The 72,089-nt window shown below is 42.3% G+C and overlaps 1 long non-coding RNA gene across 1 annotated transcript; it reads left to right on the top strand.

Annotated features, from left to right (window-relative positions):
* Positions 1-25,556: 25,556 nt before the first annotated feature.
* Positions 25,557-46,774, top strand: LOC117511555. The gene is made up of 3 exons (XR_004560962.1): positions 25,557-25,566; positions 32,612-32,616; positions 46,599-46,774. It is a non-coding gene; the product is annotated as an uncharacterized LOC117511555 (long non-coding RNA).
* The last annotated feature ends 25,315 nt before the right edge of the window (positions 46,775-72,089 follow it).

Consider the following 72,089-nt stretch of genomic DNA (forward strand, 5'->3'; position numbering starts at 1 on the left):
CCACCTCTGAATTGTGTTGCATCTGGGCGTAATTAATGAAAGAAGGTCATTTTTTTACACATATTAGACATTCCACAGGTTAATCATCTGTAACAGATTTGGAGAACAATTGAATTGTACGTACGCATTTACCCGATCAGCAATATGTTGCCAACAAGCCTATCTTGCTTTATTGGCAGACGATGTGTTCGATTTCCCCCTTAACATTAGTTTAAATTCCTCATAGCTCCGCATAATAATCGTGCATTCTTCTTCGGTAAAGTAAGGTGACCGCGCCATCATTGAAAAATGGTGACGTGTGCTGCAACCTGCCCCTTTTATGTGAATGTGCACAAACTCCAATTAGGTTAACACAGGTTCAACAAATCAACATCTTATTCAGCGTCATAGTACCGATTAACACCACTTGAGGAAACCAGGTTTTGTCAACCCCAGTTTAAGAGGTTGACCCTGGGTTACATCTGAGTACATTAACCCCGCTTCGTAGTACAGGCCCCAGGTCTGTTAAATTGTGATTCAGGTCGACAACACTGTGATATAACCGTTCGCCAGTAGATGGCAGTGTTCTATGCATTTTGACGCTGGTTATGTCACACGGTTGTTGACCTGAATCACAATTAACAGACTTTTCAGCTTTGCAAATGCCTTTTTTTACACAAATTTAAAAAATGACATATTTTGTAAAAGCACATTTATTTGTAAACACCAACACAAACATTGCATTGATTCACTTGTGTTGGTTTATACATAGAATGAATTAGTCAACCAATCAGTATGACCGGAGGCTAAGTTTACATATGTGTGTTAACATTGGCAGGCCCAGAGATTTTTGTTTCTGCTGCTTGCCCCCTCCTCTTTGCAAAACATGTTAATTCCTGTCCATATGCTAACATTTGGACAGGAATTAACATGTTGCTCAAGTGAACCTGTCTGGGCACATTCCAAAGAAACAATAGGCCACAGTCCTCTGTCGTGTCTGATTGAGCCTGAGTGCAAAAGTATTATTTCATCTGAAGTCTGCCACCTGTGTCTCTGCAACATTATTCATTTTGCAGTCATTTTCAATGAGGTCATATCTTATTTCATGTACTAAGAGTAAACATTTTTCATTTTATATTTTATTTAGCCAACAAACAGTTTTACCCTATTTTTATAATTTGATCCAACATACATTTTCTATTTGTCATAAAAAAAACACTTATTGTAATAGCTGCCTGTCATTTTAAGAGGGGCAGAAGTATTTCTGATGAAAATCCTTCATGAATGGTAATTTGGTTATAGGCTAAACACCAATTGCAATGACAATGTGCTGTACTAAGCTCACAATGTCATAGAACTGGGGTTAGCACCCCCAGGGGCATGCTGGGAACATTTTTCAGCCCGGGAGTTTCATATCCAATCGGCCCAAAAACCGCCAGTGCACAGCGATAATAAGAGTTCTGCTGTGGCATTTCAATCCAGCATTTATGTGCTGACTGACTGTGAAAATCAATCAATCAATCAATTTTTTTTTTATATAGCGCCAAATCACAACAAACAGTTGCCCCAAGGCGCCTTATATTGTAAGGCAAGGCCATACAATAATTATGTAAAACCCCAACGGTCAAAACGACTCCCTGTGAGCAAGCACTTGGCTACAGTGGGAAGGAAAAACTCCCTTTTAACAGGAAGAAACCTCCAGCAGAACCAGGCTCAGGGAGGGGCAGTCTTCTGCTGGGACTGGTTGGGGCTGAGGGAGAGAACCAGGAAAAAGACATGCTGTGGAGGGGAGCAGAGATCGATCACTAATGATTAAATGCAGAGTGGTGCATACAGAGCAAAAAGAGAAAGAAACAGTGCATCATGGGAACCCCCCAGCAGTCTACGTCTATAGCAGCATAACTAAGGGATGGTTCAGGGTCACCTGATCCAGCCCTAACTATAAGCTTGAGCAAAAAGGAAAGTTTTAAGCCTAATCTTAAAAGTAGAGAGGGTGTCTGTCTCCCTGATCTGAATTGGGAGCTGGTTCCACAGGAGAGGAGCCTGAAAGCTGAAGGCTCTGCCTCCCATTCTACTCTTACAAACCCTAGGAACTACAAGTAAGCCTGCAGTCTGAGAGCGAAGCGCTCTATTGGGGTGATATGGTACTACGAGGTCCCTAAGATAAGATGGGACCTGATTATTCAAAACCTTATAAGTAAGAAGAAGAATTTTAAATTCTATTCTAGAATTAACAGGAAGCCAATGAAGAGAGGCCAATGTGGGTGAGATATGCTCTCTCCTTCTAGTCCCCGTTAGTACTCTAGCTGCAGCATTTTGAATTAACTGAAGGCTTTTTAGGGAACTTTTAGGACAACCTGATAATAATGAATTACAATAGTCCAGCCTAGAGGAAATAAATGCATGAATTAGTTTTTCAGCATCACTCTGAGACAAGACCTTTCTAATTTTAGAAATATTGCGTAAATGCAAAAAAGCAGTCCTACATATTTGTTTAATATGTGCTTTGAATGACATATCCTGATCAAAAATGACTCCAAGATTTCTCACAGTATTACTAGAGGTCAGGGTAATGCCATCCAGAGTAAGGATCTGGTTAGACACCATGTTTCTAAGATTTGTGGGGCCAAGTACAATAACTTCAGTTTTATCTGAGTTTAAAAGCAGGAAATTAGAGGTCATCCATGTCTTTATGTCTGTAAGACAATCCTGCAGTTTAGCTAATTGGTGTGTGTCCTCTGGCTTCATGGATAGATAAAGCTGGGTATCATCTGTGTAACAATGAAAATTTAAGCAATACCATCTAATAATACTGCCTAAGGGAAGCATGTATAAAGTGAATAAAATTGGTCCTAGCACAGAACCTTGTGGAACTCCATAATTAACTTTAGTCTGTGAAGAAGATTCCCCATTTACATGAACAAATTGTAATCTGTTAGATAAATATGATTCAAACCATCGCAGCGCAGTGCCTTTAATACCTATGGCATGCTCTAATCTCTGTAATAAAATTTTATGGTCAACAGTATCAAAAGCAGCACTGAGGTCTAACAGAACAAGCACAGAGATGAGTCCACTGTCCGAGGCCATAAGAAGATCATTTGTAACCTTCACTAATGCTGTTTCTGTACTATGATGAATTCTAAAACCTGACTGAAACTCTTCAAATAGACCATTCCTCTGCAGATGATCAGTTAGCTGTTTTACAACTACCCTTTCAAGAATTTTTGAGAGAAAGGAAGGTTGGAGATTGGCCTATAATTAGCTAAGATAGCTGGGTCAAGTGATGGCTTTTTAAGTAATGGTTTAATTACTGCCACCTTAAAAGCCTGTGGTACATAGCCAACTAACAAAGATAGATTGATCATATTTAAGATCGAAGCATTAAATAATGGTAGGGCTTCCTTGAGCAGCCTGGTAGGAATGGGGTCTAATAAACATGTTGATGATTTGGATGAAGTAACTAATGAAAATAACTCAGACAGAACAATCGGAGAGAAAGAGTCTAACCAAATACCGGCATCACTGAAAGCAGCCAAAGATAACGATACGTCTTTGGGATGGTTATGAGTAATTTTTTTTCTAATAGTTAAAATTTTGTTAGCAAAGAAAGTCATGAAGTCATTACTAGTTAAAGTTAATGGAATACTCAGCTCAACAGAGCTCTGACTATTTGTCAGCCTGGCTACAGTGCTGAAAAGAAACCTGGGTTGTTCTTATTTTCTTTAATTAGTGATGAGTAGAAAGATGTCCTAGCTTTACGGAGGGCTTTTTTATAGAGCAACAGACTCTTTTTCCAGGCTAAGTGAAGATCTTCTAAATTAGTGAGACGCCATTTCCTCTCCAACTTACGGGTTATCTGCTTTAAGCTGTGAGTTTGTGAGTTATACCACGGAGTCAGGCACTTCTGATTTAAAGCTCTCTTTTTCAGAGGAGCTACAGCATCCAAAGTTGTCTTCAATGAGTATGTAAAACTATTGACGAGATACTCTATCTCACTTACAGATTTTAAGTAGCTACTCTGCACTGTGTTGGTGGCATTAGAGAACATAAAGAAGGAATCATATCCTTAAACCTAGTTACAGCGCTTTCTGAAAGACTTCTAGTGTAATGAAACTTATTCCCCACTGCTGGGTAGTCCATCAGAGTAAATGTAAATGTTATTAAGAAATGATCAGACACAAGGGAGTTTTCAGGGAATACTGTTAAGTCTTCTATTTCCATACCATAAGTCAGAACAAGATCTAAGATATGATTAAAGTGGTGGGTGGACTCATTTACATTTTGAGCAAAGCCAATAGAGTCTAATAATAGATTAAATGCAGTGTTGAGGCTGTCATTCTCAGCATCTGTGTGGATGTTAAAATGGCCCACTATAATTATCTTATCTGAGCCAAGCACTAAGTCAGACAAAAGGTCTGAAAACTCACAGAGAAACTCACAGTAACGACCAGGTGGACGATAGATAATAACAAATAAAACTGGTTTTTGGGACTTCCAATTTGGATAGACAAGACTAAGAGTCAAGCTTTCAAATGAATTAAAGCTCTGTCTGGGTTTTTGATTAATTAATAAGCTGGAATGGAAGATTGCTGCTAATCCTCCGCCCCGGCCCGTGCTACGAGCATTCTGACAGTTAGTGTGACTCGGGGGTGTTGACACATTTAAACTTTAAACATTTAAACATATTCATCCTGCTGTAACCAGGTTTCTGTAAGGCAGAATAAATCAATATGTTGATCAATTATTATATCATTTACCAACAGGGACTTAGAAGAGAGAGACTTAATGTTTAATAGACCACATTTAACTGTTTTAGTCTGTGGTGCAGTTGAAGGTGCTATATTATTTTTTCTTTTTGAATTTTTAAAAATTGGGTGGCTTATAATAGAAAGTAAAAGCTAGTTAGTTAAAACAAGAACGGTATTGTTAACTCACCATTTTTGGCCTTTTTTCAGCCAATTTTTCACTCCTGCGAGAATTTTTTGGATTGCGCCGAGTTTCAGCTTAATCGTCTGTCCTGCATTGAGCAGTCTACATCGAGTAACGAGCTGCGTTTAACATCTCATGACCACCTCCCGATGGGGAATCATATGGTCAGATGAATATCAACCCTGTTTGATATTTTGGTCGGCCGTCGTGACTCGTGAGGGTTCCGCGCTGCTGAAGCAGCGCTACAAGCGTCTACGTGCTGATTACGTCGCGCACTGAGCTTGTACAAACACTGGAGAGAGCAAACAGTGATCTCATGTAAAGTCTTGTGTTTTTTTATTGCGTTCCCTCGCAATAACCTAATATCATATTAAAGTTCATGCCTATCAGCGCGCACAGTGAGTGGAATCAGGTGGGGGGAGACTGAACGTATATGCACGCGCGCACACACACACACACACACACACACAGCAGACAACAACAGGACTCACGACAGATGAGGGAATAAGTTGCTACACCTTGCGCAGCTGTATGACTCCGTATGAAATCTAGTTTATTTATACAACAGTGTAAGTAGCAACACTTGTTATGAATGTTTATGTTTTCTTGTTTGTCCTCTCATGAATCACGTTGCTGTCTGCTGTGTGTGTGCGCGCTCGCATATGCGCTCAGTCTCCACCCACCTGATTTCACTCACTGTGCGCGCTGATAGGCATGAAATAAATTTTTTTTTTAAAAAGAAACGCGACCCCGACGTGTGGTTGTTGAAGGTACAATGTGAGCAGTCAGATCGCATCAGAGCATCGGGCCGTACAGTGTGAGAACATGAATCGTGCGCTCTGAACTTTTAAACCCTGCGGTTTTGTCGCACAGTTTGAGCTGGAGCTGAGTACAACGATTGAAAATATCGTTCAGTGTCTGCCAAGCCAAGTCAGTGTGTTTTTCTTTTTCTTAATCTAGCTTTTTCAGCTCCACCTGGCTTTTTTCTGTCCATCTTTTCCTTCACGGGCCACTCCTCCTGTACTTGCTAGTAGCGCAAGTCCCATCTGAGCGCACAGGGCCTGATTGGACTGAACTAACTGTAATGAATGCATAGGGGTGTTAAACATGTAATGGGATGTCCCTACCTCGGGCTTTGGAAAAGATAACGTTGCAAAAGAAGCAGTCTTAAGTTATTTTCTTGTGAATTTTCGTGATTGTAAGACATGTATAACACTTAATGTCTTCTCTTTAAGATACAGCAGCCCAAGTGTCTTGCTGTGTAGCCTAACGGTGGTGGTCATATATGTATGTATATATTAACACCCCCTCACAACAGCCCCAGGTTGGACCAGCCCACCGGGAAAACTCCCGACTCTCCCGATTACCCAGCATGCGGTAGAGCACCCCCTCCCAATAAAATCATTTAATCATGGAATAACAACAAACAGAAGGTATAATGTCAGGAAGAAAACAAAATTTTATTTCTCCCAAAGAAAAGGCTTGTTACCATAAAAACACTATACAAAGCACACAAATGTAGCATACAGTTGTCATGACTGTCAACAGGTTGTAAAACACAGCTGTGGGCCATCTCCGTGTTCCTGCACGCATGGAGTAGTTGCGTAATTTCTGGTCCATGATATGTATTTCGTGTCCAGATCTGCTGCAATCCAAAACATGATTCCAAACTTGGATGCAATGTACTGCAGAAATGGACAACAAACCTGACCTGGACTGTAGGACGACACACACTTCTGAACAAACAGCTGCCACATGTCAGAAATTGCTGCAAATTTTTCTGTTTGTAAGCGTTCCTTGTGGATGTCCTTGTTGTCGAAGCAAAGGTACCACTTTACTTCAAGAAAGCAGTTACGGGGCAGTATGGCTTTGATATCTGGGTTGCCAAATCTGTTGGCTGATATGAATTGCAGGGCACCACCTTAGCCCATGGCAGCCCTTCGGAAAAGGAATGCAAGGAACGCCACCAGCTCATAGACGCTCATCTGCCAGCTGAGCCATGTTTGTTTTACAGTTAAGTGCCGTCCCGCTTGTGTGAGCATGCGTACGGTGCGCACGAGCGTGCACACATGCGGGATGGCGCTTGTTCATGAGTGTACTTTCAAAAAAAAAAAAGACTATGCACTTCCTCAGTGCAGTGAAAAAAATAACGTTGGAAATTAGTCCAGCTTTTCATTCTAACTTCCTCCTAACAGCTCTTCAGGCCTCCAGACAGATTACATCGCAGTTCATTTGTTTTGTGTGTGTGTGTGTGTGTGTGCCTGTGTGTGCGCAAATTGCAATGGTACCAAACATATGGAACCAAATTTGCATGCTAAATGGAACCAAATTGCATTCTAAATGCAATGCAACACAAATGGGATGAATAATCCATGTCACGTGACATACAAAGCACCAATCAAGTTCTTCATAGAAATGAAGCGAACAGGTCTGATTACGAGCCCAACACCGTCAGCAGTTTTCATATTTTGGCGATACCGTATGTGCATATCTTTAAAAAAAAAAAAAAAAAAAATATATATATATATATAAAATGAATGAATTAATGAGTTTATTTGGCACACAATTCAACAACAAAAACAAAAAAACTCATAACAAAACAACTTTACAAAAGTCCTGCGTAGCCGAAAGGGTGAGGGCAGAAGCAGAGCTTATAAATACCCACCCCATATCTACACAATCACACACACACACACACACACATATATATATATATATATATATACATACATACATACATACATACGCAGATATATACACGTATACATACCTACATACATACATACGCACACATGATGACAACAGCTCTTTTTTTTTTTTTTTTTTTTTTTTTCTTTAATATTTATTTCATTCATTTAAAAGAAAAACAGAAAAGCAAAAAACAAAAGCACCACAATACCAGAATGAAAAGGAGCAGAAAGAAGAACAAGTCTTATGATTTCTGCCCCTTTTAACAATACAATCTTTCAATATACAGCATCATAGTCAACATTATTTAACAGATTGCATTTCTTTAACTTGTCACATACCACTGACCCATTTCATAATTATGACCATTAATTAATAGATTACATCACTGACAGGTTACATTTAAACTTAAGACACTCCAAACATTATTAACAGTTTACTTTTTTTTTTTTTGACTTTCTTGCAGCCCACTGACTTACTTCATAGTTTCATACTTACTTAATACATCTAATTTAATATGTTTTTTAAATAATTTAAGCGACCTTAATTCTTTAATTTCTTTATTAAGATTGTTCCATAATTTGACACCATTTACTGCAATACTCCTTTCCTTTACTTTGGTTCTAAATCTTGGTTTTTTAAAGACTTCTATTCCTTTCAATTTATAACTACTTACTCTTTTTTCAAACATATTTTGAATGTTTGTTGGTAAAGTATTTTTATTAACTTGGTACATCGTTTGTAATATTTTCAAATCAACTAAATCATGAAATTTAAGTACCCTATACTTAATAAACAATGGATTAGATGAATCTCTAAAACCACTGTTACTAATCACTTTTAAAGCTCTTTTCTGCAAAATAAATAAAGGTTGTATATAGGTTGTATATGTTGATCCCCAGATTTCTACACAGTAAGTTAAATATGGGACAATCAATGAATTGTACAATGTTAATAAACCATAACTATTTAATGAATATTTTACTTTATGCAAAACAGCAATGGCTTTCGCTATTTTTCCTTTTATGTAATTTATGTGACTTCCATGTAAGATCTTCATCAATCATGACTCCTAAAAATTTCATTTCTTTTACCCTTTGTATATCCATTCCATCTATTTGTAATGACACATTATTTTCTTTCGCTCTATCATTAAACAATATGAAATTTGTCTTATTAATATTTAGTGACAATCTGTTTATATCAAACCAATGTTTAACTTTTTCCAACTCTGTATTTATCACTTGTGCTACTTCCTGTATATCTGATCCAGAGTAAAACAGCGTTGTATCATCAGCAAATAAAATGCTGCCAAGCACATTGGATACATTCACAAAATCATTGATATACAAAATAAACAGTTTGGGTCCAAGTACCGATCCTTGTGGTACTCCATAAATAATGTTACACAATTCTGATTTGGTATTATTTATCTGAACAAACTGTTTTCTATTTTCTAAGTAGCTTTTTACCCACTGATGTGCAACACCTCTTATTCCATATTGTTGTAACTTGTGGAGCAATCTTGAGTGGTCTATAACATCAAAAGCCTTTTTCAGGTCAATAAAAATACTTACAAAATAATCCTTATTATCTATTGTTGTTGATATTTTCTCTATTAGTTCCATAATTGCCATAGCTGTCGAATGTTTTGTTCTGAATCCATACTGAGCATTATTTAAAATATGATGTTTCTCAATAAATTTATCCAATCTTGTTACAAAACTTTTTCCATAATTTTAGAAAACTGTGGAAGCAATGATACTGGCCTGTAATTAGAAAAATTATGTTTGTCTCCATTTTTATATAATGGGACTACCTTAGCAATTTTCATTTCATCTGGAAAAACCCCAGTTGACAGAGACAGATTACAAATATAAGTAAATGGTTCAATAACAATTTCTATTATACTTTTTACAGTCATCATGTCTAAATCTTCATGGTCAGTTGATCTTTTGCTTACACAGTTTTTTTACAATATTTCTTATTTCATCTTTTTCCACATTGTCCAGGAAAATACTATTGACCGTATTTACCAATGTACATAATTTATCTTCTATTATTGGTTTATTTCCCACCAGACTTGACCCTACATTTGAAAAATAATCATTAAACCCATTTGCAACTTCTTTTATATCATATATCTCTTTATTTTCCTTAACAAAGTAATTTGGAATAGTTTCTTTCGTTCCATCACTATCAATCACACTTTTTATAATTCCCCATGTTACCCTCATATTATATTTACTCTTATTTAGTTTTTCACTGTAATAATCTTTTTTTGTTTCCTAATTATTGTTAATAGTTTATTTTTATATTTTTTGTATTTATGTTCTGATTCCTTTGTTTGCAATTTTAAAAAGCACCTGTATAAATAGTTTTTCTTTGCACAAGCATTTTTTATTCCCTTTGTCAGCCATGGTTTATTTACTCTTTTCTTACTAATTTCAATTAATTTACAATTTTTATTGTATGATTTCATCAATATTTTCATAAATGAGTTATATGCTACATTAACATCACTGACATAAACTTCTTCCCAGTTTTGATTTTTAAGGTCATATTTTAATGCCTCTAAGGCTTTTACTGACTTATCTCTTTTAAAGTTTATATCAGTTTTTTTGTTGTACCTATTTTATATTTAAATATTGAAAAAATTGGTAAATGGTCGCTAATATCTGTCATGAAGATCCCATTCTTGATAATTTCATCTGTTCTGTTTGTAAATATATTATCAATTACCGTTGCACTTTGCGATGTAATTCTGGTTGGTTTTGTTATCAAGGGGAATAACCCCAAACTATACATTGTATTCACAAAATCACTTGATCTTTGGCAGCTGGAGCTTTCTATGTTAATATTAAAGTCCCCACACATAAAAAGCGTTTTGTTTTTAATTTGATGGAATAATTCAATTATTTTATCTGTAAATTTCACAACACAAGAATCTGGTGCTCTGTATACACAACTAACTAAAATATTCTTAGATGTTTCATGTACAAGTTCCACTGTTACAATTTCTATGACATCATTCATAATTGTCATTTCTTCAACAATTGTACACATCAGATCTGTTTTTGTATACAGAGCAATACCACCGCCTTTTTTATATCTTCTGTTTACAAAATACAGCTCATATCCCTCCATTTGAACTTCATCCATGAGATCATCTTTAAGCCAAGATTCAGTGATTGCAACAATACTAAATCTATTTTTAAACTGATTTAAATAATCTTTTATTTGTGACATTTTACAATACAAGCTTCGACTGTTTATATGTATGAGTGACAGGGTATCTTCTGCAATTTTTTCACTATTCAGCTGTTCTACCGTATAATACTCACAACCAATCGTTTTTAAGTCAAATATACTTTCATCAATATTAGTGTCTATGTCATATATTTTATCCTCTGTTTCCATGTTTGATCTGATTTTTTGTTGGTCCAATTACCAACAGATGTTATATTTAATTGTCTATTCAGGTCTGTATTTCGTAAGGTCCTCCATGTTTTTGATTTGTATACCGTTTGTTCCTTCTTTCACTCTAATCCACTCCCTACAATTCCAGACCCATGTAGCAACAATATGTTTCTGTTTTCTTAGTAGTCTTGCTTCCCTAGCAATATCTGCATTTTTTTTTGTTAGATGCTCATTTATATAGACACTCGTTCCTTTCAAATTCTTTGCCTGTCTTAATAACTCATATTTATATTTTCTGCTTGTAAATCGTATAACAATGTTAGATAGTTTATTTTTCTATCTTTAGTTGGAATAGTATAACAGTCTGATATTGTATCTTGATGGATGACAACACCTTTTTGATATAAAAAGTTTGTAACTTGTTGTTCCAATGATTGTCTTTCTTCAGGTGGTGCATCCTCCCCACTGGCTACACCAGAATCCACCACCCTTGCATATGTCCGATGCCTTGTTTCTAGTCCAGATATTATAACGTCATCTTTCTAGTAAATTGTTCAAGTTCATCTACACGTTGCTCAAGTTTCTTAATGATCTTGTCCTTCTCTTTAACCAGATTTTGGAGTTCTTTAATTTCCACCATCAGTTTGTCTAGATTAGACATGTCTTTTGATATATGGTTTAATGAGGTCTTTATCTCCTCTATATCTTCCTCGAGTTTATCTGTTTTCCTGGGTGGTGCCATGCCGACTGTCGTGGCTCAGTATGGCCACTATTGATTACAAAAACAATTCTCACCAGTAGCCTCCACCACCACAGGTCCGGTAGCCGCACCCCAACCCTCCCCGTTGCTAACCTCGTTCACAGCCGCCCCAGCCACGGTCGTAGCCGCCGCCAGCCCTGGATGTAGCCGCTGCTAGCCGCGGATGTAGCCGACGCCTCGGGCCTGGATGTATCGCCGCCACCGATGCCTCGGGCCTGAATGAACCGCCTCCACCGATGCCTCCGCTGCTAGCCTCGGACGTAGCCGCTGTTAACCTCGGATGTAGCCGACGCCTCGGGCCTGGATGTATCGCCGCCACCGATGCCTCGGCCTGGATGAACCGCCTCCACCGATGCCTCCGCCGCAAGCCACGGATGTAGCCGCTGCTAGCCTCGGATGTAGCCGCTGCTAGCCTCGAACGTAGCCGCTGCTAGCCTCGGACGTAGCCGCTGTTAGCCTCAGATCTAGCTGACGCCTCGGGCCTGGATGAACCGCCTCTTTAGTCAGCTCATTTGACATTTTATTTACTAGTGATGTGCACTTTACGATGTTCCTCTACTCGCCCCTTTTCATTTGCAGATGCGTCTGAAAATTCGCCACCTCCTCCTCGCTCCAGGCCTCCAGACAGATTACATCGCAGTTGATTTGTTTTGTGTGTGTGTGTGTGCCCGTGTGTGTGCAAAGTGCAATGGTACCAAATGTATGGAACCAAATTTGCATGCTAAATGGAACCAAATTGCATTCTAAATGCAATGCAACACAAATGGGATGAATAATCCATGTCACGTGACATACAAAGCACCAATCAAGTTCTCCATGGAAGTGAAGCGAACAGGTGTGACTATGAGCCCAACACCATCAGGAGTTTTCATATTTTGGCGATACCGTATGTGCATGTCTTTATATATATATATATATATATATATATATATATATATATATATATATATATATATATATATATATATATATATATATATACAATGAATGAATGAGTTTATTCGGCACACAATTCAACAACAAAAACAAAAAAACTCATAACAAAGAAACTTTACAAAGGTCCTCCGTGTTGATAACCATTTGTAAAATCCAGGTGGCTTTTGATGGCTTTCAGTGGAGTGAGTATATGAGAAATTGTTTAACAGCAGGACATGTTCCAACTTGTCCTTAAGGCTTCCAATGGAGGTGTTTTTCCTGTGCCGCCGCACCGCGTAGGCTGCGTCCCGACGCGCGGAGCCGTCCGCACGTCTTTCATTAAAAAAATCTCCTTTAACAGTGGAATATCCGGATAAAATGCTGAAACCGACTTCTTCTGAAACTTCTCTGTTATCTCACGACGTCCTGGATCAATAGAGCCTGAAATGTGGAGGTTTTCAGCTTGAACAGGCTGACGACGCAGCCTGAGAGCGCTGAGCGACGTCTCGCACCGTGGGAAGTCCTTAAAGCGACAGAATCACCTCAAAATCTCTCATCAGCCGTTAAAATTTTCACTGAAAACCAGCTTAATTTTTCGAACCGTGTCCACTTCGATGTGTCTCACAGGTTTAGAAAAAATTTTGATCAAACAAAGCGCCAGTCTCTCAGCAACTTCTCAGACAAAGGAATTCCGACGAGGGGCTGGACGACTCCTCCCACAAGGAGTGCTCACAGGCGAATGACGTCACCGACAGGCGTGGAAAAACTCACGCATGTGCACGAGGGTTCAAGCATGTCTGACGTAAAAACATATGAATGAAATCCATATAGTTTTTGAAAAAAATAAAAAGGACCGTTACTTTATTGACAGCCCTCGTATATATATATATATATATATATATATATATATATATATATATATATATATATATATATATATATATAGTCTGCACAAACAGAGTCGCTTGAGATACGCTAAAGCACATTTGGACAAGCCAGCTTCATTTTGGAATAAGATGCTGTGGACTGATGCAACTAAAATTGAGTTATTTGGACATAACAAGGTAAGTATGCATGGCTGAAAAAGAACACAGCATTCCAAGAAAAACGCTTACTACCTACAGTAAAATTTGGAGGTGGTTCCATAATGCTGTGAGGCTGTGTGGCCAGTGCAGGTACTGGGAATCTTGTTAAAGTTGAGGGTCACATGGATTCCAGTCAATATCAGCAGATTCTTGAGAACAATGTTCATGAATCAGTGACAAAGGTGAAGTTGCTCCGGGCCTGGAACTTTCAACAAGACAACTACCCTAAACACTGCTCAAAATCTACTAAGGCATTCATGCAGATGTACAAGTACAACATTCTGGAATGATCATGTCATTGAAAATCTGACATTGAAAATCTGTGGTGTGATTTTAAGTGGGCTGTCTATGCTTGGAAACCAACAAAACTGAGATGTTTTGTAAAGAAGAATGGTCCAAAATACCTTTAACCAGAATGCAGACTCTCATTGGAAGCTAAAGGAAGCATTTAGAGGCTGTTATTTCTGCAAAAGGAGGCTATACTAAATATTGATGTATTTTTTTCTGTTGGGGTGCCCTAATTTTGTTTAAATAATTATTGCACACTTTCTGTAAATACTAGAAACGTCATTTCACTTCTCAAATATCAGTGTGTTTGTCTGCTATATGATATATTTAACTGAAACTCTTGATCCAGACAACCAATGATATGCAAATCATTGAGGTAATCATTGAGGACAACCAACGTTTGCAGACAACTGTATATGACAATGAACTTCTATTCTGTCTCGATACAAAGGCACCTGTCAAGATTTGAGTGCTTTGAGAAGGGCCCACTTGGGATGCTAGATCACTAGTCACTTATTTTCCACCATAATTTACGAATAAATTCTTTAAAAATCCTACAATGCGATTTCCTGGATTTTTTTTTCTCATTTTGTCTCTCATAGTTGAAGTGTACCTGTGATGAAAATTACAGACCTCTCCCATCATTCTAAGTAGGGGAACTTGCACAATCAGGAGCTGACTAAATACTTTTTTACCCCACTGTACCACAGCACACTTTCAGAGGTCTAATGGAGTCCATGCCTCAATGGGTCAGGCTGCTTAAGTGGCAAAAGGTGGACCTACACAGTATTCGGCAGGTGGTCACACTGTTACAGCTGTAACTGGTGTACTCTCGCAACATATGCTTTTGTGTGCACTCTAGTTCTTGCAAACTCACAAAAACATTAATACCCATTTGGGAATTGATGTCATTGCTTATACCAGTGTTTTTTGTTTGTTTGTTTCTAAGGATGGTTTTTGGCTTTTTATAACCCAATATGCTCCTGATTAGTTCTCCCCACAACAAGAAATACTCTGAAACTGACTCTAATTCATGACATGCTGATTCATGACCAGATGTTTTATCAGAGGCTGTAGCTGTCGTAATGGTTCAGGGTATCACTGAAAAGCTACTTTATAGACATTTTCCTCAGATTTATTATGACACCTAAAACTAGGTTACTACTAATTAATACAGTATGTTGTTAACATGGTTGGAGTCAATAACAATCAAACAAAAAATATTGCAAATATCACATGAGGTTGTAATCAGGTGCTGATTGAATACCACAGTACAATTTACTGTAGCAAAACGATAACTTTTGCTTCCTTACTACAATGAAATATAACACAATGCTAAAATACCCTCTGCCATATGAGCATGTACCTGCAAGAGGGCGTGTGTGCGCATACATAAGCTTTAGAAAAGCCCGGAACTTACCTTTAACCGCATGTGACATCCACGCTGATGTCCACGAGATGTTTTGTAAGTCACTCCAGAAGTGTTATCAGGTTACAAAAGCAGCATTTTCAGTTTTAGTGTTTATTTCTCACTAACATTTACATAATATATGGGAAACATGTGTCTGTCTACTCTGATTGGCTATTTCCCCCAATCCCCCCTCCCCAAAAAACAGATTTGCGTGATTCATAGCAAAAACAAAATAGGAAACAAAATGTGACCTTTTGACCTCTTAAAATAGGTCAAGGTTAGCCATCTTTGAACTTGTCCAAGATCTGTGTCCCAAGAATGTTCCCTGTGAATTTGAAGATTCTGGCAGTAACAGGACTGGACTTATACTGAGCACAGAGAGACGGACAGACGCAAAGCATTCGCAATACCCGATAGCCAAATTTTGATGGTCTCAGGTAAAAATAAACAAAATAAAACACTGAGATGTTTACATTTTGTTCTCAAAGTAGAATGACTTCAACCTGAGTGGCACTTACTGTGATCAAGAATTTATATTTTAAGCTGTTAGATGTGTTAAATGTGTAAATGTTCAATTTTTTGATCTCTTTTGGGCTAATGCAGGCATGCCAGTGTGTTTCAAAGTTGTGTACTCACACACCTGTGTGTACTTTTCATTTGAAACGATGAGTGACATATTGGCCTTGAAGGCAGAGCAGTCATCATGCCTCAGCAGCTTGTCCTGATGGGAGGTCATCGGAAGTGACCTGTCAGCTGGTTTCCTGGTGACACCTCCTGCAGCAATGGTGTCACTGCTCCTAATGAGTACCATGAGGGCCTCCTGGGAAGTTTCCACACGGCCCTGTCCAAATAGAGGAAATGACTTGCCTGCGACCCTCCTCCCCTGAATGTTACAGGACAAATAGGACACTGCATACATGCGGTCAGTACTTTGTAAGGAAAAAACCAAATTTTCCTCACAAAACAGTGGTTTCTGAAACATTGACCTATTTTAAGGGGTAGTTTAAGAGCTTAAAAAGTCACATTGTGTTTAATTCTGATTTTTTTTTTTTTTTTTTTTGAGTGACGGGGCTGACAGGCAATCAGTACAGCAGCACTGTGACATCAATGGCAGGTCTCTGTAATGGCCCGGTCAGACCGTGTACAACGATAACTGAACAAAGGAAAAAGAGCCACAAAGTCACAAGTCGTCGAGAAAAGGTGGATGAATGAGCTTTCACTTTTCCCATTACCGAATAGCCTGCGAATCAAGAGCGCAAAAGGAGCAAAAGTGGAAAGAAACAAAACCAAAGCTAATGTTGACCTTGACGCTTTAAGCGAAATGCGCCTGGAGCCACTGCTGGAGCAGTGTGTGTCTGCATCCTGCTCTGCGTTCCAGGACACGGCGCTGGGATGGAGCTCTGTAGCACCCGAGTCCTGGAGAAGCCACAAAGAGAAGTGCGTGATCCAACCCAGTGTGGAGATCTGTGCGCAAGTTGGTGGATCCACCTGCTCTGATTCCTTGTCCAGAACAAAAGAGGGATCATCTCCTTCATCATCAGAATCATCACTGTCGGGTTCAGATTCTGATGACGCACTGTGCACTCAGTCTTGCTCCAATTAAAAAAAATTGAAGCGCTTGCTCAACATTCATAAGATGCCTAATTTTTACAAAACAAAACACCACCACACTAACCACACACACTAAGTACTCCACCAAAATAATACACTCTCCAAATATGCCAAATATTTCTCAAATCTCTCAAATACCAAAACTCTAATCGTTGTCTGTATGCCCGAAATGCGCATGTACTCAGCGTTTTTCACGTGCCGTTGCGTTCGTAGGTTTGCTTGCAGCTGCGTATGTTTGCTTTAAATGTATGTGTACTGTAGCGTGTAGCCCTTGCTGCACTCCTGCCTAGGTTTTTTTATTTGCATTGTAGAAATGCGCTCCTTTCTCAAAACAGTAAAGCAAATGACACTCACGTTTCCAGATGTACAGCGGGACACACTGCTTCCTTGTCAGCGCTGGGAACATCAGATCACAAAGTTCAGAGTCCTTCTGTGTCCTGCCCAAAAAAGTAGAAAATATTAAAATTTAAACTTACAAGCAAACTTAAACTTCCCGTTTGCTGTTTCAGCACTGGAAGTGAGGGGGGGAAGAGAGAGAGATAACGCTGTTTCTCTCTCTGCCTTTTTTTTTCCAAACACTGCGGCTGTGTGGATCAAGCAGTCATAAGCACGGGCGCGGGATCAATTACCAGTACTGAATTCGCACGCACAGGTGCTGCTTACATGGATCAGTCACACACATGCATTTCACCTTTTCTTCAGCTGATTCATTCTGGATGAATGCATTCCGTGTTTGGATGTGTTGTGTAGTGCACATGCACGTACAAGCGCGCACAAAAGTACTGTCTCGTACATAATTCAGTGACTGAAACGTTGTTCAGAAAAGAATGCAGCCATTTGCGATCATACTGGGATTTCTGTTTTTATATGTCATACCTCTGTGGATCAAAGCTGTTCACACAAGAATGTCTGCTACTGCTGAAATTTTTCAACCTTGATGCTCAAAATCACACTTCCGTAAATTGCTGCCTGGTTTGCACAAACCGAGGTGCAGTTCGCTCTGAGAGATCACTCTGAGAGAAATTTTCATCTCAGGTGCATGTCCACTGTGAGAGACATAATCTAAAAAAAAAATCTGGAAATCACAATGTATGATTTTTTAATAATTTATTTGTATGTTACTGCTGTAAATAAGTATTTCAACACCTGTGAAAATCAATCAATCAATCAATCAATTTTTTTTATATAGCGCCAAATCACAACAAACAGTTGCCCCAAGGCGCTTTATATTGTAAGGCAAGGCCATACAATAATTATGTAAAACCCCAACGGTCAAAACGACCCCCTGTGAGCAAGCACTTGGCTACAGTGGGAAGGAATAGGCAAAATCAATGTTAATATTTGGTACAGTAGCATCTGTTTGCAATTACAGAGGTCAAACGTTTCCTGTAGTTTTTCACCAGGTTTGCACACACTGCAGCAGGGATTTTGGCCCATTCCTCCACACAGATCTTCTCTAGATCAGTCAGGTTACTGGGCTGTCACTGAGAAACACTGAGTTTGAGCTCCCTCCAAAGATTTTCTATTGGGTTTAGGTCTGGAGACTGGCTAGGCCACTCCAGAACCTTGATATGCTTCTTACGGAGCCACTCCTTGGTTATCCTGGCTGTGTGCTTCGGGTCATTGTCATGTTGGAAGACCCATCCACGACCCATCTTCAGTGCTCTAACTGAGGGAAGGAGGTTGGTCCCCAAAATCTCACAATACTTGGCCCCGGTCATCCTCTCCTTAATACAGTGCACTCGTCCTGTCCCGTGTGCAGAAAAACACCCCCAAAGCATGATGCTTCCACCCCCATGCTTCACAGTAGGGACGGTGTTTTTGGGATGGTACTCAGCATTCTTCTTCCTCCAAAATGGCGAGTGGAATTAAGACCAAAAAGTTCTATTTTGGTCTCATCTGACCACCTAACTTTCTCCTATAACTCCTCTGGATCATCCAAATGGTCATGGGCAAACTTAAGATGGGCCTGGACGTGTGCTGATTTAAGCAGAGGAGCCTTCCGTGCCATGCATGATTTTAACCCATGACATCTTAGTGTATTACCCACTGTAACCTTGGAAACAGCGGTGCCAGCTCTCTTCAGGTCATTGACCAGCTCCTCCCGTGCAGTTCTGGGCTAAATCATTGATACGCCACGAGGTGGGATCTTGCATGGAGCCCCAGTCCGAGGGAGATTGACAGTCATGTTTAGCTTCTTCCATTTTCTAATAATTGCTCCAACAGTTGATCTTTTTTCACCAAGCTGCTGTCTCTGGTGTATTTGGACAGCTCTTTGGTCTTAGCCATGTTAGTAGTTGGAGTCTTACTGATTGTGTGGGGTGGTGTCTTTATGCAGCTAACGACCTCAAATAGGCGCTTCTAATTTGGAATAATAAGTGGAGTGGAGGTGGACTTTTTAGAGGCGGACTAACAGGTCTTTGAGGGCCAGAATTTCTGCTGATTGGCAGGTGTTGAAATACGTATTTGCAGCAGTAACATGCAAATAAATTATTAAAAAATCATACATTGTGATTTCCGGATTTTTTATTTTTTATTTTTTGGATTATGTCTCTCACAGTGGACATGCACCTAAGGCCGGGTTCACATGGCAGGATAATTAGGCCGATATCGGACCCGATCTTCCCCTTCCGACTATCTTAAGGACGCCCCGACAATCGTGATGATGCTAAATATAATCTTATCAAATATTCCTGTCGTGTGTGGTGTGTTAAGAGCACTCTGATCTGCTCGGAAGGGCGTCAGGAGCGCTCCGATCGCAAATCGGGGATATTCAACATGTTGGATTTTTTTGGCCCGATATCGCAGCATGTGTGGTGTCCTCCAACCACAAACGAGCACGCAGCCTGCTGAATGTGACATGCAGCCAATCAGAAAGTGAGGTGACGGACGTACGGAGCGGATAATAAAATCAAAACAGCTGTTCTACTTACCAGAAAGTCCGGTGGTCACGCTGTCTCCACTCCTTTAAAGAACACCTTTTCTTTTTCTTTTTTTTTATCGTTTTTCCCTCTGTTTTAAATAGCCCACAAACTACCTCCGTTTGTTTACTCTGAAGTCACGTTTAATCTCGAGAGATTTTGCGAGATTTCCTGTCTCAGCTGTGAATGTTTGTGTGTGAAATCTGTTCGTGTGTGGTGTTGTCCTTACCGTGTGGCTGAACACCACACACTGTCCGACCAAACCTGTTAGATCCATGATTTTTTATGTTCACGTATGTGGTCTCTCAGGGTTTGGAAACCTAAACATAATTTTAAAATCCTGTCATGTGAACCAGGCTTAAGATAAAAATTTCAGACCCCTCCATGATTTCTAAGTGGGAGAACTTGCAAAATCGCAGGGTGTTGAAATACTTATTTTCCTCACTGTATAGTGAAAAATAAACACTTCAAAAACTGAAAATGCATTTTTTTGTAACCTGATAACACCTGTGGAAGGATTTACAAGACATTTCGCTAATGTTAGCATGCACGCTAACTTCTGCTAGTTCAAAGCTAACTTCTGCTAGTTCAAAGCTAACTTCTGCTAGTTCAAAGCTAACTTCTGCTCTTGTAAAAAGCTCATAAATGCAAATATTATTTGTCATTAATTGATTGATTGATAGAGGGCCTTTATTGAACATGTATAAATTGTAAGACAATAGCATCTTAATTATTAATGCTCCGATTAGACTTGGGACTCCGACGAGGGCAGTCGCATCTACTCCACTCTCCCTTGTCTCTGTTCTCTGCTTTAACCTTCAAGTCCCTACTTCACCAGACTGTGAATTCTTCAAATTATATTAGATTCTGCATCTATTGGACTACTATTGGATTAACCATGGAATTGATCAGCTGGTCTCTGAACGCTGTTAACACCATTTTTTCTACAAGAAGGTCAGGACTGGGGGATCCTACCTGCCCAGATGGAACGTATGCTGCGGGCTATGTTCTCGACTCCTGGAGTTCCTGGTGTGTGGCATGCTTGGCCGAGGGCGCAATTTAGAACTAGAAATTGGGGGCGACAAAGTGTGAGGCCCGCAGGGCCGAAGCCCATAGGCCGGGGGTCTGGGGGCCGGTTTAGGCCCCCAGAAGCCAATGGTTTCTAGATAAGCTCAGATGCATTCTGAGCATCCAGAACTGTAATTTTAATGTTTTGATAAGACCATAAAGTGGACACCATTTGACTTATGTAATTTGAAACTGTGGATATAAGTACTTTATTCTGAGAATAGCCAGCATTGATTTTATTAACATCCTGGTGTAAATAAGGTATCACCACATGTGTAGAACTCAAAAAGAATGATAGGTTGAGTTTTCATTAAAAAAAACAACTGCAATGTGGTAAAATGTATTCATAGATATGAAAGAACAGGCTCTTAATAATTATTAACTATCGCATACTGCATTTTTTTTTCTCTAAATTTATTTTTGCATAAGTTTGAAAAAAACAACAGATCATAAGTTTAGGATAAATTACACATCATGAATTTAATTTTCAAAGTGGCACTAATGACAACACTCATACTGAACATAATTTCACTTGCATAGACTGATTTTAGAGATCAAGCAATAATTGCAGATGGGCTTTCTGAGGTCCCAGATAGCTTTTCTGATTTCCTTTTCTAACTTTCAGAATTTAGTAAAATAGCATATGGTCCATTGATACTTATGTGTAGACACTACTCCCTAGAGGCAACTATTTTTGGTTTCAAATCTGGGCAAATGCAGTCCCAGAAAATTCCAAATGTGACAAACAAGAAACAGATGTTGTAAACAAGTCAATGCTGCTAAAAACACAAACTGGTTGAAAAGGGGGGACAGAATCCCTCCTATCCCCCACCAAATTGTGCCCATGTGCTTGGCACCTTTCTTCATTGAGGATGTCAAGGATTTATTCATATTTGGGCTTATGGTAGCAGGGCTGGTACTTTTTGGCTTATGTGCTGCCCTGATCTACCGGAAAATTGGCAAGACGACGGCATCAAGAACCACAGCCCCTCGCTTGTCCATCATGATTAACGAAGTTAGCAAGGCAGTGCATTCTCAGACTGTGTGTTGACTCTTGAATGCAGATGCAAATTGGATGACATCTTGGAGCAGATGCATGCCTTGCAGTTGAAGATGAAGATTTCAGAGGCCGGTGAATATTCTTAATTCATAATTGGGATTTGGTTGTTCAAGTGGGACTGTTAAAAAGTATTTTTCACTGCTCAAACCATAACATTACAGGCTTATCAAGCCTGAAGGTCAAATTGCCCGACTGTTTTCCTCCAGAGGAATTTATTCGGCCTGGGGATCATTTGGCTGTTTCTTATCTCAACTTACAAAGACAATAAATTGCTTTTCACAAGACTGAAGCATGCTCCATTCCCTCCCCCCACTCCCCTCCTATCCCCCATCAACACCCCCCCACACCGGCGCCTGCTCACGTTATTCCTTTCCCCTTCTGCGGGGGCAGTGCAGTTTTAACTGCAACCCCCGTTACTCCCCCCAAGCCAAGCCAACGGCGGTGCATCTCAGGGTTGCTGCGTGGCCTTCACCCACTTGCCTCAATTCAGATAACGGACTTCTTCAAACTTAGTGCACATAAACAATGTCAAATGTGTATGTGCTGTCTTTAATTCTGATGTGTGCCATTATTACGGTAAACAAGTAATAACTGTGGACTAATTGCTATCTGAGGTAACTGGAGTGTAAACATAATTTCTCCACTGTGAGATCAATAAATATAAAGTATATCTCAAATAACAATAAATGTATAATTACACACACACACACACACACACACACACACACACACACATTATATGTAAACAGGTGTGTGCCTTTCCAAATCATGTCTAATCAACTGAATTTACTCCAAATGGACTCCAGTTAAACTGTAGAAACATCTCAAGGATGATCAGTGGAAACAAGATGCACCTGAGCCCAATTTTGAGCTTTGTGGCAAAGGCTGTGAATACTTATGTATATGTGATTTCTTAGTTTGTTTTCATACAAGCTTCGCACCGTGCAACTCGCTCATGGTACAGGGAGTGCCAAATTTTGAGTCCAAAGTGAAACAGGAAATGTCAAACACTTCCTGGATCAACACTTCCTGGATTAACAGACGAGATCCTGTGGAATCTTGTGGGAACTCACTGGCAAGTTCACACTGAAACAAAAAATGCCAAATTTTGAGTCCACAGTGAAATGTCAAATGTTGAACACTTCCTGTCATGGGTGGAGCATTTCTCCTTTAATTCGGGTTGGCTTATATATATGTGTGTCTCCAGTGATATATACGTGTGTCTCCAGTGATTTTGAAATGAGCAGGAAACTGTTGATTAAATAACCTCTTCATTTTGTTGTCTGAAGGACTTAAATAACCTCTTAATTTTGCTCTCTGAGCGACACCAGGATGATGCATTTCACTTAAAAATACACATGCCACTGAGTGTTTCTCAGCTGTACTCAAAAGTATTGGAACACTTGCTGTTTCACACATTTTAATTTGTGTATGCCATTTCAAATACAAATAAATAAATAAAACTAAAGTTATCTTCCTTAAACTCAAACTGAAAGCAAATGTCTACAACTTGACATAAAAATACAGCTTCCTGATGAAGTGGTGTAGAGGAGGATTTTCTTAAAAAGAAAACCTGAACATTCAGCTACAATTTGCCAGAAAGTACAGGAGATGCACCTGGTCCACCCCTCTCGTCGTTGTTTCATTGCCAGGCAATGGCGGAATGATTTGGGCTTTTTTTCCATCAGAATTTTTTCAGAAATTGTTACAGACTGGCAGCTGGAAACCATAAGAAAAATTTATCTGGCTTTTGGTGAAAATGTTACGGGCTTGGTAGAGAATAAGGAGTGTTACTGTCGCTTTAAGGACGTCCCCCAGCGGCTGTGGGTTGCGCCACGCTCTGAAGCCGCCATTGACAGGCTGAACGACCATTTTATTTCTAAAGGGATGGCTGTCTGGATCCGTGACCATCGTGTGCCATTTCTCTGGTTATCACAAGAGCTGGACATCAACCATTTTCCAGCAGATTTCACTTTTAACAAGAGATTTTGTCATGGAAAGCCGAGCGGAGGCTTCGCACGTCACGATGGATTCGCTACTGGAGTGAGACAAAACAACCTCCGTTTTGGTCTCACAGGACGGCTTTGAGATGGCATTCAGACAGCTGTCTGTGGTTTTTCCATCGAGTGATTATCCGAGAAATTGTGGATGTGCCTGGACATGCCAGAACATGTCCCGTGAGGCTTCATCACGGTGTTGCTTTGCGCCATGTGGCACCGCCGCGACGCGCGGAATTCCTCCGCACATCTGTCTCAATGTGCCGAAAAAGTGCTGATGTCCATGTCTTTTCACAATTCCTGTGCTAGTCAGATGACGTCCCGGATAAAACACAGCGTCCAGTTTGGAAATGAACAGCACATTCCACTGTTACAGGAGTTTTTGTCATGGAAAGAGGAGCGGAGGCTTTGCACATCGCGGCGGTGCCGCATGGCGCAAAGCAACACCATGATGAAGCCTCACGGGACATGTTCTGGCATGCCCAGGCACATCCACAATTTCTCGGATAATCACTCGATGGAAAAACCACCGACAGCTGTCTGAACGCCATCTCAAAGCCGTCCTGTGAGACCAAAACGGAGGTGGTTTTGTCTCGCTCCAGTAGCAAATCCATCGTGACGCGCGAAGCCTCCATGGTGAGATGCTGAAGAGCTTCGCTCGTTCATGTCCACGACATATACATATTGAATTTGCATAAATCTAAAAAAAACATTTTCACATTGTCATTATGGGGAATGGGGAGGGGAAAAATGAATTTCATCCATTTTAGAATAACGCTGTAACTGTGGAAAAAGTGAAGTCCTGTGACTAATTTCTGGGTGCATTGTATAGACCAGGGGTGGGCAATCATGTGCCATGAAGGGCCGAGACATTGCAGGTTTTCCTTGTTACCAATCACCTTAGCAGGTGATTTCATTAATGTTCAGGTGTCTCAGCAGGTGATTTCAATGACGATCAGGTGTTTAAGTTCAGGGGAGACGCTCATCAGCAACCCACCTGCACGCACACCCACAGACAATTTAAAGTTTCCAATTCACCTAACCTACATGTCTTTTGATGTGGGAAAAACCAGGAGCACCCAGAGGGAACCCACACAAACACAGGGAGAACATGCAAAGTCCACAGGTGGGAATCAATTCCATGACCTTCTTACTGTGAGTCAGCAGTGCTTACCACTAAGCCACCATACTGCTTCCAACCAACAGAACACTTTCTGGCAAATGTTTACATTCAAGTCAGTTGTTCATATGATCTCACATGGCATCAGGATGTGGACTGAGGTTAGTGCACAATAACCTCAAGAAAGGCAAAGTAGTCACGCAATAGCCTTTAGGTATCTGCAGAATTCAAATACTGAAGTCCTTGCAGTCTTGACAAAACAATCAAAAGAAAAATGTTCCAGTCATGAAATGACTTTGCACATGATTTGTGTGTGCTCGCTGCCTTTTCTCTTTGTTGGACCCCGCTGAGCCGGGAGGACTTGGACAAGATCATTTCAACCCATTAATGTTCATCGTGGAATTTTTAAATTTGTTTCACAGTAAAAAGCAAACGGGGCAGCATGGTGGATTGGTGGTTAGCACTGTTGCCTCACAGTAAGAAGGTCATGGGATTGATTCCCACCTGTGACCTTTCTGTGTGGAGTTTGCATGTTCTCCCCGTGTTAGTGTGGGTTCTCTCTGGATCCTCCGGCTTTCGCTCACATCCCAGACATGCAGGTTAGGTGGATTGGTAACTTAAAAATTGTTCGTAGGTGTGCATGCGGTTGTGAATGTGTTTGTCTATATGTGGCCCTGTGACAGACTGGCGTCCTGTCCAGGGTGTGCCCTGCCTCATGCCCTGTATCTGCTGGGATAGGCTCCAGTCCCTGGTGACCCGTAATTAGTGGTTGAAGATGAGTGAGTGAGTGGATGTAACTTTAACTTGGATTCTTTTTGACAGCATGCAGCTGACACAACTCTGTATTTATAGCATTTTATGTCAAACATACCAACCAGTGAAAAATTAATCTGGAGAAATTTTTCCACAATAATCTGTATCAACTCTGTTTAAAGCTTTAAATTTGTGTTTTGTGACATGTTGATAATGTAGCCACATTTTTGCTGGTTTAAAAGTGGGTGAAAAGACATTTAGATGGCTATCTCCCAATTTTCAACCAAAAATCAATGTTGAAAATACATATTGTGCTCAATGGGTATATTCACCACTGAAAAAGGCCCTGAAAATATCCTTTCAGGGATGGACCCTGTGGTGGAGATGTGCAAAGTTGTCAGACCGTTAAAATGGCATACAGAGTTCCTCCAGTGGGGCTAGAATGTGACCACAGCTTAAATTGATTACCTGTGTGGACAATCCTGCCTGAAATCTGCCCGTGTTGGCAGGGAAGATTTTATAGTTTTTCAATGAGAAGGAAAAATTAACCCCAAAATGAATTCAAATAATAAACGTGCATCAGCATAGTCCTTTACTGACAGCTTTTGTACAAGATTTTTTTTTTTTTTTTTACTTGCATCTGAAATTCTTTTGCATCAATGTCAGGACAAATTCATTTGTAATTATTACACTCAGTGAATGATGAGATCTTTATTTTGATTAACTGCTTTTATTTGACAGCTCACAGAAATGACAATGACAGCAGACTTCCATATCTTGTAATATTTATCATGTGCCACAGATGGTGCAGCTACTGCAAATGTCTGTCTTTCATCTCAGCTGATAGGAATGTTTCCTCATTTAGACATATAATTGTTCTGATGCAATCTGAACTCAAAGCTACTTCCTTCCACTGCCTCCCAGCACCCTCAGAACGGCATGGTTCTGTCAGTGAAAAAGGGAATACTTAAACGTGATAAAGTGGAAAAATTTAAAGCTACAGTGTGTAGGCCATGGTGCCATCCAGGGGTGAGTTTGCAAATTGCGTTATGCCATCGCCGGTCACAGTATTGCTTCCTTTCATGTTTTCACTTCTTTCATCACAGGAATTCCTGCTCCCTTACCTCATCTTGTGATAAGTAATATGTATGAAAATGATTTTATGATTTTATAAAATGATTTTATGAAAATCTTCATAAAATGAAGATTTTCAAACCTGTTTGCCTGCATTAGCAACATGTATAGGGGAAGAAGCACTGATTTCCTCTTCTCTTTTCTTCAGTCTTCAGGCCGTGCTGCAAAACGCAAAAGGAAGAGTGAGCATGTCACTTCTGAACTACTGTAAAAACATGGCATTGCAACATGGCAGCCTGTGTGACTGGGCTGCTCCCATGTATATATGAAGAGCTTTTTCACTTCATAAAAACATGTTGATTTGTTGCTGCATGTAATTATACACCAATGAGGAATGCTATATTCCGTTTCTGCACATAAACAGCCCTAAACCTTGCATACCGCAGTTTTAATTGCTGTGCATCCAGAAAGTATTCACAGTGTTTAACTATTTCCACAATTGTGATATGTTACAGCCTTATTCCAAAATGGATGAAATTCATTTTTCCCCCTCAAAATTCTACACACAATACCCCATGATGACAATGTGAAAAACATTTTTGGAGATTTTTGCAATTAAAATAGAAAAAAAATAATCATGTACATAAGTATTCACAGTCTTTGCCATGAAGCTCAAAATTGAGCTCAGGTGCATCCTGTTTCCACTGATCATCCTTGAGATGTTTCTACAGCTTAATTGGAATCCACATGGAGTAAATTCAGTTGATTGGACAAGATTTACAAAGGCACAAACCTGTCTACATATAAGGTCCCACAGTTGACAGTGTATGTCAGAGCACAAAATAAACATGAAGTCAAAAGAATTGTCTATAGACCTCTGAGACAGGATTGTCTCGAGGCACAAATCTGGGGAAGGGTCCAGAAACATTTCCGCTGCTTTGAAGGTCCCAATGAGCACAATGGCCTCCATCGTCTGTAAATGGAACAAGTTTGGATCCATCAGGACTCTTCATAGAGCTGGCTGCCCATCGAAACTGAGTAATCGAGGGAGAAGGACCTTAGTCAGGGAGGTCACCAAGAACCTGATGGTCACTCTGTCAGAGCTCCAGCATTCCTCCATGTTGACAGGATAACCTTCTAGAAGGACAACCATCTCTGCAGCATTCCACCAATCAGGCCTCTTGAGCACTCTTGATCTCAGGCTGGGGAGACGGTTGATTTTTCAGCAGGACAATGACCCTAAGCACACAGCTAAGGTATCAAAAGAGTGGCTTCAGGACAACTCTGTGAAAGTCCTTGAGTGGTCCAGCCAGAGCCCAAACCTGAATCTGACTGAACATCTCTGGAGAGATCTGAAAATGGCTGTGCACCTATGCTCCCTATCCAGCCTGATGGAGCTTGAGAGGTGCTGCAAAGAGGAATGGGCAAAACTGCTCAAAGATACGTGCACCAAGCTTGTGGCATCATATTCAACAAAAATTAAGGCTGTAATTGCTGTGAAAGGTGCATCAACAAATTTTTGAGCAAATGGTATGAATACTTATGTATGCTTGATTTCTTAGTTATTTTTATTTTTAATAAATTTGAAAAAAAAACTTTTTTCATGTTGTCATTATGAGGGGTTGTGAGTAGAATTTTGAGGGGAAAAAATAAATTCACTCAATTTTGGTATAAGGCTGTAAGATAAAATGTGAAAAAAGTGAAGTGCTGTGAATATTTTCCAGGTCCACTGTACCTTAGATGCACTTTGTTGTTTTAAAAGCTGATTTACCTTGGCTGAACGGTTGCTTCTGTTCAGGAAGACCAAAGCACTGTCTGGGTCCCATCTTCATGATCTCGAGCATATGGTCTGAAGCACACAGTGGAACTGTTTTTATGGTGTGTCCAAATCCACTTTGCTGCTAATCTGAGTGAAAAGTAGGGCACAGGGGGCAAAAGTGTTATACTTAATCATTTACAGTTATTATTCATAGGTGTATTTTAGGCAAAATATCAATTAAATCAATAATTTTGTCATCTCATTTCCTCCAAGTACCATGTACTGGACCTAGGAGCATTGCTATTCAGCTGGCAGACTCAGTGAGATGAAACAAGCCTGCTCACAAAAAGCCAATGTGCACAGCAGGTCATGTATGAATGTAGCATCCACCACAGCTTCCTGAGCTGAAGCAGTTGAGTGCTTTGTTCCTGGAACATGTCATCTGGCTACCAGATGTGCTCTGTACCCCAATAAGACCAGCCCATGGCCAGCCCCATATCGGTGCTTCCCCCCAGCAAACCCAAGGAAGAATGAAATCAGTGTAAAAATATGGTACAAACCAGAGTGATTAAAGATTTGCATCTTTTGATTAGTTTTTAGATTCTTTTTTCAATTCAGTTTTGTATTTTAATGGATGAAGAGCACTGTGTGTACCACCACAAAGTACATGCAGAGTGAACCCATTCTGTAAGATGTATCTAAATATTGCGCTCTTTAAACAGCATACAGACTTTTGTCTGTCCTCAATTTTATCAGATGGTTGGGGGTGGGGGGTGTAGATGAGTTCAAAAAGCATACAGTTTATTTATGTACTTGTGTATTACAGTTGACAGATTGAAATGTAATTTGCTACCTTTTGACTTAGTGTTGTTTGTGATTCAGATCACCAGGTTGCTCTATAGCATCCTGAGAATTTATGGGATCCTCAAGAAGCTGAAGGACATCATAGGCAGCCTAATACACATGTACTGTGAGTTGTATGCAGAGTTGGGGCAGAATCTCTGTCACTCCCCCTGTTAATACAGGTATTCGTCAGGGGTGTGTTATGGCTCATACACTCTTCAGCACTTGTGGAAACCAACAGTTTCAGTGCCTTTGTTGGTAAGAAAACGTTTACTGACCTTGATTTTTCAGATGATGCTGAGATCTTTGTAGAAACAGTGGATACCCTGATTGTAGCAGTTGAGCCGTTTAGTGAGGAATCTTCTGTGTCTTGGACTCAGCCATCACAAGTACATCTGTACACAATAAAAGTGTCCACATTGAAGAGACACTCACTTATCTTGGCAGTGACATTCATGTCTGTGGGTCTTCTGCCTTTGTGACTGAATGACACCTGGCAAGAGCTAATGTACAACTCCAATTCCAATGAATGTCTTTTCACAATTCCTGTGCTAGTCAGACGACGTCCCGGATAAAACAGAGCATCCAGTTTGGAAATGAACGGCACATTCCACTGTTACAGGAGTTTTTGTCATGGAAAGAGGAGCGGAGGCTTTGCACGTCGCGGCGGTGCCGCATGGCGCAAAGCAACGCCATGATGAAGCCTCATGGGACATGTTCTGGCATGCCCAGGCACATCCACAATTTCTCGGATAATCACTCGATGGAAAAACCACCGACAGCTGTCTGAACGCCATCTCAAAGCCGTCCTGTGAGACCAAAACGGAGGTGGTTTTGTCTCGCTCCAGTAGCAAATCCATCGTGACGCGCGAAGCCTCCATGGTGAGATGCTGAAGAGCTTCGCTCGTTCATGTCCACGACATATACATATTGAATTTGCATAAATCTAAAAAAAAACATTTTCACATTGTCATTATGGGGAATGGGGAATGGGGAAAAATGAATAATGTACAACTCCAATTCCAATGAAGTTGGGACGTTGTGTACAATGTAAATTAAAAACAAAATACAATGATTTGCAAATCCTCTTCAACCTATATTCAATTGAATACACCACAAAGACAAGATATTTAATGTTCAAACTGATACATTTTATTGCTTTTGTGCAAAATTTGAAATGGATGCCTGTAACACGTTTCAAAAAAGCTGGGACAGTGGTAAGTTTACCACTGTGTTACATCACCTTTCCTTCTAACAACACTCAGTAAACATTTGGAAACTGAGGACACTAATTGTTGAAGGTTTGTAGGTGGAATTTTTTCCCATTCTTGCTTGATGTACGACTTCAGTTGTTCAACAGTCCGGGGTCTCTGTCGTATTTTGCGATTCATAATGTGCCGCACATTTTCAATGGGCAACAGGTCTGGACTGCAGGCAGGCCAGTCTAGTACCCGCACTCTTTTACTATGAAGCCACGCTATTGTAACACGTGCAGAATGTGGCTTGGCATTGTCTTGCTGACATAAGCAGGGACGTCCCGGAATATGACATTCCTTGGATGGCAGCATGTGTTGCTCCAAAACCTGGATGTACCTTTCAGCATTGATGGTGCCATCACAGATGTGTAAGATGTTCATGCCATGGGCACGAACACACCCCCATACCATCACAAATGCTGGCTTTTGAACTTTGCACTGGTAACAGTCTGGATGGTCTTTTTCGTCTTTTTTTTTCCTCATGATGTCCATGATTTCCAAAAACAATTTGAAATGTGGACTCATCAGACCACAGCACACTTTTCCACTTTGCGTCTGTCCATTTCAAATGAGCTCAGGCCCAGAGAAGGCAGCGGCGTTTTGGGATGTTGCTGGTGTATGGCTTTCGCTTTGCATGGTAGAGTTTTAACTTGCACTTGTAGATGTAGCGACGAACTGTTAACTGACAATGTTTTTCTGAAGTGTTCCTGAGCCCACGTGGTAAGATCCTTTACACAATTATATTGTTTTTTAATGCAGTGCTGCCTGAGGGATTGAAGGTCACAGGCATTCAATATTTGTTTTCAGCCTTGCTGCTTACATGTAGAAAGTTCTCCAGATTCTCTAAGTCTTCTGATTATATTATGGACTGTAGATGATGGAATCCCTAAATTCCTTGCAGTTGAACATTGAGAAACATTGTTCTTAAACTGTTGGACTATTTCTTCATGCAGTTGTTAACAAAATGGTGATCCTTGCCCCATCTTTTCTTGTGAACAGCTGAGCCTTTTGGGGATGCTCCTTTTATACCTAATCATGACACTCACCTGTTTCCAATTAACCTGTTCACCTGTGGAATGTTTTAAACAGGTGTTCTTTGAGCATTTATCAACATTCCCAGTCTTTTGTTGCCCTATCCCAGCTTTTTTGAAATGTGCTGCAGCCATCCATTTCAAAATGAGCAAATATTTGCACAAAAACAAAAAAAGTCTATCAGTTTGAACATTAAATATCTTGTCTTTGTGGTGTATTCAATCGAATATTGGTTGAAGAGGATTTGCATATCATTGTATTGTGGTTTTATTTACATTTTACACAACATCCCAAGTTCATTGGAATTGGGGTTGTAGTTAAAAGGTCACTGGACAGCGATGTTGCAGTAGAATGAAGGTTATTAGTGTCCTAAAGCTTCCTGTCTTACTGTGTGGTTGTGAGACATGCAAATTAACCAGGATCTTTTTTCCCCTCCCCTCCCCGGGTAATGATGAAGCGTTTAGCAGGCTGGCATCGTTAAATAGGTGGCTGGCGCAATTTTGTAGACAACAAAACTTTAGCTTTATTGATAACTGGCCTTCATTCTTGGGCCGCCGTGGCTTGCTGATGCCGGACAGCCTCCACCCTACTGGGATAGGTGCCACCATCTTGTCTGTGAACATAGATAGAGCAATACAGGGAGGGTAACATTAGGAATTTACAGCAGGCCACGGAGCAGGTGATTAGAGACCCTGCAAGGCTTATGACAAATGTGGATGTGGAATCCATTAGCTTAGTGGGGAAATTAGCAGAAAATCCACTATGGTGATAGTGCAGTTTATCTGCCAGGGAGGGAAATTCAACAAGTTGAGACTATGGCCTGCTTCATTAGACGTGTCCATAAAAATCATAGAGGGATATGCTTTGCAAACTTAATCCCCATTACAACATTGGATGATGTTGAAATTGAGGATGGCCCAATGGTTGTTCCAGTAATAGCAAAGATTTCGTGTCTGCTACCTACAACGCGCGTGGAATGTCTCATGGGATGGTACGAGGTCTGTTAGAAAAGTATCCGACCTTTTTATTTTTTGCAAAAACCTGATGGATTTGAATCATGTGTGCTTGCATGAGCCAACCTTGAACCTTCGTGCGCATGCATGAATTTTTTCACATCTGTCGATTGCGTCATTTGCTGGCAAGTAGCATTTGTGTGAGGTCATGTGTAGTGCTCTCGACGGATTTTCATTGTAAGGAAAATGGTGGAACAACTGCAGCAGCACTACTGCATCAAATTTTGCCAGAAACCGGGTGACAGCCAGGTGGAAACCATTTGGAAGATTCAGACGGCTTTCGGTGACGATCCTATGGGCATCGCACAGATTAAGGAGCGGTACAACTGGTTTAAAGACGTCCGCACGACGGCGGAGAACGAGCCACGTTCCGGGCGGCCATCAACACGCTGAAATGACCAGGTCATTTCCAAAGTGAATGCTGTGGTGATGCGGGACTGTTGTGTGACTATCCAAGAAATTGTGGAAGAGGTGGACACCAGCACTTTTTTGGCACATTCCACTGTGACAGAAGATTTGGCCATGAAAAGAGTGGCGGCGAAATTCGTGCCAAAGCTGCTAATGGCGGAGCAAAAGCACCTCCATGTTGAAGTCTCACAGGACATGCTGGACTCCGAAAAATGATACCCACCTCTTCCACAATTTTCGGACAGTCACACGACTGAAAAGCCACCGAAAGTTGTCTGAATCTTCCGAATGGTTTCCACCTGGCTGTCGCCCAGTTTCTGGCAAAATTTGATGCAGTAGCGCTGCTCCAGTTGTTCCGGCATTTTCCTTGCAATGAAAATCTGTCGAGAGCACAACACACGCCCTCACACAAAGGCTGCTTGCCAGCAAATGACGCAATCGACAGGCGTGAAAAAATTCACGCATGCACAGGAAGGTTCAAGGTTGGCTCATGCAAGCACACGTGATTCAAATCCTCCAGGTTTTTGCAAAAAATAAAAAGGTCGGATACTTTTCTAACAGACCTCATATATATGCTACTCTGGAACCACCCCTAAACCCAAACAGTTCAACTGCCAACCCCACTGAGGTCCTTAGTCTAGGTCTCATTAACATAAGATCACTATCCTCAAAATCATTGTTGATCAATGATCTAATTATTGATCATCACTTAGATATGATTGGGCTATGTGAAACCTGGCGTAAACTTACAGCTGTCCTCCCCTCAAATGAGACCTGCCCATCAGCATATACATTTAGTCACGTCCCTCGTAATGCAAACCAAGGGGGGAGGTGTTGCTCTTATTTATAGATCTAGATTTAGCTTATTAGCTGTTGGGGATCACAAATATAACTCATTTGAGCATCTGATTCTCCGCTCTGCTCAGGATATTACACATTGTCAAGGTCAGAAGAATAAAAACCAGCCGTATTGTCACTGTACGTATATAGGCCTCCTGGCCCATATACTCAATTATTACGTTTCCAGTTTCGCTGCCGTGTTTAGTGGAACAAGAAAACTTATATATCACTATGGCAATGCATCAACTCCTCAACTAAGACTGAATTTGAAGCTAAACTGCCTGATGTCTTAGCCCCACACTTAGCAAATACACAATCAGTAGACAGTCTTGTGGATAGTTTAAACTCAGTGCTCAAAACTACACTCTACATGATTGACCTGTGTTAAAACCACTCTCCCTCAAAACACAGTCACCTTGGTTCAATGATTACCTGCGTGACCTCAAACATAAGGCAAGAGGTCTAGAACGGAAATGGCTTCGTTCAAAATTAGACGTTTTCCACCTTGGGTGGGTGATGCTATCTTAGACTATAAGCATACATTACTGGCTACAAAGCAGACCTATTACTCTGATTTGATCAACAAAAACAAGAATAACTCAAAGTTCTTGTTCGACACGGTGGCAACACTTATTCATGGACAACCACCTGTAGTTTGCTTTCCTTTTACAGCACAAGATTTCCTGGATTACTTTGAGAATAAAATTGAAGACATTAGGTTAAACATATCCCAGCATGCCCTAACCCCACCACTAGGCCCTGCTATTGAGGTGGGCGCCATTACTGAGGTATTACCTAGATTTAAAGAATTTGATAGTATCTCACTAGGCATGCTGATGAAACTCGTAATGTCAACAAAAAGCACAACCTGTTCATTTGATCCTATACCAACAAAACTGTTTAAGGACCTGTGGCCCACTCTTGGGCCGACTGTACTGGAAATTATTAATCTTTCTTTAACTTCTGGATCTGTTCCTAAATGTTTCAAATCTGCAGTGATTAAACAATTACTTAAGAAACCTAATCTTGACCCTAGTATATTGAAAAACTTTCGGCCGATATCAAATCTATCATTTTGCACTAAAATTCTGGAAAAAAAGTGGTGTCACGGCAGCTCATGGACTATCTTACTGAGAATAATCTCTTTGAGCCACTGCAGTCTCCTTTTAGAAAATATCATTCCACAGAGACGGCTCTCACTAAAGTGGTGAATGATCTTCTGTTTACAATGGATTCAGACACCACTACAGTTCTGGTGCTGTTAGATCTCAGTGCTGCATTTGATACCGTGGATCATCATATTCTACTTGATAGGCTGGAAAATCATTTTGGGATTACTGGGAGTGCCCTTGCATGGCTGACGTCATACTTGACCAGTCGTTCTCACTGTGTTTTGTACAGTAACACTACCTCTAACCTTAGTGACATGAAATTTGGGGTTCCACAGGGGTCCGTCTTAGGCCCCCTGCTATTCTCACTTTATATAGCGCCCCATGGGCACATATTGCGGCATTTTGGGATTACCTTTCACTGCTATGCTGATGATACTCAGTTATACATGCCGATAACTGCTGGTAATCGCGTTCACATAAAATCACATAAAAAGAGAGTCCTTGCATCAGTGAGAAGTTGGATGTCTAGCAACGTCCTACTTTTACACTCTGATAAGAGTGAAATGATGGTTCTTGGTCCAGTGAGACATCGGCATCAAATTGACCAGTTAACGCTTAGCCTAGGCTCATGCCAGCATCAATTTGATCAGCGTTAGCTGGTCATGCTGGTTGTGTGTCATACATCACACTGACAAAGTGAGGAACCTTGGGGTAATTTTTGATCCTACATTGTCCTTTGACCTCCACATTAGAAATATTACGAAGACTGCTTTTTCCACCTGCAAAATATAGTGAAGATTCATCCCATCCTGTCTATGCCTGATGCTGAGACCCTGATCAATGCATTCATCTCTTCTAGATTGGACTACTGCAATGTTCTATTTTCTGGTTTACCGCAGTCTAGCATTAGGGCTCTCCAATTGGTTCAAAATGCTGCACGTGCCTCAATGTTGAGAACCCCAGTCGCTGGAGAACGTCAAGGGAATGCCCACACTTAACCTGGCTACAGGTATACCTTCAAGAGGGGGAAATGGATCGGTTATCTTCCTGGGTGGATTCGATACAGGACCCAAAGTAGTTCTGTAGTGTGATGGAAGAGACAATGCATGTCCGAGTTCCTGTACCTGACTTGACCTGACATCCTGATCTAAGTGTTTGAAGAGGAAAGCAAAGGCTGTCAACTGTTTTCTTCATGCTTTGTGCTGTCTCTCTCCTGAAAAGTCTATAACTGTCTTCTGTTTGTACCTTCAGACCACAGTACAAATGTCAAAATAACAATTTAGCAGCAATGAAATGAGCTAATGGTGAAAGCTAAATTCAACTGGAGAACTGCCATTGCTAAGAATTATTTCTGCCCTGGTGGTCTGCATGCATCAAAACCTCAGTGATGTACTAAAAGCTGAGTGCATAGCCAGAAGTTAAGATCTTTTGAATGTTTTCAGTTTTGTTATATGTCACATCTCCAAGATGAAGTCATCCTGTAAACTGCAAATTAGAGTTTGGCATGGAAAGGTTCAGTGTTCGTTTAAGTGTTGTAACATCTGGTTTCCCCCTTTGTTAAAGAGTGTGTGGCTGTGAAGGGGAAAGCTTTGTTTTCGCCACTAGTTGACCCTAAACAGATATTAGGGATGAATTTCACATCTTACTGCATGCATTAATAGACATACAGTATCATATATTGGAAAATCACAGCCCTTTCTTCAAAACCTTTGAACAAAATTAGTGATCAGACACTGCTTAGATATGGCAATACACAAGAGCAACAAAAGGTTTTGTAAACCCATGTACCACGTGTTGTCATATAGCATCAAACAATGAATCAGTGAGGCGGAAGTTATACCAGTTGACAGAGCTTCAAGATCATCAAGAATCACTGCAAAAAAACCATTAACAAATTCTTTGCAGAAACAGTTATCACGTCTTATTATTACTCCAACTGCTCTCCTGACAATGCCAAAGTACCATGTCTGAAAACATGAAGAATAGAATATAGACACTGTACTGTCATCATGGATAAATCAAGAATGACATAGACCTCCTTGAACCTCCCCAAATTCCCACAGTGTAAAACAAAATCTGTTGTTTTTAAGGTAAAAACAAGAAGATATGGTTGTCAGAATAATTCTGTAAGAAGTGTAAAAATACATACCTTTCCAGAAGAACCTCTAAATTTTACAGTATAAAGCTGTTGTAATTTACAAAAATTGCATTTTAATTCAGTATATCCAACAGCTTTTTTTTAATTTATTTATTTATTATTTTTTTGCAAATCAACATTATCCATCTGCTTTCATGCTAATTATTTCCATAGAATTTAAATGCACTTGTTAATTGAACCAATGAGGTTTTGTTGCGCTGCTCCCATTTTACTTAGGGCCACCAATGGGGTTTGGCATGAGAGTCACATGTCATTCTGGTTTTTCTAACACAACACCAGCAGAATAAAGTAAATGGGCTTTGCCAGCCTTGATCAAAGTATATTTTGCTTGGAAGACAAGCACACTGTGCAGCTGTGCAGTCACACAATAGGAACTACTCTGAAAACATGACTTGTACGTATGTCATACTGCATATATGTTTACTGCATTTTTACAAAATATGCTAATATGAGGAGTTCTGAAAAAATCATGTTTAGAATAGAGCAGGCTACATATCAATAGGATAAAACATTCTGTAGTTCATTAAATTTTCATACTAATTCACTGAATTACTGGTTTGTCTCAAGCCCCTTTCATACTGGGGCTGCTCCCAGTTGCGTCGTGCTTTGTTATGACGACACTGCGTGGAAGCAACCTAGTGCCGAGACGATGCAGCTCGGTGCCACAACAGCACGAGGGGGGCAAACAAAAATTACACGTTTAATTTTTTTGTGTCCTCTGCTCGATGCAGAATTAAGTGGTTTCAGTGCAAGTCAGAGCAACAGGGTGGTACTCAGCATGACTAGAAGCCATACACTCAGAAGACAACGTTACCCGACACCAATTTATGATTCCTGTTGTGTTCCATTGTTCCCGAAGCTGCAGCTCTTTTTCTGTGTGGAGCTGTCTGGTGAAGAGAGGCACTGTGAGGCAGCAGTAGCTTCTTCTCTCATAAATGTGTTTAAATAAAATCCATAAAAGTCCTGCTCACAGACTGATTGCCATAGACATCCAGTAAAAAGTCCAGACATCTCCAGTCCACTCACGGACGATCAGTTGATGCGTGCACATGTGAACAATTAAAAGAAAGAAAAAAACTGTCTGGCTGCAGGCAGATAGTTCCTTGTTCTCCCCTCAAACTCTCTCATCACTGTGTTAAAAAAAAGGACAAAAAAGGACATAAGTCCTGCTCACAGACTGATTGCCAGAGACAGGACATGTCCACATCAACTATAACTTCAGACATCTCCACATTTACTCACGGACGGTTCGTTCGAGCGCACATGTGAACAATTAAAAAAAAAAACTGTCTGGCTGCAGGCAGTTATGTCCTTTTTTGTCCTTTTTTAATACTGTGATGAGAGTTTGAGGGGAGAACAAGGAACTAAGTCCTGCTCACAGACTGATTGCCAGAGACAGGACATGTCAACATCAAGTAGAAATCCAGACATCTCCACATTTGCTCACGGACGGTTCGTTCGCACGCGTGCGCATCTTGCAGTCAAAGGAGGAAAGATAAACTATAACAGAACTCAGAGCGCAGACCTGCAGCTCAGCACAAGAACAAATATAAACTAGAAGAGAAGTCAGAGTGCACAGTCTGGCTGCAGCCAAACTGTGCACTTTGATTTCTCTGTGCAGAGAACCTGCAGGCTGCGTTCTCACCTCCTCTCTGCCCCCTGCTGCGCGCACCGGATGCATATTCCTGTGTTGTCATGACGCAACAGGAAGCAACTGGGAGCAGCCCCGGTGTGAAAGGGGCTGTAGCTGAAAACATTCATTGTGCTATACTCAGTCCCAGTGTTATTATTAAAGGAATAGAGTGGATCTGAGACAGGCAGTGAAATCTGCTCCCATGGTGGAGATTTCACAGACTAGTAACTAGTGGCTAGTCACAATGACAAATATTTGACAGTGACAAATATGTAGGACTGCTTTTTTGCATTTACGCAATATCTCTAAAATTAGAAAGGTCTTGTCTCAGAGTGATGCTGAAAAACTAATTCATGCATTTATTTCCTCTAGGCTGCACTACTGTAATTCATTATTATCAGGTTGTCCTAAAAGTTCCCTGAAAAGCCTTCAGTTAATTCAAAATGCTGCAGCTAGAGTACTAACGGGGACTAGAAGGAGTGAGCATATCTCACCCATATTGGCCTCTCTTCATTGGCTTCCTGTTAATTCTAGAATAGAATTTAAAATTCTTCTTCTTACTTATAAGGTTTTGAATAATCAGGTCCCATCTTATCTTAGGGACCTCATAGTACCATATCACCCCAATAGAGCACTTCGCTCTCAGACTGCAGGCTTACTTGTAGTTCCTAGGGTTTGTAAGAGTAGAATGGGAGGCAGAGCCTTCAGCTTTCAGGCTCCTCTCCTGTGGAACCAGCTCCCAATTCGGATCAGGGAGACAGACACCCTCTCTACTTTTAAGATTAGGCTTAAAACTTTCCTTTTTGCTAAAGCGTATAGTTAGGGCTGGATCAGGTGACCCTGAACCATCCCTTAGTTATGCTGCTATAGACTTAGACTGCTGGGGGGTTCCCATGATGCACTGAGTGTTTCTTTCTCTTTTTGCTCTGTATGCACCACTCTGCATTTAATCATTAGTGATTGATCTCTGCTCCCCTCCACTGCATGTCTTTTTCGTGGTTCTCTCCCTCAGCCCCAACCAGTCCCAGCAGAAGACTGCCCCTCCCTGAGCCTGGTTCTGCTGGAGGTTTCTTCCTGTTAAAAGGGAGTTTTTCCTTCCCACTGTCGCCAAGTGCTTGCTCACAGGGGGTCGTTTTGACCGTTGGGGTTTTTACGTAATTATTGTATGGCCTTGCCTTACAATATAAAGCGCCTTGGGGCAACTGTTTGTTGTGATTTGGCGCTATATAAATAAAATTGATTGATTGATTGATTGACTAGTCTCAGAAAGCATTCAGAAACATTCTGCTCATGTTTTCCAGATATTCACTGGTTCAGGCCGATGACAATGAAGTCTGCTCTACCAGGTAGCAAAATAAAATAAAACCGTGCAACCATAATATGACTTAAATATGCACATTGCTACATAATTTGTCTTTTTTTCAGTTTGCAACTGACCGACATATCTTTGTGGCTCCAGTGGGGTTTGAACATCAGACGTGTCTCTCTCTCCCCTCTAGTCAAGCTACTAGGAACATCCTTCCTTCCTCACTGTCATATTGCATTTCCCATGCACACACGCAGGGTGAGAGGGCATTTTCTGACATGCGTTTCTTCTCTCCTGGCACAGCTTAGTGGTCTTCCTCCTCTCCTCCACTCTGATCCATGCCTCTGGAGAAAATGGTTAGTGGGTGAGATTCTTTTCACTCCTTGCTCCTCAACCACGATTCATTCATACACTGTAAACCCGAACAAGTTAGCAGAACTCAGAAATATTGAGGCAATAATTGCCACAAAATCTTTGAGGTCAGAAACTTAAAAGTCAATTGTTCCCAGAACATGAATGTTTAGATTACATCCTACTTGTACCTCATGATTAAAATTAAATTAAATTGTTCATTAAGTCCCTTCAGCTGCTCCTTTGTTTTTCACTTGGGGTCATCACAGCAGATCTGAGGTGTATCTGCATGTTGAGCTGGCACAACTTTTACACCACATGCCCTTCTTGATGCAACTCCACATTACATGGAGAAATCTGGCAGAGGTGGGGTTTGAACTGGTGTCACAGACCAAACGGTCCGCTCCGAAAGTTGGCCTGCCCTGACTCCACTGTGCATGAATCATTTCGGAGCTCAGCCGCTGAGAGAGTCTCTTCACCCAAAGTGATCAAATGGATTAAAGGGATTATTAACAATCAGATGACAAAGTAAAACCTCTTAAATCATTCTAAAGTCAGTTTTAAGCATAAATGAGGCGTTATTCTGTGACGCTTTGAAATGACCGACGCGCAGTGAATGCATCAGCTAGCAGCTTGTGCAGTCGCAGCGCTCTGATCGCTTCCTCCGTCTTTTATGATGAAATAATGCCGAATTTATGTGGAAATGATTGATGTACAAAGTTATGCTTTGAAGTTTTGCTTACTTAATATACAATTAGTTCAAGTCAATCAAAAATTCTGAGTTTAATTTATTGACAAAGCAAGGCCATATTACACAAACTTGAAATATTTAAGTAAATAGAATGTTTTTAAATCTTTTTAATTAATTTGAACACTTGGGGTTTACAGTGTATGTGTGTTTTCATCTTTTGTTTGTTTCCTCTCCCCCTTTTGAGTTATTTTCATTTTTTTTTAAGCTTTTCTTTTTTCCTTCACACTCCCTCTCCTTTTCTAAACCCCTCCTGCTCCTTCACGGCATTAATGGTACCTGGTACTTACAGTTTTCCACACTGACCACACTGGTGTCAGTCTCCCACTGCATTCCACTTTACACTACTTAGAAGGCACTTTGTCTCCATTCATAACCAGATGGTCATTGTAGACTCGATTCGGGTGCTCATAGTTATCACTCATGTGCAGTGTTTTATGTTTTGTTTTTCTTTTAACCTCACCATGTTTCATCGATTTCCTGTCTTCTTTGGACTTTCGCTAGTTTTTCTTTTCTTTTTTGTACATTAGTGCTCTGACACCTTAGCCAAGCTGATTGCCTCCTAGTAACGACCCATGCCTTTGACACAGTCTGTGTGAAAGACTGTGTTTTCAACTGTCTGAATCTTTTTGTAATAAATTGAACATTTTTGACATCTGACACGTCATTTTCTGCATGGGAGTCACTGTCTGTCTGATAATTTGTGTTGTGTGGATGGTTGTTGCCTCCATGCTGTTATTACATCAGCAGTTCCGCTGAAATGGGTCAGATTGATGCCAAACTCTGCCAAAACGTGGATTATAATCATCTTCCCAACTAGGCATTTTTGAGTTGAAATTTTGTGCCACTGTCAAGTGCAGGCCAATTTCTTTCTGTTATGTATGTCTTTGCCACCATGATTGTTTGGTCTTGCTAACATCTCACAACACTTCAGCATGGTTGCTGCTTTCAACACACATGATCAGTTAAATCCATCATGAGTCACTGCTTCACATCATCAGCCACATCAGTCACAAAATAAACTGAATAATTATCAGTTAATACCAAAAATGAAATAACTACTTCCTTATGTTAGTGTGTACACTGTAATCATGATCGTCACTGAGGTTTTTTAAATGCTTATCGCAAAGCGTTTTGTTTTTTTTTTCTTTACGACAAGCAAGTTTTATAAGTCTGTGGACAATGATCTATGTGTTACAGATACAAATCAGTTTCCTTGAATCCATGGAACTTAACCTCGTAAAACTTGCTTGTCGTAAAGAAAAAAAAATGCTTTGCGATAAGCATTTAAAAAACCTCAGTGATGATCATGATTACAGAATACACACTAACACCCCCGCCCCCATGATGAAATCCACACATCCAGCGGATTCGCTGAGTTTTCACAGCCCTGAGTTTATAACCGCTAATGAATAGTTGCTGTCGAGTGCAGATAAAATTGTCCCAGATCCATGCCAGATATGGGCTGTAAATGGTTGGTCTTTGCAGATCTGGTTAAGATCTGGTCCGGGTCTGTTCCAGAACTGTAAAGTGGAGCCATGCCAGATCTGGGCCAGGGTGCAAAAATTGTCTGGACCGGATCCGTTTTCAGGAATGGTACCAGATGTTGGACTACATCCGGCCCGGATCCATTTGCTGTCTGGGATTAGTCCTTGGCTGCGGAGCCACTTAGGAATGCCAGCATCTACAACCATGTTCCTCCATGTACAACTGGAGTTGTGTCAGGAAAGGTATCCAGGGCAGGCCCGCCGATAGGGGGGGACAAAGGGGTCTGCTGTCCCGGGCCCAGGGAGAGGGGGGCCCACAACTGGGCCCTCATTAAATTGTGGATTTAAAAAAATTGTCAGAATAGTCCTATTTGTGGAAAACTATTATTATCACATTACAGTTTTTTATTTGTATTCTCCTAGTTGTCCTTGAGAAATAGTGATCATGAACCCTCCCACCCCAAACACAAAAATGGTTTGGCCTGGATCAGCCTTTGATGTTGTTTTTAATTTGGTGCTGAGAAGGTGCGCAGGTCTGCAATCAGTATGTCTGGTAAACTTAAGTCCGGTGCCCACAAAAGGAAAGAAAAGAGAAAAAGAGAAGAGGAAAACAAAGGGTTGAGAAATGCTCTAAACAAATATTTTTAAAAATGTGCCGACAGTGATGCTGGGACGAGTGGAATAGAGCAATGTAAGAAGTGCAGCCAAACTTGTAACGCAGCCTAAGTGACCAGCTCTAATGTTAACGGCCATTAGCTTAGCTTGTACAGAGCCTGACAAAACACGTTATCTTTGACAGAAACACAGAGGAGGGAGAGCGAGCAGCAGGCAGGTGTGAGGAGTCAGGGTACGGGTGACGGAGAAGAGAGAGGCGGGTTGTGTCACGGTGGGCAGAGTGAGGCTCCCGCAGACGGAGAAGAGAGAGAGAAAGAGAGAGAGCAGGAGCTGTCCACTGAGCAGGAATCAGAGACTGATTATCAGGCACAAAATTTCAGCGATCCTGCATTATGGCCAACTACAATGACCGACTCTGATAGAGTGAAGCTCGTACATGTGATGGCAAAATGAACGCCTTTTTCAGAGAGAGCAAAGGAATTGCAGGCAGATGCAGAGGGCAGGGAATTTCCCAACTATTGGATGTATTCCACATCCCACAATGGACGGGAAAAAATAGATAGGGACTGGTTAACATATAGCAGCTCAAAAAAGCCCTTATTTTGCCTCCCATGTTTGCTGTTCTCTTTTGAAGTAGAGAAAAAGTCAGCAAGTGCCCTAAATTCAAGAGATGGTATGGTATTATCCAATATAAAATATAGAAAGCTGTATGAGAGATTTCCAGAACACGAAAGGAACCGTGCACACAAGAACTGATACTGAAAATGGAAGAACTTACAGCATTCTGTCCTTCAGACCTCAGGAATTGACAGCCATCAACAAAAAAACATAAAAACAAAGCACTACTCAAGCGGCTACTGGATGTGGCACTCTACTTAGCCTCCAGGAATCTGCCATTCAGGGGCAGTACAAGTACACTGGATCAACCAGACAACGGAAATTTTCTTGGTATAATTGAGCTGCTGGCAAGATATGACACTATCCTAAATGACCAGGGAAAAGGGAAAGAGAGTGCAAGCGCATTACCTTTCACCTAAAAGTCAGAATGAATTTGTTGAACTTTGTGCTCAGCAGGTCCTAAACACTATTTTGAGAGAAAGGCAAGAAACAACCTTCTTTTCCATTATGTGTGATGCAACCCCTGATGCATCACACTTGGAGCAAAATGTAATGTTGCTGAGGTATGTCAGTCAAACCTCCCCTGACAGCAGGTGGGAAATAAATGAATGTTTCCTTGAATTTAAGGATTTTTCAAAAAAAAAAAAAAAAACAGGAGAGGAAATCGCTATAATGGTGGAACAATCACTAAGTGAACATGGGATAGATATAGCTGACTGCAGGGGCCAGTACTATGATAATGGAGCCAACATGGCAGGAAAAGCAAACGGAGTGCAAGCTCGCATACTGAGTAAAAATCCCTTGGCTACATACTCACCGTGTGCATCTCACACGTTAAACTTAGTTGGTGTCCATGCAGCCCGAGCCTGCCCAGAAATTGACATATTCTTTGGCTTCATAAATCAGCTATACAAAGTCTTCAGTGGCAGCCCTCACCGATGGGAAATCTTACAAAGTGTTTTGGGTCGTTCTCTGCACAGCTTGTCTGACACACGATGGAGTGCGCAGATAGAGGCAGTGCGCCCAGTGGCAAAACACTTACCCAGTGTGATCCAGGCATTAGACACCCTCATGACTACAGGTAACCTCACCAGTGAAGCCAAAGCTGAAGCACAGGGCCTAAAGACCTACTTTCAGTCCTTCAATGCAGTTTTGTTCCTCACGTTTTGGGTCAAGGTGTTACAATGCATTGAGGACAGAAACCTTACCAGCCAGTCCTCTGCCATCTCACTTGATGTACAAGCTGCCAATATAAAAGAACTGGAGCAGGAGATTGTCTGCATACGTGCATCATGGGACAGTTTGCTGACAGAGGCAACTGCTGTTGCCATGTCCATGGGCATCAAATGCCAGTTAGAAATGAGACAAAGAGGAAGCATTTCTTTGATGAGTCAGAAAAGCAAGGGACAGAGGAGCAAAGTCCAGAGACCCTGTTCAGAGACAGAGTGTTTCATGTTGCAATGGACAGCATAATCTCTGAACTACATGTACGGTTCTCATCAATGCAGCAGATATGTGATGAGTTCTGTGTCCTGTGGAAATTCAGGGATATGCCAAAGGACAGCATCAGTGCATCATGCTCAAAGCTCTGTGGGAAATACAAGAATGACCTCACAGACTCCCTTGAAGACCAAATTCAGCACATAAAGAAAATATATAGTGCAACTTTTAATGACAATCTTGGACCTCTGGATCTCCTTAATGCCATATACACAATGGGACTACAGAGCATTTATGGAGACCTGTGTGTCCTGCTGCGCATTTTCCTGTCTCTGCCTGTGACTGTGGCTGGAGGTGAGCGGGCCTTCAGTAAAATGAAGACTATAAAAAACTACTTACACTCTAACATGTCCCAGGAGAGGCTGAACGGTTTGGCAATGCTCTGCATAGAGCATCAACTTGCCAAGAAACTGGACTTTCAAGACATTATAGATGATTTTGCCACAAGGAAAGCTCGGCGCATGGCATTTGGAGTTTAAATCTAAAAATCTCCACCAATGGTAAATATTAATTGATTTATGAATGTCAGAATTCCAGTACATATGAAGAGTTTATGTGGTAGTTTGTTAATGTATTGTCAATGCCTGTCACTTTTTTATGGAGAGGAGAGGAGAGGAGAGGAGAGGAGAGGAGAGGAGAGGAGAGGAGAGGAGAGGAGAGGAGAGGAGAGGAGAGGAGAGGAGAGGAGAGGAGAGGATGAGCAGATAAGAAGAGAAGAGAGGAAGACAGCAGAGGTGAGGAGATGAAGACAGGAGAGGAAGAGCAGATGAGAAGAGAGGAAGACAAGAGAGAGAAGTGAGAAGGAGCAGAGGTAAGGAGAGGAAGACAGGAGAAGAGAGGAACTAATGTCAGTTGTGAAATGTTCATTTGGTTTTGAAGTTAGAGAACTGACAATTCTAGCATGACATTGAACTGATAAAGTTTTCATTTAAAGTTTGTTATACATGCTTATTTACTGTATTATCAGTTGACAAAGAGAAAATTCTTCAAAATAAAATGCCTAATTTATTCTTTCCTGGTCTATTTTTCCTGCATGTACGAGAATAAGAATTAGAAAATGTGTATGAACAACTCTTAATAATATCTTAATAATATTAGCAGCTCTTTGTGACAAGTATATAAATGTCATATTTAACTAAAATCTCAGCTGCCATGGAGAGCTAAGATTTTCCCCTCGTATAGAATATCTTATTTATTGCATTATCACAATATATCAAACATAACTGGTGATGTTTGATGTTTAGTGACAAAAAAAACCCGGCGGTGGTGGAGGGGAGGGCCCATCCAACATTATCTTGTCCCGAGCCCAGACAAGACTGTCAGCTGGCCTGATCCAGGGTACACCTTGTGCTAAATCCCAATGCAGATCTCCACTGGAAACACCTTGGTCACCCAAGCAACTGAGAGTAGTCAAAAGCTAACCCCAACCCTAACCCCAAAAAAAAGAGATAAAAATCACTACTATAGGGTAAATTCATATGATGTACGTTCAAAACTATACACCTCTAACTATGTTGGTTTGATACTTCAGGGGAGGTGGTCTAGTGGTTAAAGCATTGGGCTTTAGACAAGAGGATCCTCTGTTCAAATCCCAGCCTGACTGGAAAATCCCTAAGGGCCCTTGGGCAAGGTCCTTAATTCCCTAGTTGCCCCCGGTATGTAGTGGGCACCTTGCATAGCACAGCCTGACATCGGGGTGAATGTGAGGCATTGATGTGTAAAGCACTTTGAGTATCTGATGCAGATGGAAAAGTGCTATATAAATGCAGTCCATTTACCATTTGCTTCAGCATATTGCAATGACACCGAAAGTTCTCTCTGTGCACTCTGAAGGTACTGTAAATTGATCATGAGACTGCATTAAAAATGAATAAAAATGTCTTTGAATTTCAATTTTGTATAAAGATTGAAATTGCCGTAAAATATTTTTTATAATATAATTACAGAGAATACCACTTTCATCCCTGAATATGTTAATTGTGAGTCACTTTTGTGCAGATTAAAGTTACTAACTGGGACTCCTGTCTTTTTGCGATGAAGAAACGAGACTCGTCCTCTGTTCTGTTCACACAGCTCCAAACGTTGCGCGGCTGTCTGCCAAGTCAAGTTAGAACGATAGAGTCCAGTCAGAATTAATAAATTCAAAGTGAAACACTGTTTAAATCAATTGACACCTCTTTCCAAATGTTGTAATACAAAAAAAACGCAATTGATCAAAACATTTTTTTTTTCCTTCCAAAATGAGATGTCCTGTGCTGACGTGCAGCAGCCGGCTGAGGTCAGCTCAGAGGTATGGAGAGACATTCATCCCAAAATGTGTGAAAGGAAATGGTTTTGACTAAAACTACAGATTTTGTTTATTTATTTTTATTTATGTCCAGAGATCAAGCATACAGTGACCAATTTCATATTTATTTACTTTAAGCCTGTTGTGTGGGCCGCCAGAAGAAGAGGTACTGCTGGCCCACCACCAGAGGGTGCCCTGCCTGAAGTGCGGGCTTCAGGCACGAGAGGGCGCTGCTGCCTACAGGAACAGCCGAGGTGACAGCTGTCACTCATCAACGGTGACAGCTGTCACCGATCATCTGCATCTCACCCGGGATAAAAGCAGGAAGACACCTCCACCACATCGCCGAGATATCGACTTCTGTGAGAGGTAATATTCTCTGCCAGCATTCAGTGTTTCAAGAGCTATTGTGTTGCAGGTGTCAACCAGAGGACCGGCGTGGGTCGCGACTGTTTCGTCCTTCGTCTCGTCAGATAAGTGGTTAAACAGACGCTGCACGAGTGTGTGTTAAAGGTGGAGGTGGAATTCCCACCATTATTGTTACGGGTGTACACACACCCACACTTGAATGTCTTTGTTCTCTGCCAGCAGTACCAGATCCGACACGCTGAGACGGTGGCCACCTGGGGACTTCGGGACTTGGCGGCTCCAGTATCCTTCGGGTTCGGTGGCGGTGGAAATCGTTTGGTTCCGGTTAATCTCCAGACGGGCGTCTCCTATCGTCGAGCCTGCCCACACGACACCTTCATTAATTGACTTGTATTCATTCTGTAATCTGCTGTGTGTGGTTGTGACATTCACAACAGTAAAGTGTTCTAATTTAACTCCCTCTATTGTCCGTTCATTTACGCCCCCTGTTGTGGGTCCGTGTCACTACACTTTCCCAACAAAGACTCAATAAAATGTTGTTGACATAGGAAACCTGTGAAGCCTACTTTTAGTACACAGAAAATTCACAAGAGGTATCAATAAGGGAATCGATAAGGAATCGGATAGATAAGCAGAATCGATAATGGCATTGATATCAATAAAATCTTATCAATACCCATCCCTAGTCCCAATACTCCCCCATTTTATGCAGTGTATAAAATGAAGGGAAAGGGTAATGTGGTAGGGTGAAGGTAGAGTACTGAGATTAGCCTTTAGTCTTGTAAGTCTATCAGAATTGTGAAAATTTAAGGTACAAAGGTTTGGCTGGGCTGCAGTAATCTTAGGTTGGGGCATAGCTGTGGTAGACATTTATTTTGTACGTTCATGGGCATTTGTGTAAATAAAATGTTATATTTTTCTATTTTTCTTCTTTTTTAAGGTTTCACTTGATAAACAAAAACTTAGAAAAGCCCAAGGAGATGAGTATTTTATATGCACTCTATATACAAAATAACAAAGAAAACATAACAAAAATTAGAATCATTATTAGCCACAAAAGAATGCATAAAGCAAAAAATCAATACATTTCTATTAGTTCAGCTAGTATGAATAAAAAAAATAGGAAACCAATAACCAATCACAGTGCAAATTAGAGATGGGCAGCAGACCGGTTTGACAGTGGAAACAAATCCATCAATCAATGTGGATTACGTTTATGAGCACAAACTCCTGCTGCGGGATGGAACAGTTAGGTGCCGTGGAGTGAATACAATGGATGCATGCTGTGTGCTCATTATCAGCTGTCAAAGATGCATTGTTATGCACAAATAGGCAACTGCATGCATACACACACACACAAACAAATCACTATTTTCGACATGACTGGCTGAGATGTAAGCAGGACCTTTTGTTTTATTGAGTTCATTCATTGTACCCCAGAACACGTTTTCTATAAAATTCATATTATGGAGATTTTCATTGAGTTTAATATACATACATATCCACACATTTGTGTAAGGTTTGTTTTTGTTTTAACTTAGATTTTATGCATATGGCATTATGGGTTTTTTTTTTTTTTTCAAACTATAGTTTTTGGATACAATTAAAAATAATCAGAGTTTCACAATATACGGAATCATAACTGCTGTATTGTGATATGTATCATATCATCACATTCTTGCCAGTGCACAGCCCTAATATATAGACAAACCCAAAGGTCACTTCATTAGGTACATTTGTTCAATTGCTCATTGAAGTAAATAAGTATTTGAGCAATCACATGGCAGAAACTCAGGGGACCCTATCTTCCTTCAGGCAGAAAGTACCTTGCAATGCAATGCCAGCATTATTGCTAGTTTCCACCTGACAGATTTTCATGCCCAGCACGCACTTTGTTGTAAGCGCAAGACTGAGCGCCTCACTGCAATCATCGTGTACAATGGAGAGCAGTGCTGCCAGATGGCTAGGAGGCTAAGGTAAGCTCTCCCCACTGCTCTTCTCCCTCTACACCAATGACTGCACCCCAGGGAACCTCTCTGTTAAACTCTTGAAGTTTGCGGATGACACTACCTTTATTGGACATTGGACCAGGGTGGTGATGTAGCTGCATACAGACAGGAGGTGGAACAGTTGGTCCTCTGGTGTGGTCAGAACAACCTGGAGCTGATCCCACTCAAGACTATGGAGATGATAGTTGACTTGAGCAGGAACCCACCATCACGCTCCATCCCCACTCCAACCTCAACAACACTATCTACTGTGGACATTTTCTGGTTCCTGGGATCCACCATCTCCCAAGATCTAAAATGGACCTCCCACATAGACTGCATCAGGAAAAAGGCACAGGAGATGATGTACTTCCTCAGACAGCCCAGGAAGTTCAACCTCCCCCAGGAACTGTTCATTATCTTTTACACATCCGTCATCCAGTTTGTCCTGTGCATCTCCATCTCTGTTTGGTTTCCCTCAGCCCCTGATGATGACAGACAGACTTCAATGAACTGTCAAGTCTGCAGAAAAAAAAAATCATTGGAGCCAGCCTGCCCTCCACCAAGGACTTATATCAGTCCAGGACCAGGAAGCGAGCTGGTAACATCTCTGCAGACACCTCACACCCTGGACACACACTGTTTAAACTCCTCCCCTCTGGTCAATGTGACAGAGCTCTGTATGTCAAAACAACGAGACACAGGAACAGTTTCTTTCCACAGGCCATCACACTGTTGAACAAGTTAACATGCCAAAAAACTCACTAATTCATCTACACTCAAAAAACTGATACACTGGATGAACTCAATTCAACTATGAGCAGGATTTCCATCTAATAAATATATGTAGCTTGGGACTCTGATGAGGGCGGTCGCATCTCCTCCACTCTCCCTTATCTATGTTCTCTGCTTTAACCTTCAAGTCCCTACTTCACCAGACTGTGAATTCCTCAAATTATATTGGATTCTGAATCTATTGGACTACTATTGGATTAACCATGGAATTGATCAGCTGGTCTCTGAACGCTATTGATACCATTTTTTCTACAAGAAGCTCAGGACCGGGGGATCCTACCTGCCCAGATGGAACGTATCCTGCGGGCTATGTTCTCGACTCCTGGAGTTCCTGGCATGTGGCATGCTTGGCGCCTTTCTCTGTTGAGGACATTGAGGATTTATTCATTTTTGGTCTTATGGTAGCAGGGCTGGTACTTTTTGGCTTATGTGCTGCCCTGATCTACCGGAAAATTGGCAAGACGGCGGCATCAAGAACCATGGCCCCTCACTTGTCCGTCATGATTAACGAGGTTGGCTAGGCAGTGCATTCTCAGACTGCGTTGACTCTTGAACTCAGACGCAAATTGGATGACATCTTGGAGCAGATGCGTGCCTTGCAGTTGAAGTTGAAGATTTCAGAGGCTGGTGAATATTCTTAATTCATAATTGGGATTTGGTTGTTCAAGTGGAACTGTTAAAAAGTGTTTTTCACTGCTCAAACCATAACATTACGGGTTTATCAAGCCTGAAGGTCAAATTGCCCAACTGTTTTCCTCCAGAGGAATTTATTCGGCCTGGGGATCATTTGGCTGTTTCTTATCTCAACTCACAAAGACAATAAACACAGGACTGAACCATGCTCCATTCCCTCCCCCCACCCCCCTCCTATCCCCCATCAACACTCCCCACACCGGCGCCTGCTCACGTCACTCCTTTCCCCTTGTGCAGGGGCGGTGCAGTTTTAGCTGCAGCCCCCGTTACTCCCCCCAAGCCGACGGCGGCACATCTCAGCGTTGCTATGTGGCCTTCACTCACTTGCCTCAATTCGGATAACGGACTTCTTCAAACTTAGTGCACATAAACAATGTCAAATGTGTATGTGCTGTCTTTAATTCTGATGTGTGCCATTATTACGGTAAACAAGTAATAACTGTGGACTAATTGCTGTCTGAGGTAACTAGAGTGTAAACATAATTTCTCCACTGTGAGATCAATAAAGTATATCTCATGTAGCCCAAACTAAATTATCCGTGCAAGTTAATTTCATTTAATTTAGTTGGGACTACATATATTTATTAGATGGAAATCCTGCCCATAATTGAATTGAGTTCATCCAATGAGTCATTTGTTTGAGTGATACACTCAAAAAACTGACTCACTGGATTGGATCCCATCTAATAAATATATATAGTCCACACTAAATTAAATTAAATTTTCTTGCATGGATGTGGTTTATTTGAGTTGGGGCTACATATATTTATTAGATGGAAATCCTGCACATAATTGGATTGAGTTCATCCAAAGAGCCGTTTTTTGAGTGTACACATATTTCTTATTGCACATTTTATTTTATTTGCCCATTTCATTTACACATTTTTTTACTGTGAATTATTCAGTGTTTAGTGTATGTTTATACATATCCGTAGAAAGTGCAGCTCAAACCAGAGTCAAATTCCTTGCATTCTGTGGATATTTGGCGGCTAAAAGAGATTCGGATTCTGATTCTAATTCTAACCGTGTAATCACTTTGATTGAGCAGCAGCAGTCATCATCTCTGAACACACACACAGAGAGACAGAGAGAGAGAGAGAGAGAAAGAGAGAAAGATGCATCAACACAAAAGCAAACTAATCAATAGAATATCCATAAGGAAAGGGCAGTGTGGAGCTGAAGATGCTGATTATGTGTGCTGTGGGAAGAAAATGCAAATACAATGAATATTACACATCACACAGAGGCACGGAATGGGTTTCAATCCTGTTCAGATCGTTATGTCGGCAGTATTTAGTGCTTATAGGTAGAACTTTTTTTGTGAGCTTGAATGTTTAAAACTACGTTAATTCCTAATTTTTCTGCCTACTGTTCCATTCATACTTCATCCTCCAACAGCCTTCCTGCATCATCAGTGTCATTTACAGTGAGTAAAAAAGACTCAAAACATTTTGGCACCAAATGCCCACAATTTGAAGCCACATTAGTCAGCATTATAGTTAGATTTGTTGTGACTCATATATACCATTTTTGCTGCCTTGTGTGAGCAAAATTAGCATTACTTGCACTCAAAAAAAGATCTTGCTCAGTGAACATAATAAAATTATGTAAGGTACTCGTATTTCCACCCAAGTGAAATGCATTAACTTAGCCAGAAACAATTTTGCTGACTGACCTCAGTGTAAATTTGTTGGGCCAACATGATAAATTTGCATTACTGTTACCTAATTACCATGGTTCAGGCCTACTAGATTTGTAAGGATAAATGTAACAAAAATAAAAAGTATGTCCCTTTGGCTACTCCCTTGTTTGTGCTCAGGGTCGCCACAGTAAATCTGACGTGGATCTGCATGTTGAATTAGTACAGGTTTTACACCAGATTCCCTTCCTGACGCAACTCCACATTACATAGAGAAATGTGGCATGGATGGAGTTTGAACCGGGAACCTTAAGTACTGAAACCAAGTGCACTAACAACTTGTTGTGCTGTAAAAGTAAATGTAACACACTGATGAAATGTCCTTTGGCCAGTCAAACTTGTTTGATATGATTATGAGTTAATTAAATTATTAGGGTAGTTACAACTACTTTTAAAATAGTACAGTTACATGTCAACTTAACTTTGCTGTGTTGGATCAGCACAATTTATGCAGATCCACCTTGGATTTTCTGTGGTGACCCCAAGCGGAAACAAGTGAGCAGCCACGAGGACTTACTGGTTTTTTTTTTGTTTTTTGGGGGGGGGGGTTTTGGTGGGGGGGGGGGGGGTACATTTACTCTTACAAATCTAGTTGGCCTGACCCATGTTAATTACATAACAGTAATGCAAATTCATCATGTTGACCCAACAAATTTATATTTAGGTCACTCAGCAAAATTAATAAATACTCTCCATGATATTATTATGTTCACTGAGCAAGATAGATTTCAAGTTGTTGTATTATGTTATGTTAAAACTACATGATTTGAATGTGTTCACCCATAAAACTTGATTTTATAGCCTAGAAGCTACATGTTAGACTTAGGGCCCTGTCCCACTGGCGGTTAGGAGGATTTGCGGATGGAATGCGCACAAAAGTGGCCCACATCCGCCAAACAAGAGAGATCCGCATCACTTCCTGAACACATACTGAAGACATACGCAGGACATACACAATCAATGCACCGCATATCCGCTGTCATCCGCTGATATCCGCAACCGACGGGTTGGCGCAGACCGGGACAGCGTGCAAAACAAATATAACGCGTGCCCAGCACAGCCACATCACGGTCGCAAATGGTATGTCGCGCATGCAGACAGAGTGGGCACGGATGAATTGAGTACATCACGGCCGCTGTGCATCCGATATGTGATCATACGCGGATGCATTACAAAACACATAAATGCTGGCCAGCACCAGCCCAGCTGTGGATACTGACAGACGCCGATATGGATCGACGAAGACGTGCCATGACGGTCGCTGCCATCCAACAGCAGACAATGCAACTTGCCCAGCTCCTGCATGTTCTGCAGAGGAGGAGGAGGCGCAGAATGGCACAGAGGGCTGTGTGGGTGAGGCCATGGATCGCCAGGAGACCAGCCGGACCTGGGCATCTACAACAGGCTGTTGGTGGAGTTGCGGAACGAGGACCCACGTGCCTTCCACAATTTCATGCGAATGCCCTCTGACATGTTTGATGAACTGGTAAACCGGCTCACACCCAGACTGACTAGGCCAAGCACCAACTGCAGACCCAACCTGGAACCAGGCCTGAAGGTGGCAGTAACCCTGCGCCACCTGGCCTCAGGCACAACATACATGGACATGCAGTACGCCTGGAGAGTGCCACATAACACACTGAGCAAGGTCACCAGAGAGGTGTGTGAGGCCATAGTGGGGGAGTACTTGGACGAGCTCATGACCTGCCCCACCACCGAAGCAGGATGGCGCCACATTGCCGATGGGTGGCTGCAGCGGTGGAATTTCCTCCACACCATTGGTGCCATAGATGGCAAACATGTGGCATGCAAAGCTCCCCCCAACACAGGCTCGCAGTACTACAACTATAAAGGCTACTTCAGCATCATATTGCTTGGCCTAGTCAGCTCTGACTACACGTTCCTCTGGGTGGACGTGTCAGGTTGTGGTGCTGCATCAGATGCCCAGATATATAACAACAGTGAGCTGAGGCACGGTCTAGAGCATGTCGACATCACTGGGTGGCCACTTCCAGACCTCCTGCCCAATGACACACAGGACGTGCCCTACTACCTTGTGGGTGATGATGCCTTCTCCCTGCAGACATACCTGATGAAGCCTTACAGCTCCAGGAACCTCAGCAGTGAAGATTGCATCTTCAACTACAGGTTGTCAAGGGCATGATGGGTGGTGGAGAGTGCATTTGGAATCTTGGCCAATCGGTTCCAGGTACTGCTTACCACCATGCAGCACCATGTGGACACAGTGCGCCTCATTGTGAGGGCATGTGTGCTGCTACACAACCTAATGCGGACCCGCTACTCAGTCCTACAGAACACGCTGTTGGACCAACAGCTGCAAGATAGGAAAATGGTGCCAGGGAATGGAGGAGGGGCCGGAACCTGGATGACACCGTGGATGTCCAGGCACCCAACAGGGCGTCCAAAGCTGCCAAGCTGCAGCAGAACCTAATCAAACACTGGTGCAACTCACCTGCTGGTGCTGTGGCCTGGCAAGACAGGATGGTGGACCTGGTATAAGGACAGACCCTTACACATGGACGACATACCGGTACAGTTCACCACCCCCCTGATATAGTCAGTGGCAGGTTGTAACATTGGATGTTGACTGCATCTATTGATCACCACATCACTTGACAGTATATCAATACTATATATGTGTTGATGGACTGTGGACAGTGCATGTGAAGTGTGCATCATTGTGACATCATGTGCATTAGTAATGGTCCTGCTTCAACCTGTGTCTCAGTAAATGGTCAAAAGGATGGGACACTGACATCAAGGTCACACTATCACCCCCGTTTATTGTGCTTATCACAGATCATAACACAGTGCAAATAACAATAATAACACCCACATGTGACTTGTCCATGACCCATTAGTGTGTGTGCTTTCACAGACAGGTGCCACCCTGTGGCTGTGGAGTTCCAGGTGTTGACGGCAGTGGACCAGGGGGTGTATAGAGGGGCCACATGCATGGCGGACTGACACCTCCCCACCAACTGAGTGACAGGGTGTGGGTACCAGCCAAGACAACATGTGACACGGTGTGCGTCTGTGGTCCTGGCTGGTCAGTGGCACCGCTGCTACCTGGCAGGTGCTGGGGGAGGGCAGGTGGTTGTGGCAAGTGGAAGCGCTGTGGTGGTACGTATGGTGGTATGGCAGGTGGCTGTGGTTGCTGGAACTGCTGTGGTGGCTGGTAGGGGGGTAGGCGGGTGGCTGTGGGCGGTGGTACTGAGGGTATGGCTGGTACAGGCCCTCAAGAGGTGTGCACAGAGCCTGGCTCAGCCTAGGTGTGGCGGGGTGTATGGTGCGCAGCTCGGCAGACGGGGAGGAGTTGGTGGTGTTGGGGTTGTGCAGCAGGGTGCTGATTTTCCGCACCATTGCACCGTACTGCTGCTCGGGGAGCCCTCTCAGCGTGTCTGACACAAAGGTGATGAAGGCCTCCCTGGGTGTGGACGGCCTCTCGCGGTCAAGCTGGGCCAGCAGCTGTGTGTTGGCCTTCATGCTGTCCCGGATCTCCCTCAGGCAGGCCTCCTCCTCAGCATCCTGGTGCCTCCTCTTTGTCGGCCGGCTGCTGCCACCTCTGCTGGGGCATGCACCTCTTGAGGTCTCTGCTGCGGCCCTCTCAATGTGTGAGAGCTGCCCTACATCCTCCACCTCCTCGTCATGGTCGGCTGCATCCGTGGGGACACTCTCTGCCTCAGACGCAGGCTCAGATGCAGCCTCCACAGTGTCACGGGACGGCTGTAGGTATAACCACAGTAATTACAGGTTAATGTTGTTGCATCATAAACCAGGGCTCGAAATAGTATGTGCACGTGTTATTTTGTGCTCTCATTATTTGTGTGGTGCATGTGAATTTAGACTGCACTTGGACTGGTGCTACTAACACATATTACTTGCACCAAAAACAGGTTACTTGCACCACCACATAAGAGGGCAGTCTGCTATCAATCGTAAAACCCCTCCTCTGATGCGTCAGACTCCTCCCCTCTGGGAAGTGTCTGAGGGAGAACAGCAGCAGCGGCAGGACAGTGTTTCCTCCTCTCACGTGCGCGCGCGAGCGCACCGTCTGAGCAGATCAATGTATTTATAAGCCACACAGAGGTGTGATAAAACAAATGGTGACTGGTTTATGACACAATTCTGACGGAGTTTGGGGCGAGTGAGAGGGGAAGAGAGAGAGAGGGAGCCGCTGACAGCCATTTTTTTTTCGTCCTTTCATTGTTTCGATGTGCGCACGCCAACACAACAAATGGCGCACTGCAACTTACACTGTGTGTCTGAGTCATGCAACACAGGGCAGACGACTCCAGCACACTGGCCGTAGTGTTTGTTTTCCCCTTATTTATTACTTTATTGGTCCATGTTACTGGTGCTTATAATTGATCAAACTTGAATGACGTTACTTGCACCAGTGCGCATTACGTGCATCACACGTATAATACATGCACACACTGGCACATGCACGTCATATTTTGGGCCCTGCTGTGTATTGTCTTTGTCTTCCCTGCGTTACAAGACCCAGACACATGGGGTGCGCTGCTGTGCTCCATCTGTTGTGTAGGCGCGCGCACATGTACACAAAGTATGGAGACCAGGCTGGCTGTGGTTCCCGCACTCTGTCCCCCTCAAACTCTGTCATAACTGTGTTATGAACCACTCACCATTTGATTTATTACACCTCTGTGTAGTTATTACATAAGATGATCTTCAAGGCCGAGGCGCTTGCGTGCACGTGACAAACGGGAACACTGTCCTGCCGCTGCTGCTGCTCTCCCCTCACACTCTCCTCAGACATTTTTTTTTTTTTTGGTGTGACTTTTATTTTATTTTACCACCCGTGCAGTTTGCTTAAATGATGGATTTCGACGCCTGGACATCCAATGTGCGAGGGGGGGGGGGGGGGGGCACATAACATAATCAGCACGACCGACTAACATATATCACACATTGGGGGATAGTACTTACAGGTTTCATGGGTGCAGCCGTGCGGTGTCGCAGTCCCCCCTCATAGAAGGTGCATGTCTGCAGCACATACTTCTCCCGGTCTGTGAGTTTCTTGGTGGCCTGCCCCGACTTCCCCTTGTGCAGCTTTACATACCATGTATGCATGCCCCGCCACCAGCCCTGCAGGTGGTCAGGGGACACGTTCAGCTCCCTCCCCTTGTCCTCCCACATGGCCTTCTTCTTGTTCGTGTCTTTAAACAGCCGGTGTCCCCTTCACCACAGCAGCTCGTTGTCCCTGAGCCACTCGAAGACGGCGTCCTCATGTTCTGGTGGGTGCATGTAGTTTTTGCTGGCCTTCCATGCTGGCCGCTGGTCCACTGCCGTCTCTGTGTGTTTTATGGGCTTGACCTTCCCCTTCTCGGCGGTGGCCCGTGTCCCACTTTCATCCCCGGCGTCACTCCGGCCAGGGACGTCCTCCGGGACCTCCTCGGCAGCTGCGGGTGGCAGGGTGGGGGTCCGTGCCCTGTCTGTTGCTGGCGGTGGTGGGGTGGGAGATGGCGCCCTGTCCTCCGTGGCTGTTGCGGCCTTCTGTCCCCTCCTCCCACGTCTCGTCCGTGGTGGCATGTTGTCTGTTTGGCGTCTCTGTGAATACTGATCCCGGCAGGCCCGTTTGCACTTCCTTTGTGTTCGGGATGCAAATGCAGTGCATGCGCACCACCACCGCAGTTCCCGCCACACATGTGCACTGCATCCCCATTGTGTTGTGCTGCAGTGTTTGTCGCTCTGCGTCCGATCCCTCTCCCCTATCCATGCGTTTTATACATCTGTGTTTGGCCATTGTGACATTCCACGTCCCAACAGCCAGGAGCTGTGAGCATGGACCGGGCTGCCGGGCCACCTGCCCTCGACCGCCACCCAATCCTCTCTGCACCCGACCCCCATGGCACCCTCTGCAGGTGGTGAACCCACAGGAGGGCAGGCCCACATCGCTCTTTCGGGCTGAGCCCGGCCGGGCCCCATGGGCTAAGGTCCGACCACCAGGTGCTCGCACGTGAGCCCCAACCCCAGGCCTGGCTCCAGGGTGGGGCCCCGGCTCCGCCATACCGAGTGACGTCTTGGTCCTTGATTTTTTACTGGTCATGGAGGTTCTGAACTGCCCTTAGTCTGACCCATCACCGAGGACCTGTTTGCCTTGGGAGACCCTACAGGGAGCACAAAGCCCCTGACAACATAGCTCCTAGGATCATCCGGGTACGCAAACTCCCCCACCATGATAAGGTGGCAGCTAGAGGGGGAGTGGCTGGACACTTCATTTTTCTGGCGTTGTCCACGGGGAGAGGCGGAGAGCTGGGGTCACATTGCTTATTGCTCCCCAGCTCAGTCGCCATGTGTTGGAGTTCACTCCGGTGAATGAGAGGGTCGCGTCCCTACGCCTTCGGGTCGGGGACAGGTCTCTCACTGTTGTCTCGGCCTATGGGCCGAGCGGCAGTGCAGAGTACCCGACCTTCCTGGAGTCCCTGGGAGGGGTACTAGATAGCGCTCCGACTGGGGACTCCATTGTTCTCCTGGGGGATTTCAACGCCCATGTGGGCAGCGACAGTGAGACCTGGAGGGGGGGTGATCGGGAAGCACGGCCTCCCTGATCTGAACCCGAGTGGTGTTCAGTTGTTGGACTTCTGTGCTAGTCACAGTTTGTCCATCATGAACACCATGTTCGAGCACAAGGGTGTCCATAAGTGCACGTGGCACCAGGACACCCTGAGCCGGAGGTCGATGATCGACTTTGTAGTCGTATCATCTGACCTTTGGCCACATGTCTCGGACACTCGAGTGAAGAGAGGGGCAGAGCTGTCGACCGATCACCACCTGGTGGTGAATTGGATCTGCTGGGAGGGGAGGAAGCCGGTCAGACCTGGCAGGCCCAAACGTATTGTGAGGGTCTGCTGGGAACAACTGGCGGAACCCTCTGTCAGCGAGGTCTTCAACTCCCACCTCCGGGAGAGCTTCTCCCAGATCCCGGGGGAGGTTGGAGACATGGAGTCTGAGTGGACCATGTTCTCCACCTCCATTGTCGATGCGACTGCTCGTAGCTGTGGTCACAAGGTCTCTGCTGCCTGTCGCGGTGGCAATCCCCGAACCCGGTGGTGGACACTGGAATTAAGGGATGCAGTCAAGCTGAAGAAGGAGTCCTACTTATCTTTGTTGGTAGGTGGGACCCCAGAGGCAGCTGACAGGTACCGGCAGGCCAAGCGTGCCGCAGCCCGTGTGGTCGCAGAGGCAAAAACTCGGGTCTGGGAGGAGTTCGGGGAGGCCATGGAGGAGGACTATCGGTCGGCCTTGAAGAGATTCTGGCAAACCGTCCGACGCCGACACGGAAGCAGCTCTCCACCAGCACTGTTTATGGTGCAGGTGGGGAGCTGTTGACCCTGACTAGGGATGTTGTCGGGCGGTGGAAGGAGTACTTCGAGGATCTCCTCAATCCCATCGTCACGTCTTCCGAAGAGGAAGCAGAGACTGGGGACTCAGAGGCGGACTCATCCATTACCCAGGCCGAAGTCACAGAGGTGGTTAGAAAGCTCCTCGGTGGCAAGGCTCCTGGGGTGGATGAAATCCGTCCTGAGTACCTTAAGTCTCTGGATGTTGTGGGACTGTCTTGGCTGACACGCCTCTGCAACATCGCGTGGCGATCAGGGACAGTGCCTCTGGATTGGCAGACCGGGGTGGTGGTCCCTCTGTTTAAGAAGGGGGACCGGAGGGTGTGTTCCAACTATAGGGGGATCACACTCCTCAGCCTCCTCGGTAAGGTCTATTCCAGAGTACTGGAGAGGAGAATTTGACCGATGGTCGAACCTCGGATTCAGGAGGAGCAGTGTGGTTTTCGTCCTGGTCGTGGCACACTGGACCAGCTCTACATGCTCCATCGGGTGCTCGAGGGTTCATGGGAGTTCGCCCAACCAGTCCACATGTGTTTTGTGGATCTGGAGAAGGCGTTTGACCGTGTCCCTCGGGGCACCCTGTGGGGAATGCTCCGGGAGTACAGGGTCCGGGGTCCTTTGCTAAGGGCTATCCGGTCCCTGTACGACCGCAGTAGGAGCTTGGTTTGCATTGCCGGTAGTAAGTCAAACCTGTTTCCAGTGCACGTTGGCCTCTACCAGTGCTGCCCTTTCTCACCAGTTCTATTCATTATTTTTATGGACAGAATTTCTAGGCGCAGCCAGGGTGTAGAGGGGATCTGGTTTGGGAACCACAGAATCTCGTCTCTGCTGTTTGCGGATGATGTGGTTCTGTTGGCTTCGTCAAATCAGGACCTTCAGCGTGCACTGGGGTGGTTTGCAGCCGAGTGTGAAGCGTCCAGGATGAAAATCAGCACCTCCAAATCCGAGGCCATGGTTCTCAACCGGAAAAAGGTGCTTGGCCCTCTTCAGGTCGGTGGAGTGTCCTTGCCTCAAGTGGAGGAGTTTAAGTATCTCGGGGTCTTGTTCACGAGTGAGGGACAGATGGAGCGTGAGATTGATAGACGGATCGGTGCAGCATCTGCAGTGATGTGTTCGCTGTATCGGACCGTCGTGGTGAAGAGAGAGCTGAGTAGGGGGGCAAAGCTCTCGATTTACTGATCGATCTACGTTCCGATCCGCACCTATGGTCATGAGATTTGGCTCATGACCGAAAGAACGAGATCGTGAGTGCAAGCGGCCGAGATGAGTTTCCTCCGCAGGGTGGCTGGGAACTCCCTTAGAGATAGGGTGAGGAGTTTGGTCACTCGGGAGGAGCTCGGAGTCGAGCCGCTGCTCCTCCATGTCGAAAGGAGTCAGTTGAGGTGGATCGGGCATCTTTTCCGGATGCCCCCTGGACGCCTCGCTAGAGAGGTGTTCCAGGCACGTCCCATTGGGAGGAGATCTCGGGGAAGACCCAGGACACACTGGAGGGACTACATCTCTCGGCTGGCTTAGGAACGCCTTGGGGTTCCCCCGGAGGAGCTGGGGGAGGTGTGTGTGGATTGGGAGGTCTGGGCAGCTTTGCTTGAGCTGCTGCCACCGCGACCCGACTCCAGATAAAGCGGAAGAAAATGGATGGATGGATGGATGGATGGATGTTTGGCCGTTGAGTTTCCGCAATGGCCGCTATACGTTCCACTACATTTATCATCTGTGCCCCTCATGGGGGCCCCTCCGTGGTCGCCTTCGCTTCTGTTGCCTGTTATATCCGCTTTTCTTCCTCATGTATTCGCTGTGCACTCATGATGTCTACGTGATCCACCCCAGGACATTTGTCATTTCCGCCCACCTTTGTTGCGGACACTTAGCTTTTGTCTCCTCATTTCATGCGCAAATCCTCCTAAATGCCAGTGGGACAGGGCCCTTAGGTTAAAAAAAAACAACACCCATGTTGTTTTTTTTTGTTTTGTTTTTTTTTGACTGTGTCAGGTTTGTGTGTGTCATCACTCACCTATTTCTCATGTCACCTGGTTGTCCCTGGATGTGCTCACCTGAGTTTTCACGCTTGTTTTACCACCCACCTGTTACTCTTCTGCACAGCCTGTTCATCTGCATGAAGAAGTTCTGAATGAGAAAAACATGTCTTAAGAACAAGTAAATACAAGAAATGCTTTGATTTTGACCAACATACAATAACATTATACCATAATAAATGGACAACACAATGATGTGCAGTCACTTATTTCCATTGGGGTCCATATCTAGATATAAATATGAACAACACAGCAACATTAAGAGAATTAACAAAATAATCAAAGACTAGATGGAAACATTATATTAACAAAAATTTAAAAGAAAAATAAAAGTATAACTGTTAGCACTGTTGCCTCACAGCAAGAAGGCCCTGGGATCACTTCACACCTGGTCCTTTCTGTGTGGAGTTTGCATGTTGTCCCCATGTTTGCATGGGTTCCCTCTGGGTGCTCTGGCTTCCTCCCACTTCCAAAGACATGCAGGTTAGGTCAATCGGAAGTTTACATTGACCGTAGGTGTGCACACAGTTGCGAACGCGTTTGTTTGGCAATATGTGGCCCTGCAATAGACTGGAATATCCTCCTCTATACCACTTCATCCAATGAATACCATTGCAATGGATTCGGACACCACTATGGTTCTTGTGCTGTTAGATCTCAGTGCTGCATTTGATACAGTGGATCATCATATTCTACTTGATAGGCTAGAAAATCATTTTGGGATTACTGGGAGTACCCTTGCATGGTTGATGTCATACTTGACCAGTCGTTCTCACTGTTTTGTACAGTAACACTACCTCTACCCTTAGTGACATGAAATTTGGGGTTCCACAGGGGTCCATCTTAGGCCCCCTGCTTTTCTCCCTTTATATAGCACCCCTTGGGCACATATTGTGGCACTTTGGGATTACCTTTCACTGTTATACTGATGATACTCAGTTATACATGCCGATAACTGCTGGTAATCTCATTCACATAAAATCCTTAGAAGATTGCCTTGCATCAGTGAGAAGTTGGATGTCTAGAAACTTCCTACTTTTAAACTCTGATAAGACTGAAATGATGGTTCTTGGTCCAGTGAGGCATGGCATCAAATTGACCAGTTAACGCTTAGCCTAGGCTCGTGTGTCATACATCACACTGACAAAGTGAGGAACCTTGGGGTAATTTTTGATCCTACATTGTCCTTTGACCTCCACATTAGAAATATTATGAGGACTGCTTTATTCCACCTGCGAAATATAGCGACGATTCATCCCATCCTGTCTATGGCTGATGCTGAGACCCTGATCCATGCGTTTCTCTCTTCTAGATTGGACTACTGCAATGTTCTATTTTCTGGTATACTGCAGTCCGGCATTCGGGCTCTCAAATTGGTTCAGAATGCTGCAGCCAGACTTCTGACACAAATCAAATCAAATCAAATCAATTTCATTTATATAGCGCCAAATCACAACAAACAGTTGCCCCAAGGCGCTTCATATTGTAAGGCAAAGCCATACAATAATTACGGAAAAACCCCAACTGTCAAAACGACCCCCTGTGAGCAAGCACTTGGCGACAGTGGGAAGGAAAAACTCCCTTTTAACAGGAAGAAACCTCCAGCAGAACCAGGCTCAGGGAGGGGCAGTCTTCTGCTGGGACTGTTTGGGGCTGAGGAAGAGAACCAGGAAAAAGACATGCTGTGGAGGGGAGCAGAGATCAGTCACTAATGATTAAATGCAGAGTGGTGCATACAGAGCAAAAAGAGAAAGAAACACTCAGTGCATCATGGGAACCCCCCAGCAGTCTAAGTCTATAGCAGCATAACTAAGGGATGGTTCAGGGTCACCTGATCCAGCCCTAACTATAAGCTTTAGCAAAAAGGAAAGTTTTAAGCCTAATCTTAAAAAGTAGAGAGGGTGTCTGTCTCCCTGATCTGAATTGGGAGCTGGTTCCACAGGAGAGGAGCCTGAAAGCTGAAGGCTCTGCTCTTACAAACCTTAGGAACTACAAGTAAGCCTGCAGTCTCAGAGCGAAGCGCTCTGTTGGGGTGATATGGTACTATGAGGTCCCTAAGATAAGATGGGACCTGATTATTCAAAACCTTATAAGTAAGAAGAAGAATTTTAAATTCTATTCTAGAATTAACAGGAAGCCAATGAAGAGAGGCCAATATGGGTGAGATATGCTCTCTCCTTCTAGTCCCTGTCAGTACTCTAGCTGCAGCATTTTGAATTAACTGAAGGCTTTTAGGGAAGTTTTAGGACAACCTGATAATAATGAATTACAATAGTCCAGCCTAGAGGAAATAAATGCATGAATTAGTTTTTCAGCATCACTCTGAGACAAGACCTTTCTAATTTTAGAGATATTGCGCAAATGCAAAAAAGCAGTCCTACATATTTGTTTAATATGCACATTGAATGACATATCCTGATCAAAAATTACTCCAAGATTTCTCACAGTATTACTAGAGGTCAGGGTAATGCCATCCAGAGTAAGGATCTGGTTAGACACCATGTTTCTAAGATTTGTGGGGCCAAGTACAATAACTTCAGTTTTATCTGAGTTTAAAAGCAGGAAATTAGAGGTCATCCATGTCTTTATGTCTGTAAGACAATCCTGCAGTTTAGCTAATTTGTGTGTGTCCTCTGGCTTCATGGATAGATAAAGCTGAGTATCATCTGCGTAACAATGAAAATTTAAGCAATGCTGTCTAATAATACTGCCTAAGGGAAGCATGTATAAAGTGAATAAAATTGGTCCTAGCACAGAACCTTGTGGAACTCCATAATTAACCTTAGTCTGTGAAGAAGATTCCCCATTTACATGAACAAATTGTAATCTATTAGATAAATATGATTCAAACAACTGCAGCGCAGTGCCTTTAATACCTATGGCATGCTCTAATCTCTGTAATAAAATTTTATGGTCAACAGTATCAAAAGCAGCACTGAGGTCTAACAGAACAAGCACAGAGATGAGTCCACTGTCTGAGGCAATAAGAAGATCATTTGTAACCTTTACTAATGCTGTTTCTGTACTATGATGAATTCTAAACCCTGACTGAAACTCTTCAAATAGACCATTCCTCTGCAGATGATCAGTTAGCTGTTTTACAACTACCCTTTCAAGAATCTTTGAGAGAAAAGGAAGGTTGGAGATTGGCCTATAATTAGCTAAGATAGCTGGGTCAAGTGATTGCTTTTTAAGTAATGGTTTAATTACTGCCACCTTAAAAGCCTGTGGTACATAGCCAACTAATAAAGACAGCTTGATCATATTTAAGATCGAAGCATTAATTAATGGTAGGGCTTCCTTGAGCAGCCTGGTAGGAATGGGGTCTAATAGACATGTTGATGGTTTGGAGGAAGTAACTAATGAAAATAACTCAGACAGAACAATCGGAGAGAAAGAGTCTAACCAAATACCAGCATCACTGAAAGCAGCCAAAGAGAACGATATGTCTTTGGGATGGTTATGAGTAATTTTTTCTCTAATAGTTAAAATTTTATTAGCAAAGAAAGTCATGAAGTCATTACTAGTTAAAGTTAAAGGAATACTCAGCTCAATAGAGCTCTGACTCTTTGTCAGCCTGGCTACAGTGCTGAAAAGAAATCTGGGGTTGTTCTTATTTTCTTCAATTAGTGATGAGTAGTAAGATGTCCTAGCTTTATGGAGGGCTTTTTTATAGAGCAACAGACTCTTTTTCCAGGCTAAGTGAAGATCTTCTAAATTAGTGAGACGCCATTTCCTCTCCAACTTACGGGTTATCTGCTTTAAGCTGCGAGTTTCTGATTTAAGGCTCTCTTTTTCAGAGGAGCTACAGCATCCAAAGTTGTCCTCAATGAGGATATAAAACTATTGACGAGATAATCTATCTCACTCACAGAGTTTAGGTAGCTACTCTGCCCTGTGTTGGTATATGGCATTGGAGAACATAAAGAAGGAATCATATCCTTAAACCTAGTTACAGCGCTTTCTGAAAGACTTCTACTGTAATGAAACTTATTGCCCACTGCTAGGTAGTCCATCAGAGTAAATGTAAATGTTATTAAGAAATGATCAGACAGAAGGGAGTTTTCAGGGAATACTGTTAAGTCTTCAATTTCCATACCATAAGTCAGAACAAGATCTAAGGTATGATTAAAGTGGTGGGGGGACTCATTTACATTTTGAGCAAAGCCAATCGAGTCTAACAATAGATTAAATGCAGTGTTGAGGCTGTCATTCTCAGCATCTGTGTGGATGTTAAAATCGCCCACTGTAATTATCTTATCTGAGCTAAGCACTAAGTCAGACAAAAGGTCCGAAAATTCACAGAGAAACTCACAGTAACGACCAGGTGGACGATAGATAACAACAAATAAAACTGGTTTTTGGGACTTCCAATTTGGATGGACAAGACTAAGAGACAAGCTTTCAAATGAATTAAAGCTCTGTCTGGGTTTTTGATTAATTAACAAGCTGGAGTGGAAGATTGCTGCTAATCCTCCACCTCGGCCGTGCTACAGTTAGTGTGATTCGGGGGTGTTGACTCATTTAAACTAACATATTCATCCTGCTGTAACCAGGTTTCTGTAAGGCAGAATAAATCAATATGTTGATCAATTATTATATCATTTACTAACAGGGACTTAGAAGAGAGAGATCTAATGTTTAATAGACCACATTTAACTGTTTTAGTCTGTGGTGCAGTTGAAGGTGCTATATTATTTTTTCTTTTTGAATTTTTATGCTTAAATAGATTTTTGCTGGTTATTGGTGGTCTGGGAGCAGGCACCGTCTCTACGGGGATGGGGTAATGAGGGGATGGCAGGGGGAGAGAAGCTGCAGAGAGGTGTGTAAGACTACACCTCTGCTTCGTGGTCCCAACCCTGGATAGTCACGGTTTGGAGGATTTAAGAAAATTGGCCAGATTTCTAGAAATGAGAGCTGCTGACACGAAGCAGAAAGTTCAACCACATTACACCCATTTTGGCATCCCTTCACGGGCTTCTTTTAAGGTTCTGCTACTAGTCTATAAAATTGTTCACAGGCTGGCACCCTCCTACCTAGCTGACCTAATTAAAACTTACGTACCGGCTTGGGCTTTGCGTTCTCAGGGTGCAGGACTACCTTGTGTCCCAAGGGTATTATGTTTCCCTTCTTATGGTTTCATATTTTTTTCATATGTTACATATTTCTTTTTATTACATTATTACATTTTTATTACATTGCTTGTTAAATTCTATTGTTCTTACCAGCATGCTTATTTTATGTTATTTAATTTTTCCCCACTTATATTTAGATATTTTATACTTATCTATCTATCTATCTATCTATATATATATATATATATATATATATATATATATATATATATATATATATATATATATATATATATATATATTTGTGCATCCAGTGTGGGCAGCAAAGTAAGCATTTCATTGCACGGGGAAACATGTTTCTTTACTGTGCATATGACAATAAAAGCTTTGAATCTTGAATCTATGGTGAATAAGAAGCCTGCGGGTCATAGAAGGTCATAGAGGTCATAGAGCTTCTCTTATTGTACCCCTGTTCTGTGGAATGATCTCCCTGCATCAATAAAACAGTCAGATTCTGTGGAGACTTTCAAGTCCAGACTTAAGATACACTTACATATTTTCCCTTTCGTTTGGCTAGCATACTGGCATAGTACAGTTCTACACTTTTTACTCTTTTAATTAATTCTACTAGGAAACGGAGAGTGCTGCGACCTCAACTTTACCTAAATTCTGGGTCTTTTAGTGAAGCTTAGGGCTAGTGGCCAGCAAGCACCTTAGTATTTCCTGTTTTTCTTGTTGTTTAATGCTGACAAATTATATTGTAGTTCTTGTCTTTCTTATGCCTGATTCTGTTTTTTTCTCTCTGTTTAAGGATTAGTAGCTCCATCCAGAGATGGGTGTGGTATTTGTGCTGGAGACCCTCCTGTCCTCTGGACCAACAGCATTTCCTGTATATTAATTTTGTGAGTTGTTCTGTAATTTATGTCGGTATCATAGCCCAAGCAGAGGGTCACCCCTTTGAATCTGTTTCTGTGAAGGCTCTCAGTTGTCCATGTAGTTTCCATAGTAGAGAAGAGAAGAAACTTTTCTTCTCTACAAGAGTAAGACAGAAGTCAGACTACCAGAGCAAGAATTTTAGCTTAGGAAGCTTCTGTGATTAGAAGCGTAACTTCCAAGCGTCAAGCAACCCAGTCCAGTCGAAGATTCAAGCTTCTCTGCCCTTTGAGTCTGATCTGCTTGAGGTTTCTTCCCCAGAGGGAGTTTTTCCTTACCACTGCTGCTCTGGGGGTTAGTAACATTAGACCTTACTTGTTTTAAGTGCCTTGAGGCAGCTCTGTTGATTTGGTGTTATATAAATGAAAATAAATTGAAAAAAATTGAAAAACTTCATCACAAAGCTATATAGCTGGAGATACAAAATGCAAAAACATGCACTATGCACAATTTCTCCAATCACAGCCACAGAAGCCTATAACGGCTTCTGGGTTGTCTAGGTGTCTAGGTGGCTTCCTCACTCTTCTTCTTGCACAGTCACTCAGTTTTGGAGAACTTCTTCTCCACACAGATTTACCACAGAGTGCCACACTGTATTTCTTCATAATTTATGTAAATAAAGTCCAAGACATATTCAGTGACTTAGAAATGTTAATGTATCCATCCCCTGACTTGTCTGAAGAAAACTGGCAGTAAAACTGATTATTTACAGGTATTATACCAAAGCGTTCCATTAGTTATGCAACCCATCATCTTGGCTTTTATATTTTTAATTAATTTATATCAAGTTGTAGAGATTTGCTTTCAGTTTGTGTTTACCCTCTGAAGTCAAGGGTATAATTGGCTGTTACTTTTGGTCTTACCGTCATAATTTAGCTTAAAAGACAGTTGACTTTGCCATGTTTGGTGTCATTTCTTTCAGCTGTAGCGTATTTATTTATTTATTAGAGCCTCCACACGGGGAACCAAAATAATGTAGTGTTTAATAAATTTACAGATATTCAGGCCTCACAACAGGGGACCAAAAGAATGTAGCATATTTATTTATTAAAGCCTCCACACGGGAGCACCAAAATAATCTTGTGTATTTATTTATTAGAGCCTCCACACGGGGAAACAAAAGATGTAACCATTTAGTTAAATCTTGATCGCCTCACACCGGAGCACCATAAGAGGGCAGTGAATAAGCAGTTAAACTCCCAAATTGAATTAGATTGGTTTAGGCCCCATCTGATGAGTCACCAAAATAATTAACAATTCAGGGTTTAATACTTATTATTTAATTATTATTCGGGGCACCACCTATTTATAGCATAGGTACTTTAATTTAAACATTCATTGATTTATCAGTCTCAAATGAATTAATCAGTCTCAGTTTAATTAAATCAGTCTCAATTAATCAGTCTCTGATCTGAAAGTGAATTCACAATACGATTGACCAAGGGCTTCCTTCTGAACATAAAATGAACCACAGCAGAAATATTTACAATTTATTTACAAGTATACAAGAATTGAACAGTTTACTGGAATTTTTGTGGACAGTGATTAAATAAGTTCATTGATGGAAACAATTCTTACTAACTCATGAGACATTGAATGAGAGAGAGAGATAAAGCTTAAAGACTTTAAGTGAATAAATCTGATTAGAATTTAATGATGAAATTTGAAGCCGATTATTAAGAAAAAATATTAAACAAACATATGAATATGCTTAAATGGAAGAATAATAATAAGGAGGAGCCACTTTGTATCCATTAACAACAAACCCTTTTTCTGGAACCTTTAACTGGGTCACTTAGCTGGTCCGTGAGACGGTGGTTCGGAGGGATCCGTCCATCCGTCGTGCTCACTTGGGTCAAGGGGTTAACTCAGCGGTCTCCCCAGGTGATCCCAAAGGCTTGTGTCAGCTTTACCGACAGGATGGCTGATGGTTGAAATCAGCACCGTCGTCAGCTTGCAGGAACCCAGAGGCGGAAGGTGTTTGTTGAAAATGGTTTCTGGTAGCTTTTAAAAAGTTTGTTGGAGCTAGATTAAAAATCTTTGTGAATTTAGGAAAAAGTTAAAACTTTAAAAGAGTTGAAAAGCCGACAGAAAAGGAGGGCCGCGTTTCTGTAAATTCTCTATTAATTTGAAAAGTTCAGCTTGGAAGTTCTCTTAAAAATTCCAAACTTTGTTAAAATTGTCAAAAAATGAACAAAGAATGAATGCCATGTGGTAGCTTAGCTTAGCTTTGTTTAGCAATGAGGCCTTGGCCCAAGAATAAAAATTAAGCATTTAAGAAAGGAAGAGAGAGGCAAGAGAGCGGAGAGAAGAGAGAGGAGCAGAGAGCGTGGGCAGCACTCTGTTCTAACTTTTTAAAGGGGACTGACGTCACCAAACTCCGCCCATTATGGTGTGTAGTTTCACAGAAAACTTCATGTGGTCACAGTGCAGACACAAATGATTCAGTTATTTATGCACATGAACTATTTTGACATATTATCTGTTCCGAGACACTCGAATGGGTACACATTATTAATAGTCAGACACATCCTTTGGATAAACCAGAATATTTCAACATAATGCAGACAGAAATCACACATCAGTTACAGGAACACATGCCTGTATATATGTGAATCAAAGAATACTGATGCAGTTCTTTTATTTTAAAAGAATGTCTTTCTTCACTTAAACCTAAAAATAATAGCTGTTATCAAGACAAAGTTTTATGGCCCTGTGTTGTGGAAGGGATATTGTCTCACAGTCTTGAGAGGGTCTGGCCTTGGTGTGAGGTCATAAAATGTGGGTTCTCCTGGCCTGGAGAAACTCAGATTCTGATGTGAAGCCATTATAATGTCATGTAATTCATAGTGACCAAAATTTAACCGATAAAAAGGCAAAGAATCCCCTTGAAGAACCTTGAATTACAGTTTTGTTTTGCTGTGAATCCCAGTGTTGGCCCATGGGGGATGTCTCCAAGCTTATCTAAAGATCTCCAGATGACTTAGGAATTTCTCAACTGAGAGGGAAAACACAGTCCTTTGTCTGCAGTTCCAAACTCAGGTTTTGTTGAGACAGCATTTATTTAT

Source organism: Thalassophryne amazonica, chromosome 1 (assembly GCF_902500255.1).
Source record: "Thalassophryne amazonica chromosome 1, fThaAma1.1, whole genome shotgun sequence".
In the NCBI taxonomy this organism is placed as follows: domain Eukaryota; kingdom Metazoa; phylum Chordata; class Actinopteri; order Batrachoidiformes; family Batrachoididae; genus Thalassophryne; species Thalassophryne amazonica.